Source organism: Dipodomys spectabilis, unplaced genomic scaffold, assembly GCF_019054845.1.
Source record: "Dipodomys spectabilis isolate Male_0828 unplaced genomic scaffold, ASM1905484v1 ptg000032l, whole genome shotgun sequence".
Classification (NCBI taxonomy): domain Eukaryota; kingdom Metazoa; phylum Chordata; class Mammalia; order Rodentia; family Heteromyidae; genus Dipodomys; species Dipodomys spectabilis.
In genome coordinates, this window is record NW_024870709.1 from 32219588 (window position 1) to 32291676 (window position 72089).

Consider the following 72089-nt stretch of genomic DNA (forward strand, 5'->3'; position numbering starts at 1 on the left):
GAAATAGATCAATAGATTAACACACACGGATAGATCAGGCTTGCTCAGTTAAGCCAAGGGCATGGGTGCTGGAGAAACAATTTAGTTAGCCAAGAATGCTCTAGGTTCAGCAACAGTTTATTACCCCAAACCCAAACCCAGGAGAGAAGAACAGATGTTGTTGACAGACACGACAGGCGAATTCTATGTGGACTTTAGTCCCTAAAGGAATTTTGTTGTTGCTGTACATTGGCTCTCTCCTTTTCCATGAATGCACATGAACATAATTTTAGATATGCTTGTTTTGTGGGGTTTTTTTAAACTGTATGGCTGTCCTGCTCCTGATGGCTTAAATCGACGTCTCTGAGGAGTGAGCACTCTGATGACTCACTTGGTCAATCCACATGGAGAACTGGTGAACTGGAACTAATGCAAATCCACTCATGGAGCAAAATCTTGGTTCATGTAGTGGCCAGTTCTGGGAGGACCTCCAATGATTCTTGCTTCCTGCTACTCAGACCCTGCACAGTCACCTCAAACAATGAGTGCAGATGACTTACAAATCAGGGCTGGGATTAGAGTGAGGTAGGTGAGGCACCTAGGGTGTAAAATTGAAGGAGATATTCATGCTCAATAGCACACCCTTGTAATGATCTTGAAAACAATGTCCTGGTTTAGCCCTGGTATAGCTAATAAGACTTTAGAAATGGCCACAGTGCGACTTCCAAAATCCTTTACAAAAGGCATGTGGTTCCCACACTGATCACTGGCTCTGAAGGAAGCCCATTCCAAACAAACAGCCTTTAGCGTTACTGAGATTCTGACAACAACAATTGTGGCTATGCCAACCAGTTAAAGAATGAGTCCAGCAGAGATGGCTGCAATCGTGAGCAAAAAGTTTCCACGGAGGAGAAAAAGACATGGCGGAAGTGCATTATTATTGAAGCCAGAAACACATAGTGAAATGGTGGGAGCGGGGCAGATCTTTTCCCAACAACTGCAAAGAGACTTTTCCTGGATTCTGTGATCATTAATGCGCCTCCAACTTGTATCCAGCCAGGCCCAAGCAGTGAGTGGGAGAATATGATCTTAGGTAAGGTTGGGGCCACGAAAGACTTTTGGAATTATTCTTAAACTCTATTTGGTCCAACTATTTGACCTTAATTGGGTGCAAGTTAGCACCCAATTGGGGAAAAAAAAAAACAGAATTAAATCTTTCTCCCTAGCCAGTCTCTTTAAACCCTTTCATCTCCATTCCATTCTTTCATAATTCTCAGATTCTTCGTATTTGCATATAAATTCTGTGAAATTGTGATTGAGGAGAAAGACACTGAGGTTAACAAAGAGAAAGCAAGACAAATCTAATGTCATAACCAAGAGAAGACGATATAGATGAGGCCATAACTTTTGTATATTTGGGGTTCAATTTTATTGGACCTTTCCCCATTTACTGAATGAAGAAGACATTACATAAAACTAACTATAGTTTTACATCATTCCACATTTACCACAAAAATAAAAGAAGAAGAAGAAGAAAGAAAAAAGAAAAAAACTCAACAAAACATTAGAAAGGCAGGGTAAAGAAGATGGGACAATGGTTATATAAATTCTTTAGGAGAATAGGCCTGATATCCTGCAAACAATATTCAAGAGTTAATCTCTCTATTCTGTACTTTCTCCCTTTGAAACATAAATATCTATTATGATGCATGTGAAGATGAGCTTGGATTTGAGAATTCTGTCTACAGTAGAACCACTTTTACATCACCAGCCTGATTTGGAATATAGACAACTCTACCCATAACTAATACATTTTTTCAAAGAGAAGTTTTGTAATGACTAGTAAATCTGAATTTACCATAATTATAAATTAGAAACTGATTTTAATTTTGTAGCTACCTAAAAAATGACAGATAGTATTGCTGGATACTTCTATAGGGTGACAGGTTTAAAGTTTATACAGTCTATAATTAAGAACTTAATACAAAAGTAGACCTACTCCCTGAATTCAGTGAGTATAGAAACCTATGTTCCTCTTTAGAAATTTATCCTAAAGCTCTTCTCATAACATCAAATTATTAGCAAAGCCCTAATAATGGATAATTAATTTGACTCAAAACTAGACTGTTTTTCTAACACTGTTATCCCTAGTAGGACAAAATGCACAAATCTGTTCCTTTGGGAGAGTTTCCTTTCTCATTTCTCTGAGCATTACTTATTCTGAAAAATTCAGAAGAAAATAAATGAGATTTATTTTCAAGTTCACTGTCTTTGTTCCATCTCTGGTTCTTGTTCTGCCCTAGGTACTGGCTGGGCCCACCAAAACTTCAATCAATTTTTCTTTCTTCAGGAAATGAATAGGATGCTTTGATTTTCCCAGAACTCCAGGGCAAACTTATCCTCTCACCATTAAACCATTCATCTCAAAGGAGCCTAAGCTCTTTCTGCCCAGACCTCACCCAAGAAACCTTAGTTCTTCTCCCAAACCCCTTGAGCACTGTTTTCTGATGCACCTTAGCGGGAACTATAGAAACAGCTGGCAGTTGGAACCGATCCCATACACCCAGTATAGTGGGTGAAAGCTGCAGGTTAGCATCCCTTATGCTTGGACCTACCAAAATTATGGTACACAGCCTGACCACTAAATGCTTACTTTATTTATACTCTATATTCCTCTGAGAAGAAATTTAACTTACTTCTATTGCTTTGGTGTACTGTTTAAATTAAAACTCACAGTTGAGGAAATGCCAGCAATAAACTTCCGCATGGCACTTACCTGTTCTACACAGTCCAAAGTTGCCTTGTACCCCAAATATGAAGATAAAGCCTGAACAAGTTAGTGCTCCATTAAATATTGTATGAATGAAAGATGGATCACAAATCAACAGGAGAAAATAAATGTAGAGAGAGTCTAAGAACAGAGAAAACGTCAAGAATGCGCAACAATCTCTTATTCAAGTATGAGAGGCTAAGTCCATGTCGTAGACAAATGCATTCATTTTAAATCTCTGGTCTTCTCAATGCTCTTCTCCTCACAGGTCAATCTTCTGGGAAAGGTCAGCTCCTCAATCTGAGTGATCTTGCAGATGTCTTAGACTAATCAGTTTTTATTTAACTGTGATTAGTAAAACCAGACAGGCACCTGCAGATTTGCAGAAGAAAAAAGATCCAAAGAGTTGGAAAGAAAACTAAAGTAAGTAAACACAGACCACCAGTCTATCTAGGTGATAGACTGTGGCCTGAAATCTTAACAGCAGAAACATTTCTTCTGGTGACAGAAGAGCTATGAAAGTCATAAACCTGGGACACAGGGCATTTCTCTTTTACTTCCCTTGAAAAGTCATCTGACTTTGCTATTGTGTATTCAGTGCCAGAACACTAAGTTGAGCCCTGCAAGTGAAACATTATCAAGTCAAAAGTAGAGGGCTAAGCACAGATGCTGGTAGCTCACACCTGTAATCCTAGCTTCTTAGGAGGGTTAAGGTTCAAAGCCAGCCTGGGCAGTCCCACCAAAAATCAGAAATGGAGCTGTGGTTCAAGTGATAGAACACTAGTCTTGTAGCTTTGAGGGGAAAAAAAATCCAAGGACAGCACCCAGGCCTTGAGTTGAAGCTCCAGGACAAGAACAACAACAAAAAAGTAGATGGCTGGGCCCCAGTGGCTCACACCTAGCTTCTCAGGAAGCTGAGATCTGAGGATGGAGGTTCATAGCCAGCCAGCCAGGAAAGTCTCTGAGACTCTTATCTCCAATAAACCACCAGAAAAATCGGAAGGGCGCTGTGGCTCAAATGGTTCAGCACTAGCCTTGAGCTGAAGAGAAGAGGGACAGCGCCCAGGCCCAAAATTCGAGCCCCACAACTGACAAAAAAAAAGATGTTTTCAGTGCTTTATTCTCTTACAGGAGACAGAAGAGAAATGTAACCCATGACCCTGATTCTCCATCTTCTGTTGCCACACATTGCTTAAGGTTTGCAAGAAAGTACACTAGTTCAAGATTTGTCCTCAAATCTGCCTTTAATCCTCCATCTTGCTAAACTGGACTGGTCCATGAGTAAACCAAGAAAACTTTTTTGTGCCTAATTTACTTCTTGGTACCTTCCTCCCAAACTTGAAACTTTGATATAAAGGGACATAAACAATCAAGAATATGGAGAGCATGCTAGGAAGACTTAAAGTCACAGAATACAAGTGGTACATTTAGATCATCTATTTTACTCAAATGACACGTATGTAATACAATTTAAATTGATTTGTGTAAATAGGGAATGTAAATGGAAGGAAATGCCATGATTAGTGGTTGGGTATGGAGCTCCAGGCAGTTGACACTTATCTTTCCTAAGGTCAGGGCATCATCTGTGGTAGAATGATTGAGAAGCTCTGCCCAAGGGCTGCATACTGCCAATCTCCCCACTGTGAAGGTATAAGAAGCACCAACAGTAATTTCTTATCCACGCCATTCATATGTCTCAGAGAGTTTCCCTCCATGTTTTCATAGGCTGGCTCCCTGAGGTCAGAGCATATCATATCATCTACACAAGGCTTAGATGTGTGACCAATATAAAGACTTTACTAGAAAATGACTCCTAACACCTTAGCTGGACCCTGTTCTGGTATTAGTATGATTTGAGAGGCTCAGGTCCATATGTATGTACAGGAAGCACTAGTAGTCCTAGTTCCAGCAAAAGAAGCAATGATTGGAGTGAGAAAAGAGAAACTAAATAAAAGCCTTATCTGTGCAAAGAGTCAAGGTATTCACAGCTAACAAATAATAAAACAAAACAAAAACAAGAATAGGACCAGAATTACTGATGTGCCATCTAGCTCATCTAGTTCAATCTCTCAACAAATGCTTCAACCCACTCTACCACGTTACTGGTCTCATTCTTACCAGTTTTGCCTTAAGTATTTCTAGTCATAGAGATTCAGTTCCCTCTCTATTTTGTTATAGAGCCTACCCTCTGGCTTCTTTTTATTATAAAATATGTGTGGGGTAAGCTTTATTTTCACTTTTAATTCTTCTGTTCAAAGGAACCTGTGGTCTCAGTTAGATGGTTAAAATAAATTATCACTTCCTCTTAGACAGATTACAAGGACCACAGGGTTTCCATGTGTTCTAAGATATAAGTTAAATACTGTCAGAACACTGTTACATGCTTTTCAGTGACTGTTAGGCTAATAATAAGCTTTATTATCAGCATCCCTTATATTTTTCAGATGCAATAGGGAGCAAGTTTGCAAGAGTCAATTTAGTTCATAAATTGGCAACTGTTAGAACCTCCTCTTATTTCCTGGCTGCCTTGAGCTTAGGTTGATTAGCCAAGCAGTCAGCCAGGCAGCACCAGCATCTTCAAACACTCCATGTATGTCTTTTGGAAGCTACAAAGCAAACATAGCTGTTTGCTGCCAAAACATTACTCTAGTATCTGAAGGCACTGTCCCAGCTATGAGTGTTTCAAACAACTAGACTTTGTGCCATCATAACTATTAGTGAATTCCAGATGATTCTTTAGTCATTTATGTGCAGGCCGGAGGAGGAGCACTTTCCCTGATGATGCGACAGAAGGTATGTGAGGGGTGCACACAATATCCTTCATTTGTGTGGGTGAGTGCAGTGATTGGTTGGATTGCTGTGATTGGTACAAGCAGAGTCCCTCCTTTGGGTTGCCATGATTGGTGCAAACATAGTCCTTTATTTGCATAAAGGACTGCCAAGATTGGTGCAGACAAACTTGCCATGCCTCTTCTTTGGCTGTGTAAGCAGTCTGTTCAGTTCACTTTGTGAGTCCATTGGGAGATGCTCTCTTGTGCTAGCCTCTAGTGTAGCAACATTAGGCCCTCTAAATGGCTTCTGTAAATTGGTCTTTCCTTGCCTACTTTTGATCTTTATCCTCAAGAGAGGATAAAAGAAGTAGCAAAAGAACAGGAGCAGTAGCCAAGGCAGCAGCAGTAAGGAAAAGGCAATAGTTACAAGAGCATATCTCAAGAGTTCCAGAGAAAGCCGTCAGGCCAGAAACAACAGAGAGTCACGGTGATGAGGACAGTGAGGAGTATGAAGAGCTGAAAATGAAAATGTGTGGACACTGGTCACTGGAAGAGAGCTTCAAAGCCTTAATGGCCAAAAGTCTCAGACACCCTAGGTCTGAAAGCTGTGATACCTCTGTGGGAGTGAGGGTCCCAGGCCTGACACAAGGTGTGTGTCAGTGGAACTGCCAACTGTTGCTTATTGCTATCTTCTGCTATCTACTGTTCCTGGACACTATGGATTCCAATAACTCCCAAGTGCCAGGACTGTTGATGGTGAAGGTGCAGAGTGATAAACCTCCCATTTACTCTAAACCCACAGCACTATGCCTCTGCCTTCTGAAACCTGAAGCAACAGACCCCTAGCTCTCCAAGTGTGGTGTAGTAAGCCCCTGGATCTGCCTGTCCAGCACTTCTATCTTGGACACTCAAGGGCCCAGGATTGCCTGCACTAGAAGAGTGTCTCTTCATCTACCCATGATTACTACCTAGGTAGAGCAACAAAACCCCTGTTAACTGTTGGGTAATGCCTCCATGACCAGCTTCAGTCGTAAAAGTAAACCAAGACATTTGGCTGAGTTCAGGGATTAGTTAGCTGCAGAGAATTAAGCAGATTCAGATTCTTCCAAATCAAAAGCATCAAAAGACCAAGAACCAGGTGGAAGGCTTAGACTACAACTTAAGTATTCAGAGAAAGGAACTATTCAGAGAAAATAGGACAGGAAAGAACACTAAAGACGCTTTATTCTTTCTGCTTGCTTGTCTTGCTTTGTTTTCTTGAGACAGCTCTCACTATGTAGCCCAAGCTAGTCTTATCTTGAGATCCTCCTGCCTCACCTTCTTGAACGTTGGGATTAAAGACCTGTACCACCAATAATCAGTCAAGATTTATTTTTAGGTTTATTAAAATGTATTGACTTTCCCAGGAGCCGGTGGCTCACGCCTGTAATCCTAGCTACTCAGGAGGCTGAGATCTGAGGAGGTTCAAAGCCAGCCGGGGCATGAAAGTCCATGAGACTCTTATCTCCAATTAACCACCAGAAAAATGGAAGTGGTATGGTGGCTGAAGTGGTAGAGCACTTGCCTTGAGCTGAAAAGCTAAGGAACAGCCCCCAGGACCAGAGTTCAAGCCCCACGACCACAAAAAAAAAAAATTAATTGATTGATTGATTGATTAAATAAAATAAAACATATTGACTTCAAAACAGAGCTATTTTGTCGGTCAAAGTTGTTTATACAACTTCTAATATTTATCTTTAAATAGTTGAAAGAGAATAGTAATGTTTGCTCTCAATTCCCATGGTATTTACTCCACAGATGATGTAACCTCACAGTATTTCTAACTGATGGCAGAAACCACAAATGCAGAGTTAGGTGGCTTAGAACAATTCATTCCCTTTTATGACTGAATGTGTGAAGTGATAACCAATGTATAGAGATTTTTCTGTTTGTGACTAATGTTTGAGTACTTGCTAATGCACATATTAGACCAAGGTCTCCTAGTAATTGATGTAATTCTATAATTTCAGGAACGTTTGGACTAGGATATCCTACAGAAAATAAAATGGTAAGGCAGAGTGGTTCGTTTTTCTTGCCAGATTAAGATCAACTATTTCTACCAAAATTTTCTTTTCTAATCACATAGTTAGAAAAAAAAATTCCAAATGAGAAGTTGTTTGACACTTCAAACCATTGGACTCAAATATTTGGGACATAAAAATAAAAATCCTCTGGGACCTTATTTAAAAGACAAAAAACAATGTCACCATCAAAAGACCTGAGGAAGGTTGTCATTTGAGCCAGAAATCTGCATTTGACATAGGCTCCTTTTGTCCTGGCACCAGTGGTTTAGCCATGTTAGAGGAATTGAAACAGAAAAAATAAATAAATAAGAAGAAGTGTGTGTGTGTGTGTGTGTAATTGTGTGTGTGTATGTGTGTAATTGTGTGTGTGTGTGTGTGTGTGTGTGTGTATGAGAGAGTATGAAGTTTGCCTTTTAAACCAGCAGGTGGCACCCTAACATCTGAAATCAGAGGCTTTGCCCTTCAATTTATTAGGAGTAAGGGGCTAGGGAGGGAGGTGATAGAACATGCTGAGGTAGAAGGAATAAATTTTGCAACCATCAGTTATTAGTGGTGCTTCTCAAAAATATTATGTAAACACTGCATTGTGGATAAAGTTATGTATGTCGATAAAGTTGATGTATTTAAGAGATATGGGAAAGAGGAGCTATTAGGATGTCCTTGAATACACTGAGCTTCTAAATCGGGGGGAGGGGGAGGCAGGGTTTGGGGGGGGACAAAAACAATCCTATATCTGGCCATGGATGCTCTCATTCTTGTTTCATTACACAGTCTCAGTAGGGGGCCATAAACACAGGTAAACATGAGATAATACATGACTAGTTCCTGCCAAATCTTCCATTGCTGTCTTATCCAGTTCCTCAGAGTCACACCACCTGGGTGTAATCAGGAAATGTGTCACAAGAACAATGACAAAACAGAGGTCTCTAGCTTTAGGCCTAATAGCAAAATAACTGGACCCAATGTTCTGACTGTATGTCACACATTGAAGAGACATAAGGTCCTGGGTGCTGGCTGTCCTCATGTGTTCCTATGGGCCCTCCGGTGTTGCAATGATGTCACTCTTCCTCAGGTAATTGATGCTGCTGTCACATCCCCAGCACCACCCATATTGGTGACATTTATTCATTCTACTCTTATTCCTATCACACAGCATTTAGTTTGAACTAGGGGAAGGAAGTTGAGAATGACTAGGAATAAACTATGCTGAGATGAAGCCACAAAACAAAGCAAAGGTTTCTTCCTATTTTTCATAACCTGGATCTCCATTTCAGTCCCTTATCCTCTTCCCCATCCAACCCACCTCAAAGGCAGAAAAACACCGTACATACATATATTGTGAATGAGACATCACAATGGAACTCATAGCATCATACATCCTCATTTATCTCAAGGTGATGCCCCTGGGTGAAACATGCCTGGATTCTGATTCTGTTCCTTTCCCTCTGGCACAGAGCCTGGAAGGTCAGGCTACAGAAGGTCTTGGCTCTGGAGGTCAAAAGCGACCTCAGATCCAACACCATTAAGTCAATAGATTCCTTGAGGATCTCCAGGTATCTTTAGTCAAGTAAAATCCAGCCCAGTTCTTCCTGCCTGCCACATACTCCCTGAGTGGTAATCAGGAAGGCACTAGCCCTGGAACCCTCCTTATTCATTAATGGTATGAATTTCAAACTAATTAAATCAATTTCAAAATACAGAAACTTCCAACTATAATATAGCCTCTATTTGTATTAGGGCAAATGTTGCATTCAATTCTGTAATAACTCAGTAAGCTCCTCAGAAGTTAGAAAAGAATTCAGAAAAAAAATGGAATTTGTAGAGATATTCATAGAAAGGGGGTTTGTTGGGTGGAATAAAAATGAATGAAGAGTTTGATGATCTTTTCAAGTGATACAAATATCATTTCAAAGGTATACAGAAGGCCCACTCTGGTCCTAGAATTACAGGTTCTTGGAGTAATAAGTGAATCAGAGTTAAGGAAGGACCTACATTTAGCACCAGGCCTTCACATACTTTCTCAGTTTTCCTTCCTTAGATAATTGATTTGAATGACCAACCTGAAAGATTTGTTTCCTCAACCATTCTCCATTCCACGATAGTAATCTTCCTATAGTGTAATATGAATCACTTTGTTCCCTTTTCAAAAGCCTACAGTGGTCCCTTTTGTTCATAGAAAGGAAAAGAAAGCCAAGCTCTTTAATATGCTTTGGACATAACCAGCTTTAAACCTGCTTTATGGTAATGATAGGTAACATGCAATGGAAAGCCTTTGGCCCAATAATGGAGAGACTTGGAGTCACAGGTCTGCCACTAACTAGCTGTGAGGTCCTAGACAGAATTACATAGCTCTAACCAAGAAACGCGATAGCCATACCACTCTTGTCATAGCTTTGCTTATGTTTTCTCAGCTGCACATCCCTTTCTATACCACAACCACCCCTTCATTTTCCACAAGCAGAAGCTCTTCCCAGAGCACAGAATATAAGATCTAGCTTGAATGCCCCCTCCTCTAATAATTCATGCCTCCCTTGGCCTTTCTACACTGAAATTTATACTTGTTTATTGTATTTTCGCCTGCTTATGCTATACCTTCATTTTGTCTCATATTACAATTTGTAATTCACATATTTGTCTTTTTTTTTTTAACTGGGCCACACATTATCTGAGGGTCATTTAACTTTCTTTCCATCTCGAGCACCTACCAGAATGGTTTGTATTTCATAAGAATTCCATGTGGTTATAGTGATTTACTATCATAGATTTGCTTTAAAATTTCTTTTTCCAGTCTCCTCTCTCTTGGATAATCTAACAAGTCACTGTTATATAACTATTAACAATTGAAATTCTGAATGTTCGGTTTTATTTTAGAATTATTTTTCATAAGCATTTGCAGTTAAAGTAGAAATTTTGCACTGATAATTTACTATTACATAGTAGGGCAGAGAAATCATTCTCTTAGCCTAAGACCATTATTAACCTGGATTTGTAAAGAAAACTTTAAAAAAAATAGAGCTGATATAGAAATTTTATGAAATCTTAGAAAAGAGGGGGGAACTTCATACATACTCCTGCCTATTAACATGTCTATTGTCAAAGCATAATGTAATCCATCAGAATAAGAATCATCTGGAATCTTGTTAGAAATATAGAATATTTGACCCATCACAGACCAGTTCATGAGTATCAACTTTTACCTTACAAATGGAAAAAAAGAATTGCTTAGAAGCAAGCCACTTGAGCCCAAAAGAGCTTGCTTTACCAAGTATCTCTCTCTTTCCAACAAATATTGATTGAAGACTTCTTACATGCCACGTGTGTCAGGATTTATAGCTGAGGAGAGAGCTAAATTACAATCAGTAATATAAAAAGGACCAGACGCAGACATTAAAAGCAGAAGCTGAAAACAAATAACTCCTCTTCCCACCAAGTCTGTTTTTAGATACTAAGTTCCAAGAATAGGAGACATAAATGGATAATTTACATCTTCTCTCTCCTTACAGTTATTTAAAACCTATAAACTTCACAACAGGTAAAGACCTGAGAATTGAAGGTCTGACTCACAACAGGAAGTTCTGAAACTAACCTGTCATCCTTACGTTTTTTGTTTTTTTTGGGGGGGGGGCTGGATTCCATCTCTCACCAGAGCTATCATTTAAGGTTTGGGGTATAATCTCTCAGTTCAAGAAGTATAAAGCCTACAGGTAATAATAATAATAATAATGTCTTTCACCTCCATTTTCAGTGCAAGAAATGTTTCTTCTTTCTTTTTCTCGTCCTATTTTAACCTGTTATTCTAAAGTAAAACTTTGCTAAAACTTTCCCCTTGTGAGATTCTCCTTGTTGTGAGACCCCTTGAAATATTTTCCATGTGTGGATCTCAAGGACCTGCAGTTTTGTGTGGGAAATGGGAAGCATCTACATCCATTGTTTAGTGCCACTCAGTGTTATTATAATAGATGCTATTCTCATCTGCAACAGTCCTGGAGGGAATGACTCAGGAATACACCGTGTATTGCCCTCTTTTTAACTGTTTTTGGGTAAATCAAGTGATTTAGCTACCAGTTTGAACTAGATGCAAAACAACTTGCTCTGAAGTGGTCCTACTTCTTTTGCCCTTTAGCGCTCACTTAGTAATGCCTCTGGTCTTCAAAATTTGACGTTTTCTTCAGATGCTCCTTCATTAACAGGAAAAGACATGATGGCACTGGGATTTGAACTCGGCTTCCCACTTGCTAGGTAGGTGCTCTTTTGCTGAGCTATGCTTCCAGACCTATTTAATGGTTTTGCTTAAGGAATGTCGTTTGTTTGCCTTAATGCCTTTAAATTTTTGTACTTAGAATATATGTGTTTGTATGCTTGAAATATACATACATATGTATGTTTAGAATATGTATCCAAAGGAAACCCAGAAAGGTGGCACTTTGAACACGAACATCTTAAGATGTTTTGTTCACAGAATGATTTTTTCCAGAATGAAGAGATTTTGTTGACTCAAAACAGCTACATGATATTTCTAATATTCTGCAGTACTTGTAAAAAGACCAATATAGTGCCCTTTAAACATCAACATACATGATAAATATCATAGACTTTTTTTAATGGGCTGCCAAACAGTATTTTTCCATAGAAGACAAAAAAAGACCTGTGGCAATAAAAATTATTCCACCTCTTAAATGAATGTTAAGAATAACCTGCATTAATAATAAAATACCTAGTGTCCATTAATGAAGATAGCATAAGGAAATTCACAGAAAGCTATTGAACAAGAGAAGGATGGGAGGACTGCAAAGAGGGTGATAAAGAGGTTTTGACTAATTAATTATAATATATGTAATTGTGATTTACCATGGCAAAACTCCTTCGTGCAATTATTTGAAACAGAAAAAATGACAAAAGACCAAAACAGGCTTGGGGGCGGGGGAAATGCCAGAAAGAGAAAGTCAATGAGGGCAAATATGGTCTGAGTACATTATATGCATGTAAGTCCATGAAATAGAACAGTGAGACCCATTGAAGTTGTTTTAAGAAGAGGAAGGGAGGTGAGAAAGAGAGATGGAAGGAGGGAGTTTTATCAAGGTTCATTATATGCATGTATACTAATGATACTTAAACACCAGTGTACAACTAATAAATGCCAATACGCCACTTTTCTGGGTTTCCTTTGGATATACAGTCTAAGTATCTATCTATCTATCTATCCATCTATCTATCTATCCATATGTATATATCCATATATCTATAGATAGATAGATACATATTCCAAGTACACACATACAAAATTTTGTTTTAAGGAGTAATCCTGAAGCTGAAATTTTAACAGGATATCAAAAAAGAGGCAATATGTAGTAGGAATTATGCACTTAGAAAAATGGCTTTGGGACATTGGAAATAGAGTGCAGCCACTTGGTGCTGAAACACCGGCTAACCTTTAGATCCATTTATGAGCCTCTGGAGTCCAGGCCTACTTTTGTTGTCTTTCCCCTGAGGCCCTCCTGAGGCCCCGAGGTTCCGCATGGCCTAGAAGTCATTCAGTGCTCTACCATGGAGGCCATGGTGTTTTTTCTTCATTAGCACCTTTGCCAAGATATTCAGTGATCTTTTTTATGGTTTTCTTTTATGTTTGTTCAGTGATTTTTAATTCCCAAAGTTCCCTTACCTTAGAAAGCCTGTAGTTCACCACCATGGCTGAGCACCACCATTTGAATGAGTAGAGCACATTGCAGAAAGGAGGAAAATGTGTTTGTGTACCTACAGAAGGCAGGGCACCTTTAAGTCCAAACTAATTACTTACACGATCCAGAAATATTGACATGGGCCAATTAAAACTTTCATTCCAAAATGAGATTTGCAAATAGTGCCTGCTGCCTAACCCAGGTCCTGAAGTTCCCAGACTGTGTTTCATTAAAAAGGACACGTAGCAGTGACTCTCCCTGCATTGAGGATACTGAAAGGAACAAATGGGACCAAGAATTCAAAAGAAGGTTCCAAGCAGGGCAGTACCAATGTGGCTGTATCACGATTGACTCTCCTGGAAAATGGCAATCATGGCACAGAATTGCTACCAAATAGTATGTAGAGTGAATGAACCGTAATTATGTAATTCTGGAAACCTAAACCATCCTTGATGGTTTATATGGTTTATGTATCTCATATAACCATCCTTGATGGTTTATATGAGATACATCATATTTTTCGGTTTCTCTGCCTCTCCTAGCTCTTTTTTGCTTTTGTGGTTTATGGAAAATGTAGTGCTTTTGGGGGGTGGGGAGTGTTCATTGCTGGGGAGGGGAGGCGTGGAAAGAAAACATTTGTGGTCGTACTGTGAGTAACGACTATAGGAAAGTCGGGGGTGGGGGAGGTGGCGGGAGCTGTCTGACTGGCCAAAGCCTTCGAGCTCCCTCGTCTGCAGAAGCTGGCTGCAGGGGCATCTGCCTGTCTGCACCCAGGGAGAGCCGGGGAGTTGGCATCCAGGGAGAGCCCGGGAGTTGGCATCCAGGGAAAAGAGGAGCTAGCAGAGGGCGCGGGATGCAGGATCGGCCCCGGAGCGCGCCAGCCAGCCAATCGGAGCGCGCTGCGCCAGCGGCCAATCACAGGCCTCCTCTCCGAGCAAATCTGCCCGGCAGTGCGGGGCGGGGCTGCCGGGAGTCCGAGCGCGGCCGCGGGTTACTCTGCTGCCGAGCGCCTTTCGGGAGACGACCCCAGGGCTGGGGCGGGGCGGGAGCGGGCGTGGGTGCCGACCCGCCCGGGAACGAAGGGGTTAGGCCAGGCCCAGCGGGTGTGAGCAGCCCGGCGACCCGTACGGAAGCCTCGATCGAGCTGGCGATGCCGCGGCCGGGCGCGCACACGTGGGTAGGAGCCCCGAGGCGGGTCTACCGGCGGCCGGGGGCACCTGTCGTGTGAGTAGCTCCGGGCGTGGCTCGCTCCCGGGACCCCCGGCTTTCCCGCGTCCGGTCTCAGTCCCGGCCTCCCTCTCCGCGTCAACGGAGTGGAACGTGAGAAGTTTCAAAGCAGCTGGGACTGAGCAGATTAAGGAAGTGGAGCTGGGGCTGGGCCGAGAGGGTGGGGACTCGGGGCGCCGGGGTAGGGGTGAGGAGCCGCCCCTCCACCCTCCGTCTCCTTAGGCGTTTGGGAAAGCCTGGCGTTGATGGACGTGGCCCTGGAGATGTCCAGGGCTGGTGATGGTCACCGAGTGAACAGCGTCTAGGCTCAGCCTTGGACGATTTGTGTGGACCAGAGGGATGCTAGCTATTAGGAGAGCGAGGAGGAAATTCAGGATGGGGACCATCTGCTCCCCCAACCCCAGCGGGACAAAGACAGCGTCGGAGGTCTGCAATGCCGACTGGATGGCCTCGCTCCCCCCTCACCTCTACGACGTCCCCCTCTCCAATCTGGCGATCCCAGGTATTCCTCGGTGCTGACTTGTTCAACCCAGTGTTTGGTTCTGCCATTTTAGTGTGGTTAATGGGTTGGGTGGGTGGTTGGTTTTTTTGTTTTTTTTTTTTCTATTGTGTTGAGAAAATAATTGTCAGTTGTGCCCCTTGGGCTTCCCAAACCAAAATTTAACAGGGAAGAAGCCTCCTTGAAAGACATGAGTACCCTGCATCTTTAGCAGAAAGGACTCTTGGAAATGGGATCACTGCACTGTTGTCTTGTTGGGTTCATGTCTACTTAATAGTCTCATCCTAAGAATGTTAACCTTCCCAGTGTTGGGCCAGGGTGTCTGAAGAGGGTATTTACTTGACTCACTGAAAGAAAAAAAAAATAAAGGTAGAGGTTTTATTTGTAGGTTGTGAATAAAAGTCATTAATAATTTTAGATCAGGATCAACACTGAAACTGAAAAAAAAAATTTCCTTTCTCTAAGCTGACCTTGTGTATATTGGAGAAAGAAACAACAACAAAACCAGATAAGCATTAGGAACTAGGTTGAGATTCAGAACCCGGGTATGAACATACATTTTTTTGTTGTTGTTGGAAAAGCCAGAAATAGAGACTGCAAGCTCTCATCACAGGTAGTCATTAGGTGTGATGAGGTGAGGGTGTTTGAAGCCTGGGCTATGTATACACAACACAGGTGTCTGTCTGGCTGAGCTAGAACTGCTGCCTTGAAAAGCACTTCTGCTCCAGCCACTTCCTGTCTGCTCAGGCATTTCCACCTGGACATCACATTCATTCGATTTGTTAAGGTGCGTTTTTCTTTCCACTCAAAAGGTTGTTAAGCCAGGGTTTCTAGGGAAGGATGCTTAGACTACAGCAAGCTTGGCCTAATATTCCCCACAAAGTCCTTTAATGCTGATGCTTGGAAAGCACTCAAGGAGTGAGGGATGGACGGCTGCCAATCCTTTCTCTCTCTTGGAAATTGAAGTTCATCTCCAGACCGACCACCAGACAAACTCCTAAGCACTCCCTGATCCTGTCTGCCTTTTTAGTAGCTGCAAAGATGACCTCATCCAACCCCCATCTTTGCTTTCTATGCATGAAGAAGGATAGCACTGGCTTCAGATGCAGACTTTTCCTTGCTCACCTCTTCTTTTGGAGGTTTTCCAGTTTCATTGTCCTCATGAGCCCTTATTGCTTTGGAGCAAGGAGTGAGCTGATAAATGTCTTTACAGTTACGATCACTTCTGTGTTTACTAGCCATTGACTACAACTCCTTGGGAAATGTCAGACGGTGCTTCTGAACATGCCTTTTCCATGTTTAATTGGTGCCTGTGGAGTCATCACCACAGTAATGCATGGGATACCTTCATCATTAGTCATTTGCCTTCAGGCTTTCAGTGGAGTTATTTTGCTGAGTGATATGGCAGGTTGTGGGGTGTGTGTGTGTGTGTGTGTGTGTGTTTGTGTGTGAGCGCGCAAACAGTATGGCATCTTAGGGCAGCTGTAATGGCCCTATCATTCATGGCATGTCTGGAATAGGTTGAGACTTCCTCCTTCCTTACACTTTGGCAGCTTCAGCAGCACAGCAGCTCTGCTCAGTGACCTGACTAAGATTCTAGAAACAAGCTGGGCATTTATTGTGCGACCTGTAGGGTTACTCGTAGTTACCAGAATTGCCATAGGAAGAAAATAGCCAGGGCCTGCTGTTGTGCCTGGAAATTCTATGATTAGTTGCTGGGGTGGGAAGTTGTTTAAGAATTTGTTTACTCTGCTTTCTGGAGTCAAATCCTGCTAAGAAAAAAATGGCTTTGACTCCTCAAAAGATGCTAAATTCACTACTGTGAAATGTCCTTCTTGTGAAATGTCCTTCTTGCAGGAGTAGAAGGGACATAAGTCCATGTATATGTCAGCTCATACAGGAGAATCTCATACTTATTAAGTACTAACCATTAGTGGACTCTACTAGTTTTCCTTTCTGTACCTGGAGTGTCATTCTCCCCATATAAAGGCTTGCAGTCAAAACCTGCTAAGCCTTGCTGAGAAATGCTGAAACATGTAAGCTATTCCAGAAGTGGGACAATCATCTTTCTCTTCCTTTCCATCATAATATCTATTCTTCACTGAACTCTATTCACCCACTGACCTGTATGATCTCAAGTCCTTCCATTTCGATGAAGAAGTAGGTATTGTCATCCTCCATTTAGAAATGAGGAACTAACTGGCCAGAAACTTTTAAGTGATTGCCTCCAGACCACACAAATGCAAAGTGGCAGAAATAGCATTTAAACTCTTCTGTAGCTAAAGTCACAGCCCTTGAGAGGGACCTGGGAAGTGGAGGAGGGGGACCCAGAACAATGGAGATATTCTCTTACTGAAAACCAACTTTCCTAAGCTATACTCTGCAGTCAGTGAAAGAAATGGTCAAAACCAGGTGGTTTTTATATAAGTGATGAAAAAGCATTTGTGAAGATTAGACAGAGAAAAAGAGCTAGATAAATGTATACATATTACATATCTAAAAGACTGATGATAGATGATAGGAAAGTAGATGATACATATATACATACATACGTAGACAGATACCTATATAGATATACAGACTGATACCCTTGTTTAGAATTGAAACCCAGTAAAATTGAATTCAAATTTACTGCTTTGATTTGTATGCTTGTGTATCTGTGTGTGTGTGTGAGAGAGAGAGAGACAGAGACAGAGAATGCACATGCTGATCTGTGGCATCTGTAAGTCTGGGAAGGTCTATCAGGGGGTTTGGGACAACAGTGGCATGGGATAGGTCAGGGAAAAGGCAGAAGATTTTGTCAATACTAGCAGAGCAGAGATGGAGTGAACTATGTTAGATTTCCATGCACCTGCCTAGGTTGTGATGGGCAAGAACATGTGTGAGTATGCCTCTCAACAGAGCCTTCATGTATTATTTTATTTCTGTACCTGTCAGGAACACCTGTTAATTACCAGTGCCATCCAAACATATTGAAATATTTTAGAGAATAACCTTAGAATAATTTTTCATTGCCAACTGTACAGAACCATTGATGTTTGAATAGTTTTTTAATTCAATTAAATCAAAGCTTTAAACTACACTTATCTTTTTTTTTTCCTTTATCCCTTGTCCTGGGGCTTGAATTCTGGGTCTGGGCTCTGTCCCTGAGCTTCTTTTGCTCAAGGTGAATGCTCCACCACTTGAGCCATAATGCCACTTCTGACTTTTTTGAGTAGTTTATTGGAGATAAGAGTACCACAGACTTTCCTGACCAGGCTTGCTTCAAACCATGATCCTCAGATCTCAACCTCTGAGTAGCTAGGATTAGAGGCGTGAGCCACTGGTACCCAGCACCAGTTATGTTAGAAAGCAAGATATTTCCTATGGACCAAGAGAGAAAATATTTTTGATAATATATGCTGAATCTCAAAGAATTGCTTTTTATCTGTATATCTTGTTCTATGTTATATAATTTTTCTTTAAACTATGCTTATTCTTTTTTTTATTAAAGGAAACTGTTTTGTCAGACCCTTGAACTTAAAGGTCTCACATCTGTTTTTTCATTTGAGTTATGATATTGAAGGAGCACCTAAAGTTCTTTCTTTTCTGATTTTGATATTGAGTTAACTGAAATATAGCATCCAAATTAAAAATTATTTTATTGATTTGAGGGTTTTGTTTTGCTGTTGTTGTTATTGTTGTTGCTCTTGTTGCTTTGTCTGTTCTTTGTCCAAATGTAGGAGAAAAGGAAAAGAATAGTTGGTTGCGTTCAGGTTTAAAGGTTATTTAAAAATGACTTGTTGGTGTATGCCAGAGAGAACTCACAATTGCCCAAAGAATGATTTCTCCTAAAGTGGGATTGACTCTAGCATCCTAAAAGTTGATCTAAAGGAATTTTCACTTCTTATCATGAGTGCATTTTAAGAATCTTCCATACCCAGGATACCAAAAGATGAGTCAACCCTACTGCCAAAGAAGTTTACAATCTGGTGATAGATAGCTTTCTCTATATATCTACCATATTTAGTACACCATATTTAGTACTGGGAAAGAACAGTTTGAAGATGAGAAAATACTTCAGTAAGAAAATGGCATTTGACCTAGATTTGAAAAGTTCTAGATTTGCCGGGCGCTGGTGGCTCACGCCTGTAATCCTAGCTACTCAGGAGGCTGAGATCTGAGGATCGCGGTTCAAAGCCAGCCCGGGCAGGAGAGACCGTGAGACTCCTATCTCCAATAAACCACCAGAAAACCGGAGTGGCGCTGTAGCTCAAGTGGTAGAGCGCTCGCCTTGAGCTGAAGAGCTGAGGGACAGCGCCCAGGCCCAGAGTTCAAGCCCCACAACCGGCAAAAAAAAAAAAAAGAAAAGTTCTAGATTTGAAAGAGCTATGGCTTGGAATTTGGGGTTGGGGTTGGGAATTCAGGTTTAGTTAATTGCAATTAAGCTAAATAATGAGAATATATGTCAGAACTGGTGGGAGAAGGACATACTCTCTGCTATGTCTCCATTTCCCTACTTAGTACCTGTATCATGCACTTATCATGTTGTTATGTTATGGGCCCATGAACAATTTGCAGATAGTAAATATGACTTCTTAAAAAATAATCCTAGGTCCTAATAGTTGTTAATATCTCAGTCATTGGTGACTGTTGCATGTTTGGGAATGTGTGAGAATGCTGGAGAACTCTCATAGTCACCATCATTTCCCATTGCCATCAAGACTAAACTAAATGAATTGGCCATGTTCACCATTCACGCATAGCCCACATGAAGCCATGTGAAGATTTTCCCCACCCATTCCTTGTTCTTTGCCACATTCCTGAAGCTCCATCAAAGGTTCATCAGAAGACCCCTTAGAGATGACAATTGTAAGGCAGAGGAAAGGTTAGGAGAGTTAGAAGCAGAACCCTGGCTTACCTTCTCTTCTGAAAGTAATTCTTTGACCTAGCCTCCCTTCTGTCTTTCTTTTTTTTCCTTTCATCTCATCTTTCCTGCCTGGCTACTGCCTCTTCGTTCTCCCATTTCTTGTCCCCTTGTCCCCTTCTTCCCACTGGTCTAGCCTTGTTTCTCTTTCCTTTTCAGGGCCGGTGTTCCTCAGGTGCTCCTCACTGCCCTCCAGTTCCCCAGTGGCTCTGTCATATCAGGTTGCTAGTGTCCATCCTCTTATTTTCTTTCTTCCCTTCTGGGATCCTGTCTTTTCCTTATGCGGCTGTTCCCATGACCACTCAATCATTTCCATATATCTTTCTCAGTGGGCCCAGGTTATCTTTCCCACATGGGTGACATAGAAATAAAATCACTAGGCAGCTAAGATGAAGGGGTTATTACACAAATCCTGCTTTTGGAAGTTGGACTGGATCTGGCGTATCTTAAACAGATGTGAAGATCCTACCATAAATGTGCAAAAGCAATTGTGTAACAAGAAGTCAGCATGAGCTGTGAGTTGGCCTAAGAACAAATCTTTTTACAGGACTTAAGGCTGTGGAAAACCAAGGACAAAGCTGAATTTGCCAGGTCTGACTCAACCAAGAAAAAAAAAAAATCATATGAGACCAAACTGGTTTCTTAAACAGGAATGGTTTATTTTTGTTTTGTGTCTCTTCATCTCTCTCTCTTTTTTTCTTTCTCTATATGGTCATGGTAAAGACTAAAATGAAGTTGTAATTCTGATGCTCCCATGAACAGCTTTCTCTCCTGAGAGAGCACTTCACTTTCTGAGTACAGTTTCCACAACACACAAAAGCCCCACCGTTTTAGGAATCGTGTACATCTATTTGAAAGAGGATCATGGGCCTGGCATGGTGGCACTCATTCCAGCAATCGAGTGTTTAGAGGCTCAAAATCTCAAGACCAGTTTGGGTTACATAGTGAGTCTGGGCCGGCTTAAACGATTATGAGAGCTTGTCTCAAAAATCCATGGCTGGAGACTCTTGTCTCCAACAAACTACTCATAAAAAAGGTAGAAGTGGCGTTGTGGCTAGTTGTGGCTAAAGTGGTAGAGCACTAACTTTGAGGACAAATAGTGTCAAGGACAGTGCCCAGGCCCTGAGTTCAAGCCCTGGGATCCACCAGAAAAAAACAGAAAAAGAAAAGAAAATCTGTGGCTGGAGATGTAGCTCAGTGGAGCAGTGTTTGTCTAAAATGTTCAAGGCTTTGAATTCTATCTTCAGCAAAAATGAAGTCAGAGTCACAGATTGGTTAAGATTATAAATGTCCTGAGGCCAGACTGCCGGGGTTTGCCCCTGACAAAAAGCAGCATAACCTTGGACTTGTTACTTAAACTCTCTGTGCCTCCGTATCTTCCGTATAACAGAGATGGTCATTGTACCTCCTTACTAGTGTGCTAATTAATATTATAAGCTTATTAGTATAAGACAAAGCATTATATAATAATTATTATATGTCGTTTTAAAATCAAATGCTGTGCCTGGACAGAGAAAATAGCAACAGCAAAAAGAATATTAGACATATTCCATCCTCTCGGGTAATCACAATCTAGTTAAGGATCTGACTATCCAATTAAGCCTTACAATTCTACGTGACCAGATTAGGGCAGTTTGACAGCCTCCCACCCCCACCCCGAGGTGGAGGATGTGTATTAAGGTTAGGCAAAGGGTACAGGGAGGGTTGCCCAGGGTGTGAGAACCAAGGGTCTTAAGTATGAAGGCAACTGATCAGAAAGCCAGACACAGCTTTAGTTATTCTACCTATCCTGTCCACTCTTTCCACGATCAGTTGTCACCTTTGTCATCTGCAGACATTCACATCCTATGGGGGAAAATTCAGCCCTCTATGATATGATAGGCCATATTGTTAATTGTGCTTTTATTCTCCTTTCTCCACCATTTGCTCTCCTAATGTAGGCATTTTGTATCCAACTCTATAGTGAGAGTATTACAGAATGCTTTCTTAGCAATGAGACTACATATTTGATTGCTCCTCCCCCATTTGAGCACCTTCCCCACTCTTACAAATATACGCATCACACAAACACAAACATTACACACACAAACACACACAACACACTTGGCTATGACCTTAGCCACACTCTCAGAGTACCAAATTCTAGTGCTTCATATTGTTACTCTTCAGAATCATGACTACTGACATTTCAGATCATATCAGCATGCTGCCTTTACCTTCATGTTTCTCTGTCAGACATTCCTTTGAAGGCAAGGACTTGGCCTCTAATACGTGGTCTGCCATGACCTGCACTAGATATGACAGGTTGCCACTGGAAGCTTCTGAGCACAGGCACAACGAAGGTAATGTCAGTAAAATATTTCTGCACCTTGTAACTTTGCCTTGGGGAAAATCCACAAGCCATTTTGCAAAACCCTTATTAGAGTTTCAAGGCAGGATTGCAGAGGAAGGATTATTTATAGACATTGTTATAGGTAGGTGTGTTTGGTGCATGTGAAAATATTTTGAACACACATCAGGAAACAAAATTAGACGAGAAGGGTCTGGGATGAAATCTGTTTGAGTATTTGTACATAGAGTTAAGCAGAAGCCCTGTCCCTTCCCACTTACATCATTAAGTATTGCTAGGACTTGGGGTTATATTGAGGGACATAGGTGAGGATAAAACAGTACATGAGCCAGGACAGGGTGGCTCACACTTGTAATCTTAGCTATTCAGGTGGATAAGATCTGAAAATCTTGGTTTGAAACCATCCCAGACAAAAAAAAGTCCATGAGAATCTTATTTTCAGTTAAACACCAAAAAGCCAGAAGTGGAGATTTGGCTCAAGTGGTAGAGAGGGCCAGCCTTGAAAAAACAAAGTGAAGGGAAGCACCCAGGCCCTGAGTTCAAGCTCAGTATTTTCTCCTCCCCCAAAATAAAAGCAAACAAATAAAGCACATTAGCTCAGTACATGGAAGGAGCATATTTGCTGATCTCATGGTAGCTCTATTGCTCTAAAGGAGACATCCAGAATGTAGAATCAGTGAGACAAGTTAGTCTGTCCTGGGTACATTGCCTACCAAGCAACTGTAATTTTCTAAGAGAATAACAGGTTGGTTTTCTTCTTTAATTTCCAATTACTCGAACTGTCAGCTATAAAGGATGATTTCTTCTCAGAGAACATTCTATCAGTATGCGTTTTTTTTTCTGCACAGATCCATCAATAGCAAAATAAAGGAGAAAATAGAACTCATTTGTGTCCTGCAATGCAAAAGTCTTAGTGTGCGCTTACAGGCTGCAGTAATGGTGGAATTGAAAAAGTAGATTCTGTCAGGCTGAAATGAATATTTTATGAATATGTGTGATTTACAGGCTTATATATTGGAAGAAATATGCTTTAGTACAATTGAAGCCAGATTGTTAAAATCCAAAAAGCCAAACACATAAAGGTGAGAGTAAGTGTTCCCATCCATCATTCCTGGGTTTGAGTTCAGATTCTGGCACAAGTACTCCTTTGATCCCTTCTGAGAATTATGTGAATATACAATACTGATTTGGCTTAAAAGAAGATGGTCCTTCTTTACTCTTTGTTTGGCTTTTCTCTGGGTCTCTTTGCCTATATAGAAAACAAAAGGAAAGTATTAGTTCAATGGATATTTTATTATCTTTTTGTGCTGTATTGTGTTAGATAAGGTAATTACAAAGATGAGTGAGATTTATTTTCATGTTCATTATGAAATTGTTATCTTAGAAAAAAATGCTAAAGTTCAAAAAGATAAGACACTGCAGATGTTACTAAAACCCTCATACCTAGTTCCATTACTAGAAGGTGGAGGAAAGTCTGGTTGGGGTAGATTGGGCTTTCAAGAGAATGTGACCTTCTGGTTGACCTTCTGGTTGAGTCATAAAGAAGTAGAAGATAGTCATTACAGGAGAAAGAAGAGCACTGAGGGACTGAGAAGTGCAAGATAGGTGACCTGAAGAAACCCAGGCAGTCTGATTGAGACAGACAATAGAGTTCCCGAAGGGGAAGAGAAAGGAATGGAGATGAGGCTAGAAAAGTCGACAGAAACTAGATCCTAATGAACCTCATTTGTCATGCCAGAATTGAATGTTATCCTGAAGGCAAATAGCACCCAGTGAAAGTCATGTCAGGAAGGGGTAAAAGCCCACAAAATAAACTCCGTAAGAGTTCAGTGAAACAAAATGAAGCATTTGTTATTAGAGAAAGTGAGGGCAAGAAGAGGCATGCAATGTTTCTTTCACCCTATTCAACCTGTGTGTTAATTGCCTTTTATATGCCAGGCTGTCTCCCTGGCACTGGTAATTTAATACAGAAGTGGTTCCTACCTTCCAGGAGCTATTTGGAGAAACAGACATTTAATCCACCTGTTACAACATAATATGCTGTATAAGATATGTATAGGTTGCAGCTGGAAAAGCATATGACAGCCAGGTGCTGGTGGCTCATGCCTATAATCCTAGCTACTCCAGGAGGCTGAGATCTGAGAATTGTGATTCAAAGCCAGCCTGGGCAGAAAGGTTCCCATGAGATTCTAATTTCCAATTAACCACTTGAAAACCAGAAGTGGAACTGTGGCTCACAGTGGTAGAGCACCAGCCTTGAACCCAAAAAGGCTCAGGGATAGGGCCTAAGCCCTAAGTTCAAGCCACACAACCAAAAGAAAAAAGAAAAAAAGCATATGACAGGGGCCTCTTAACAGGATTTGGGAGTCTGAGGCCTCCTGGAGGAAGTGTTAATAATCTAAACTCTGAAAACAGTACATAGGAATTAGCCCTCAGGATAGTCTGTATTCTTTCTCTTCCTAGTATACCTTGAAGAAAGACATTAATGGCCCATCAATAAACCAAAGTAGTTCATTATAGTTATATCATTATTTACAAAGAGGAAACTAGAAGAGGGGAGAAGTGGTATTTAGGGCAATAAACCTTTTTAAAGGAATTTAACTAGGCTTTGACAGGAGTGTGAAGGATTTTAAGTAGGATCAATGACAAGGTCAACTTTGTGTTGGGGCTACAGCACAAAATATATGGAAATCAGGATAAGTCAGGTAGCTAGAGGTCATCTAAGTGGAAGGTGATCTCTCTGGACAAAAGTAAAGGGATAGACTTCAGAAACATTTAGGAGAAAATGTCAACAGAACTTGTTGACTAATTGGAGAATGACTGAGAGCCACAACTGGCTTGGGTAATGGGAATGAAGGACATGGCATTCCCACAAATTCAGGTGCAGGAGAAACAGCAGGTTATAGATGGTAGAAGGAAGCAGATATGCATTGTCTGAGCCTTGCTGAATTTAAGGTACCCTATGGAACATTCAGTATTGGGGGAAGGGCAAAATAGTACCCAGAAGAAATTATTTCGGAGCTCAGTCATACATTTCACCATTTAGCCCATCCACAGATATTATCTAATGCCAGATAGTTTTATTTAAAGCTGGCATCCACATTTTTTAAATAAATCTGTTAAGATTTCAACTAGATTTTACCTATTTTAGGAAAAATACTCCAAATATATGCCATGTCCCACTCTCCCTGGTTCTGGTTCAGTCCTTTCTTGTTCTGCCATTTCTCATTTAATTATTTGCTTGCCTTGCTGGCAGCTAGGGGCAAGAAGTTGGGTAAACTACACCACAATCCAGCTGTGAAATGAAAACTTTTGGCTGGTTGCTTTACCACAATCATCAAACCTCAGTTCTTTCATACATTCACATCAGGAGTACACCAAGAAGCTCCATGAAAGCAAGAGAGTTTTGTAGCCAAAAATTTAATATAACTTTCTCTTACAATCTCAGGATTTTCCTGATTTCCTCTAACTTCAGTAACATTCTTTCTTGTGTGTTAAAAAAAATGCTAAAGAAAATAAGATCACTTCAGAGCTGAAAAGCCTCCTCACAAAGGAAGATGAAATACCCCTGTGCTTTACAAATGTTGATGCTATCTGTCTGGAGACAAAGCAGGGAGCAGAACATAGGAAGAAATTCTTATTTGTGAATTATCTATACAGTATTGTATGGGGCGGGGATTAGAACGATCTTTTGAAAGAGAATAGCCACCAACCATAGGTAGAGAGCTTTAATATGCCTCCTATGTATGGGACTCAAGGCGCTGTGGCCTCATGAATCATAAGATGCAGAAGTTGATAATAGACTCAATAAGATGATACTCATGTGCCCTGCAGAGCCCTGAAGAAGGTGGTGCCCACCTTGTGCCTCTCCAGATAGCTCAGTGTAGGACTAGAGGCTTCGCAGGATGGACCCTTAATGGGAAACGCTATATTTGTGTCTATTTTACACAAAAATATTTCATTTGAAAATCTTTTAGGTTTGGGATGTACCCTGAAATCCTCCAATTTACTCTACCCTGGCCCCATCCATGCTGCTGAGAATAGACAAGAAACCCAGGCAGCTATCTGAACTCAGAGGCTTGGACATCTCTTAATTTCTCACATAAAAAAAAAAAAGAAAAAGTTGATCCACATCCTCCATTTCCAGATGTCTGCCTACATATCGCTTTGTTGGATTGTGAACAATTAAGAATTCAATAGGCAACTGATTAAAAATTAAATTGGCCACATGGCTCTCTCCGATTGTGCTTGGCAGTTTGATGGTTGTTATTAATACTCTCACATGCCTCATGAAAAGTAATCAAGCCTGGTAGGTGAAGTTTATCCCTTTGGTATAATGATGCTATTCTTTGGCTAAGGTGACTACTAAATGGTCCCCTGAATCGTGGATTCAGGTTGGATAAGTTGGAAGGTCGTCCTAATGAAGCCTTTTTGTACTTAGGAATGTGGAGTCAAATTCCTTACAAATGCTGCATTTTTCAAAGGACCTAATTCAGTGGTGGGAAGTGGGAGATCCCAAAGAGATGTTATTAGAAACTTACTGTCAGGATAGTAGGAGAAAAACAAAGGAGGGGGTAAATGCTTGACAAGAAATGTACTCATTAGCTTTCTCGTGTAACTGTAACCCCTCAGTACAGCATCTTTACAATAAAATAATCTTAAAGAAACTTACTGCTAGGCACTGGTGGCTCCCACTTAGCTACTCAGGGGGCTGAGATCTGAAGATCGCAGTTCAAAACCAGCCTGGAAGGGAAGTCTGTGATACTCTTATCTCCAATTAACCAGCAAAAAATCTGGAAATAGATGTGTAGCTCAAGTGATACAGCACCAGTCTTGAACCAAGCAAGAGCATGAGGCCCTAAATTCGAGCCTCAGTACTGGCACACATACGCATAAAACATTTACATAGATATAAATTTCAGGGAATCTATTCTCTCAGACTTTAAAAAAATCATAATAAATGGTTTTGTATTTTGTTATAGCTACTCTTTCAGTCATCTTTTCTGGTATATTTTTGTCCCTTATGTTTTCCTTGCACATTCTTTTTCATTGACCCACATAAATCAAGCTAGAAAGACAAATAGAAATAAATGGTGCTGGGAGTAAACAGGTGCTAAGACTGAAGAAGTGGAGAGTGAATGCTGCCTGTACACAGAAGATGGATGGATCAAAGAGGAGTATGGGAAAAGACCAGGAGATCTTGGCTTACCAGCCTTAGACAATGCCCTAAATGTTTGTTTATTCAAGTATTCTTGCTAGTATTTAGTCTGTCTTTTATACAGCAGACTTCTAAATGTGGAGTTGTATGAATTAGACATGAGCCTGCCTTCAAAGAGCTACAGTCAGAAACAAATATGGAGGTAATTACTACCCAGGGTCCTGAGTTCATTCGATTCATGCTAAATGCATGGAAGTACAGAGGAAAGAGAGGATGAATTTGTGTGATAGAGTCAGGTGACTCATAAACTAATGACTTTCAATGGCGTGACATGAAAGTAATTAAAATGGAAACATCACGGACAGGATAGTAGATTTTTTTTCTTTCTTTTAAATATTGTTTTGCAGTATTCGATAACCATAACACCATTTTATTCATAAAACTGTAAATTACTATGTTCTTAGCTCAGGCTACAGAAATATTTTAATATACAAAATTATATTTTCCTATCAAATTTATAACAATACTTGTAGAGAGTAAATACTTATGATACAAAATGTTTATATATATTGCGCTATTCCAGCACTTGGGAGGCTAAAGCCAGACAATCGCATGTCTGAAGGCAGCCTGGACTACATAGTGAAAAATTATCTGAAAAAGAACTCTCCCAAAGCCCCCCCCACACACACACACACAAACCTTCCCTAGATATGATCTTAATTTTTTTATTAATATACATTAATAGTATTGGGAGATTCCACTGTGATAAATCCAAAGATGCCTAACAGTATGTTTCAAACAAGTTTGCCTCCACTCTTATATTCTTATAACCATCTCTTTTCCAAATAGTATTTAGTGTGACTTATTATGCTATCTTCATTAACAACAACAACACCATTTGAGATCTGGATTCTACATAGGAAAAAAAATGTAGATATTTGGCTTTTTTCATTTGGCTTAGCTTGAACATGAGGATTTCCAGTTCTATCCATTGCCTTTCAAATGATATAATCTCATTCTTCTTTAGATCTGAATAATACTCCATAGTCTGTACATATCACATCTTTATTCATCAGTTGTTGGATACCTAGTTTGATTCCACCACTTGGCTATTGTGAATAGTGTTTATATAAACATGAGTGTGCAGATATCTCTCTTATATGTTGAGTTATAAATGTTGAGATATATATATATAGAGAGAGAGAGAGTTAGATGTTGAGTTAGATATATGCCCAAGAGTGGTCTGGCAGGGTAATAAGATAAATATACTTTTCATTTTTTAAGAAGCCTCCATACTGATTTCTATAATGGTAACACTCATTTATATTCCTGTCAACAGTGTATGAGGATTTCTTTTAGCACTTTTTTTTTTATCACCACGACTGCCAATCTGTGGGGAGATGAAATCTCAATGTAGTTCTGATTTGCATTTCCTTTATGGCTAAGGATTTTGAACATTTCTTCAGTTTTTTTTTTTATTAATTTGTACTCTGAGAACTATAGTTTGGTTCATTTGCAGATTTCTTAATTGGATTATTTGTTCTTTTGCTGTTTAATTTTTAAAGCTATTTGTATATTTTGGTATTAATCCTTGATCTGTTGGGTAGCTTGCAAACATTTTCTCTCATTCTGTGTGCCCTCATAAAAGTGACAGGAGAAAGAAACTAAGAAAATATAGTAAAAATAAACATAACCGAGATCAAAGAGGTGTTCAATATTGTTCTGGGCATCGTGTGCTTTGTTTTTTGTTCCTAATAGGGAACAAAGACAATTTACAGTCTGAAGAAAACTCTGGAAAGAAATCACTGTCCTTTTAATTACCCCAGTCTTTCAACTTCAGTTTACTCTCTTATAACACCCTGCACTCAATCCATACCCCACTTCAATTGACTTTCAAAAAATAGCTAAAAATGACTTCTGTTCATACTTCCATTACAGATGAGACACAGTGTTCCCTGATCGGACGGTGTCCTGTCTCTCTGCTCAGTGAATACTTGGTATCTGGTTTGGAATAAGCACGGAGAAACATAGAATCTTGAAATACGTACAAAGCATTTAAATATAAAGAGGCAATATTTCTAGTTAAACTAAGGATAAATTAGGGCATGCAGAAGCAAATAATGATTTTTAGGGTAAAACTAAATCTTGTAAATGCATAGCAAAGTCTTCTTAAAATATCCCAAAGCTTTTAAAATAAGAAATAATAATAATAATAAAGCAGAAAAATAACCTGTTCAATAGCACTTACATTGCATTAACAGGTGCTCAAGGTAGCTTTACTTGATTTGTACAAACCTAGTTCATCTACAAAATTACAACTCAGGGATGTAGATACTATTATGGTTCCCATTTTACAGATGACAAAATTGAGTCACAAAGGTTAAACAGCTTGAGAAAAGTTCCTGATAACAACACTATGATTGTGAAAACTTGGTCTTACCAAATTCATTTCATTGAATTTAAATGAAAGACATTTATGGAGATAGAGATCTAGTATAGGGCTAAAACTTCCATTCCTTTGGTTGGTTGCAATAAAGGGTGTTTTCTTTTATCTTTGACTGTCTGTTTCTGTGCCAGGACTCTAATTCGTGAGCACCCATGAGGATGCTTATGCCTTCAGGCTTGCTGACCTATTCAGACTGAACAAGTCACATTTTTATTTTCAAGATCAGAGACTCTGGGAAGCTTTTTATCGACTCAGAACAAAAGCAACCCAATGGTTTAAGTGGTCTGTGTAGTAATCACCCAGCAAGGCTCCAGCTAAGAAAAAAAAATCTTTCTGTTGCTGTACAGAAAGACCAGTACACGAGGCATTAGCAGGTCTGCATGCTCTCAGAATATTGGTCTTGGAAGGTAGGGTGTGTTCTTATTCAATTTCCCTGCTGAGTTTAATGTACAAATCTCCTTTACACCCGTCATTTCATGGAATTTAGACCGCTACTTATCGGATTTTCCCTACTCCATTTTCTCTTCCCTCTGTCAGAGTGCCTGGCTTAGTCTTTCATTTACAGAAAGAAAGAAACAAACAAACAAAAGACCTCACTTGTCTTAGAAGGGAGCTAACTGAGAAGCTTCCTTGTATCTTACTCATTCTTAACTTTACCCTGAGAAAAATTCAGCTATCTTTAGGTGACTTTTTGTTTAGAATTTCTTCCTCAAAGTCCCATAATAGCTTTCTTAAAAAAAAAAAAAGTACCCCTCAAATGGATGGGGTTAGGAGTGGGAAGGGGGAGTATGATGGAAAAGAGGTGACATTATTCAAGGTGTATGTAATCAACAACTGAGATGAGAAGGGGAAACAAAGGAGGAGGCAACAATGCTTGATAAGAAATGTACTCATTACCTTGCTCATGTAATTGTAACCCCTCTGTACAGTATTTTCACAATAAAAAAAAAGAATACTTTCAAAAAGAACAACAACAGCAACAAAACTGACACATTGAATTGAAACCACTTTGTGCAACTACTTTAAAGTAATCTTAGACCGGGCGCTGGTGGCTAAGGCCTGTAATCCTAGCTACTCAGGAGGTTGAGATCTGAGGATCACGGTTTAAAGCCAGCCTGGGCAGGAATGACACTCGCCTGCTGAAGAGCTGAGGGGCAGTGCCCAGGCCCAGAGTTCAAGGCCCATGACCGACAAACACACACACACACACACATATACACACAACAACAACAAAACAAGTAATCTTAAAAAATAAAGACATAAAAAAATAAACTAAATAATATAAAATACCCATTAAAGAAATAATTCCCCAGACTCTGGAGTAAAGGAAACGGTCATATAAATCCTAAACAGGAAGTGAACTTCCAACCAATGACCAGTGCTTTGGATCAATATGGTATATATAAGGTCCACTCCTGGATGGCAAGCAGACCCCACCCAGTACCTGTGTTACCTAGGCAACTGGCACACCTGGAAGAGGTCACATCCACATCAGCTGAGGTCACATCTGGATTTGATGAGGCCACACCTGTCCCCCACCTGGTCCCACCTCCTCGTACCTGGTCTCCCCTCCCTTTACCTGGCCACACTTTTCCCTGCCCCTACCCTAGATAAAGCCTAGCCCAGGGCCAGATGTGGAGTGCCAACCTGGCCTGGTCCCAGTAGGTCTACTGAATAAACCTACCCCTTACCTGAATACCACGTGCACGTTGTGGTTCTTACTCGGCCACCTCTTTTTAAAAACCTAACAGTATAGACCCAGTATCAGCCAACTTGGGAGATTTCCTTTCTTACCCCACTCCCATGAATCCGTGAGAAGGGAAGAAAGAATTTCTCCAGCAATTTGATGAAATCCTTTAGAAACCAGAAAGAGAAATAAATGCAATGCAAGTTTAGGGGTTGCTTTCCCCTTTTTAAGCAAATATCTAATAACATAAATCTACAAACATCATTTTTGTTAAATATAGCAAGTATGAAAGATTGTCTCTAATTATTAATACTTGCTAAATACGGACATCCATTCCTTTAACGAATAGGTAATAACTAGCTAAGATAAAAGCGGCCCTGAGAGTCATTTCCCTTATCTTTTTGGATTTAGAAATAGAGATACTGGGTCTCAAGTACAAGTTTATAAAGTCAGGTACTCAGAACCAGCACCGGGAGTTGGGAGGGTGGGGAGGTCCAGGCTCAGTGGAACTCAAAGGAAATCCTTGTTTTCTCAACTGTAAGGATGTTAGAGTGCCCTCCTGTGTTCTCACATGGAAATTCTTTGGGTCTTGGCAATATTTAAAATAAGCTTTCATGTTGCCTTCAGTTTTTCACCCATGAGGATGGAAGCAAGATTATTCACTCTAAAGATAAGCCAAGGAATGTTAATGGGAGTTAATGAGCATTGTATTTGACTTGTTTAAGCAGGAAGGATAGAGAAGCAATGATCTTGTATCTGTGTATAGACTGCAATCTACACAAAGATACAATCCTACAATCTTGCAATCTTTTTATCTCAATCTAGTCCCCAACACCTGCCTGAGCTTCGGTTTCCTCATCTATAAAACGCAGGCACATAATCCAAAGCCTGCAGGATTGTGGCAGAGATAAAATGAGCTGTTGTAAGTGCCCAGCCCGATATTTGATAATGGTCGATAGATAGACTGGCATTGTTTTAGTTCTTTTCAGACAAAAGCCTCTGCTAGGGATTGCCAGCAAATTAATGATAAAACTGAATGAGCGACCACACTGTTAGGGGAGATAAAAATAATGTGTTTTAGCCTTTGGATGAAAATGCCTCCTGGATCGCTAGGATAAGGGAAAAGAGAGGTAAGTTTTTAAAGAAATATGTGCTGAATATGTGAGTCCTTGAAAACAGGTTTCTCTTTTGAATAGAGAAATGTTAATGGTGCTAAGCCTTCTGGCCTTCCTTCAGATGGAAGTTTCCAGAAAGAATTTTTGATCTCCAATGCTAAGAGTCCAAACAGAATGAGGGATAATTTTTTTAAAAAGCACCTGTATTTTGAAAAACAATTAGAAAACTGGATCCTACTTCTGTCTAAAACAACCCCCTAAAATCCTTACTGGTTGAGAGGCTAACTGCTTTCCACATATACTTTATTAGCATCAATTAGTTGTACATGGAGGTTTCCTTTTAACATGTCCAAGTATGCAAACAGTATACCTTGATCAGACTCACAAGAGACCAAGCCTATTAAAATCAGTTTAAAAAATAAAAGTTTTTTTGTTTGTTTTTTAAAGAAAACTGTTTTTTAAAGAAACTAGATAGAGTTAGCCTTTGATTTGGCTCTTCTTCGACTCTGTGACATAAAAAGTATCTCAACTAAAATGTTCAGCACAATTGCAGTAAATCAAGTCTTTTTGCCCTCAATTGAACTTTGAAAGGTCCCCTCCTCCCCCTAGTCATTCTTACAGCTCTCCTCTTTGTAGGTGCGGGAGAGAAATATCATTATTTGTAATATGAGGAAACATAACCTTTAAATGTCAGTGAAGTGTAGTCTGGCCATTCCATAGCCACCTGCCTATTGGAGAATTTCAGGAAATAGTCCCATAGTGTATAAACAGGGAAGAGAGAGATTGGAAAGAAATACATCCGTGCCTCCATCTTATTCTTACATAACCAAAGAAAAGGGAGAATTGGGCTATCTGAATGCTTCCTCTAGTATAATTACAGGGAGTCTTATGGAATCTATTACCCTGCAAGAAAAGATGAAATGCTGCTTAGTTTGCAAGCCTTGCCCTTCAGCCCCAGTGGCTCACTCACACTTTCTGGTAATCTGTTACCTTTAAACAAGGCAAATGCAGCCCTGGAGGCCCAGGCATTTATTATTTATAGGAAGTTCTTCATCAGCCTCTGTGGCTGTGGAGAAACAGAGCAGAAGCAGGATCCTGGGAGCTCCTAGCCGTGCAGACCTGCTGTGATCTCTGCACCCTGTGGGGCAGGGGCTGGGGGGTGGTTCCTGTGTGCTCTTCCTGGTTATAAATCTATAGCCAACTAGTGAAAAGATATTTCCTCTCTCTATGCTTGAAAGTCTCCTGTCTTTTCAGAGGAATTGAACAGTACACCTTCTTGTTGTGGTAGTTATTTAAAAACAATACTTGTGAAATGCTCTTCCTGGTGTTTGTCTCATTTGTTATATTGTACCTTGGTACCTTTATAGGTACATCGTATTTCTCCTTAGAATACCCTCCTCACACTGTGTATCTTGCTTATGATGCTTATGTTGCTAGCCCTTATGATAGTTTTAAGTTCAAAGACATGGTTCACAAAAGGGCCTTTTGAACACATCTATCTGGACCTACTTCTCCCTGTCATGTCCTGTGGCATTATGTTCTCTTCCCCTCCTGTTCAGGTACAAGTAAGCCAGAAGGGAAGATCCCACAAAGCAGAGCTTTGAATGGAAAGTGTCCTCGAAGTAAAGTTGGGCCGGGATAGGCGTGCGCCTTGGGTAGCTTAATAGTGGTCACTTCAAGTGGTCACTTGCAAAATATTTATTCATCATCAAAGGAGAGATGTTAGAAATGAAGTTGTACTGCATCCTTGAGACATCTCCATTCAGTTTGTTCCTCTTCCCAGTTACTCTCCCCAGCTGCAATCTTTCCCTTTCACCTCTTCTCTTTTTCCCCCTTCATGACTCAGCTTATACTCCCAACTCCCACCTGCTCTCCCTTTGGTCAGTAGAGTGGCTGAGGTCTTTCTGAGCTTCTGCCTCCACACGTGCATACCCCACCCTGCGATGAATGCTATTGCAAATGTATCAAAAGCCCTTCATGCCACAGACGAATATTTCCGTTGTACATAGCAGACAGAAGATACTAAAGTGACTAGGGATCCTGCTGCTTGGGGAAAAGAGTAGGAATTGCACATGACTGTGCATTCTCATCATGTGTTGATCTTCAAGATAAGGAGTTTGCTATGTGTGTGCAAGAGAGCTCTCTTTGTTTTTGCCATCTAGTTTGTAAGGAGTTCGAAGTAAAACCTACATCACCTGGCCCTGCATTTAAACAAGGCTTTAACATCCCTGGATAGACTTTTCCTCTCTCACTGCTCCGCTAGGATGCTCCTGAACATGGCCACAGCCGGAAGCTATTAGAGCTGACAGAGCTTATTGTCCTTGATAGCCTAGAAGATACTGGATAGGGAGGGAGCTGGTAAGGATTTCCATGGGGAGTCAGGATGACACTAAGATGTCTGAGTCCAGCTTGGCCAATGTCCTCTGAAGGTTCAGAAAAGTGCCCCATGTTGGAGAGTGGAGAGTCATGATAAGGGAGTGAGCAGTTTCTAAGTGGCTCTTCTTTCAGAAACTGGGCCTTGTTGACTAGTTTTCTGTGAATACTGAGCCACGTGTCAGTCATCTGTGAAATCAATCAGTGCCCTTTCCCAACCTTAGAAAACTAGCCAACGTTTTGATTAAATCATCTTGAGTGGGAATGTTTCAACTGATTTCACCTTAGTGTATTTGAAAAGCTTTTTTATTTCCTTTTTAAAAAAATCAGGTCAAGCCAGGTGCTAGTGGCTCATGGCTGTATTCCTACCTACGCAGGAAACTGAGATCTGAGGATCTATGAGATTCTTATTTCCAGTAAAAATTACAAAAAAGCCAGAAGAGGAGCTGTAGCTCAAGTGGTAGGGCACTAGCCTTGAGCATAAAAGCTCAATACTGCTCCCAGGCCAAGAGTTCAAATCCCAGAACCATACACACCCCCCTTAAAAAGAAAAATTATCTCATTTTAACTGACACCACTTTTAGTGAGATACTGTGTTTGAGAACCTAAACCTCATTATTTAGCTCATGTTCTAAAAAATTGTTGAGAGATTTCTTTATAGAAATTATAGGAAATCCAAGTCTTCTGATGGCTATTTAAATCAGAGCATGAAATCCTTTATTTTCTCAGGAAAAAAAAAAATCCTACTATTTGAAAACTGCTCAACAGGTAACCAGTCCATCTTCTCTGAAATTCAAAGTTGGACAGTCAGGATGAAGAGAAGCTATTATTTTTAACTGAGTGTCTCAGCATCTGATTCAAATTCCATTTGAGGTCTGTTCTCCATTCTTTTCCTCCTTAAAAGATTCGGAGCAAATCGCTCTCTTTCTATAGCTTAGTCAGAGCCAATTTGCTTTCTACAGCAGGACACTGCATTATGTCCTGCTGTTTGCACTGTAGTCTCTGACCCAGTAGAGCCCTTACTACCGCTCAGTCACCTCTGGTAAGTGGAATCACGTGAATGACCCAGCTTTACTAAGATAAGTGTGAGCAACATGTCAGGTGCTTAATATTTTATTATTGTCAGTTTGGATGAGAATGCTTAAAATTGTGTAACTTTTCCAAGAATATAACTTACGATGTATTTTATATTAAGAGAAAACAAATTTGACAATTTTATACTTCAGCTGTGGTAGATAACCAGAAAGTACTCTGAACCTGGTTCAGAAGTGGGTTGTTTGTTTTGGTTGTATTGAAAGATGCCTGCTTTACTTTGGTCTATAAGAAAGATAAGATATAGGTTAATCGCTAGAAAAAAATAGCATACATATTTTATTATGCAAAATTCAGACTGGAGGCTAGCCCTAAGTCCACACACTTGACTGTTCCTAATAGAAAATACATGCACATTCAGAATGTGTTTTCAGCCCCAGCTTCCCGCGGACAAGCTTACCAGGTCTTAGTTTTCAATACAAATCATTTTATGAAGTCCTGATAAAAATGTGGAGTTAATTGTGGAATTTGCATAACTTTTTCAAAAGTGAGCTTAAAGTAATAATGATAAAATAATACTTACCTTTTAAAAGAATAGTTGGAGAACAATTATAGACATCTGTAAGGAGATCTACATTGATACTGGTTAAAAACATTTTACTAAAATTGACCTTTTTTTCAAAATAAATAAAAATAAGAGGTTGTTATCTTAAATGTTTCTTGATTTCATTTCAGTCTTAATAACATACACGATAAATTGACTGAACAGACTGATTGCCCAGTGTTGATGTTTCATTTTATTGCCAATCCAAACTTAATTTCTGTAATACCATGATTTAAAGTTACTCCTTTTGATATTAATTTTAGAGGTAACCTAAGAGAAATCACTTAAACTTCAAGCTTCATTCTCAGTTTTAAATTGTAACTGTCACAGAAGATCCTTAAATATAAATATTTTATGAGATGTCAGTTGTTTTTCAGTTAATGTCATTCATCCAAGTAGGAGATGACAGTTCCCTTCATAATGAGCAATAATATATATGGGCCCCGTTGGCTGTCCAGGAATTCTTCCAAGTGCTTAGTACCTAAGTTAATTAATTTAGTCTTTACAACAAACCAGTGAAGTTGGTATTGCTCTTATCCCCATTTTGCAGGTAAGGAAACTGAGCCACAACATTTCAGTCACATCACTAGCAAGCAGTGAGAGGCCAGAATTATGAACTCAAACAGCCAAGTACTGGATCTGATACTCTGGGCCACTGTGGGAACTTTCAGAGCTATGGCAGATCCCTAAATTAGTCTCAGAACTCAGGACACATCATTTGCAAATCTCTTCTTCCTACACTGACATCTTGTAAACTATTAGTTTAGGTCCTTTGGGTCTGAGTAAACAGAGACATTACTTGTTTCTAGAGATGACAAGTGGAAATATTTAAATGACAACTGAAACCCAGGGAACTGAATGCTTCCTAACCTATCAGTGCTCTGGGGGAGGGGGAGGAACACAACTTCCTGGTACTGAGTCTTCTTGTGGATGAGTGTTCAGTGGGGAACAGTTGCTGAAGAGTTTGAGAGATGTACCAACAAAGGATAAAAAGATGCACGGGACCTAAGTCTAGAGCAGTGTAACTCAGCACTTTGTGAACAATCAACCTTCCTCAGTGTAGTCTATTTAAACATTTTATCTTAATCACATCCTCCCTGTGGAATTTTAATAGAACAGTTATACTGCACATGTGTTAGGGACTGTATGGATAGCTGTGCTTTAGACATAAAAGAAAAAAATTTTTCCACCCTCAAACAACCAGTCTTTATGGTGTTAAAGGGTGAAGGCACAGATAGAGGGAATGGTGTGAAGAAACTCAGCTAGGGAGGGTTAAGGTCAGCAATCTAACTCTGAAGGGGCTAAGGGAGCTTCAAAGGCAGAGAGTTCACCAAAGGCAGAGTAGTACTTAACTAAGGTCAACGGAGACAGAACATTTCTTGAACCTGTGAAGTCGAGAGTACTTCAACGTAGAGTCCTCAAGTCTACCTCCCTAGATGCCAACCAAAGGTGTCATGAAGACATTTCCCTCTTTCTAGTGGCTTAAATAGCATCCTTCTCTCTTTCTTGCTCTGTGGCAATGGGGATGGTCATGGTATCTGGAAACACCCTGGAATATCTTCTGAAATGCCACTGTGCTGTAATGCAATGTATTATTCAGAGTAAGGGAACTAGATTTTTTTCTTTGTATTTAGAAATCAGATTCTCAGGAAGCTCACTTAAATTCTTTTTAACTGAGTTCAGAAAATGGCTATGCCTCCAATTTGCAAAAAGTAGGCAATGAAAGTTTTTTAACTAAAAACCGCCTCGTGCTCACTTGAGATCTCTAATTCCCAGATACCAAACCACAGGAAGAATCAAGCAGCAATTTATGCTCCAGATAAAGACAAACTGTTGCTCCTGCAAGTCAGAAGGCCAGCTCACTCTTTCCATTCCTGGCCTCTTGGATGATCTTGTATCTCAGGGCCATCCAAGAGGAAATAACAATAACACTGAACATGGATCCTGCTAACTTTCCCCATTCCAATCTCTCTTCCTTCGTGATTTCACGGTCCCAGTGACTTTATTCTGACCTCTGTGACCCAGCACACATCCCAAAGGCCCTAATTAAACTTGAGCAACCCCATCTAATAACTTCTTAGAAGATACAATAAGGAAAATAAGACCTTCCAATATCTCTTTTATCCACTATCAAGCTGTGACTACACAGTTGTTTACAGTGAGCATTCCCAGAACAGTAGATTGGATAGAAAAACATTTCCCTAGACATGGGGATGGCCTTCCCACCAGATTAGTATTTGAACTTGTCAAGAAAGGGAAAGGTTGTCTTGATAGCAGTGTCAAGCCTGGAGTTCAGTAAAATCATCTGGGGATTATCTGGCTCAGAAGGTCTTGGTGATTGGTGTGTGTGTGTGTGTGTGTGTGTGTGTGTGTGTGTGTGTGTGTGTGTGTGTGTGTGTGGTGTGTGTGTGTGTGTCCAATCTCATTTGGCTTTTTCATTCCCAAGGCTGGCACTCTACCAATTGAGCTGCACCTCAATTTCCAATTTGTTTCTGGTTAATATGAAATAAGAATCTAACAGGCTTTCTTCCTGGTTTGCCTTTGAACTACAATTCTCCGATCTCTGCCTCTTTGGGTAGCTATGATGACAGATGTGAGCCATGAGCACCTGGCTGGGTCTGGTGCAATCCAGGGGCTCTAAGTCTGAATGACAGGGTTAACAATGGAAATTCAGAAGAGGTACTATATGAGGCTAAAACTGCATGAGTAGCTAGTTTTGGATAAATGCAAACTGTTATGTGGGCAGTCTTGTCAGGTGGAGGACCAGTTGTAGGAAGGTTAGGACTTAGAAGAATCTGGGCCAGAAAAGAAGTTTCTAGTGTTACCTACATAATGCTGCTATGGTAAAAGGGGAATGGATTGGACTCTCCCAAGCCAGGAAAAGGGGGGAAAAAAGCAAAAAGAAAGAGATCCTAGGAAGACATTAAATATGGGGCCCAAAAGGAGGAAGATAACTGTAACCCCTCTGTACATCACCTTGACAACAAAAAAAAAAAAAGGAAGAAGAGGAGCAAGCAAGGGAGATGGAAAGAAAAAAGTGGAGAGAAGATAGAAACACCCAGAAATATGCAGATGCATCACCAAGCACAAGAGAATGGAAGGATCCAGAAAAGAGCTGACTTGGCAAACCTTCAGAGAGTAACATCATTTTGGATATGTTGACGAGAAGCTTGTGGGGATGGAGAGTAACAGTAGGAGGGTGGGAAGTGGATTTGGTGAGGCACGGGGAAGCACAGACTAATGCTGCAGCCCCGCCTGGAAGTTGAAGACTTTGACTGCAGGGAGGACGGAGAAGCCAGCAGTATCAAAGGGAAGACACATGAGGCAGTGTGCTTTGTTTTATGTTAAGATAGTACCTCATTAAAGTGGTACTCTTTGAGGCAGAGAGAGAGGAAACATGAAGTAGAGTGAAGGTACACAGGCAATGCTGTGTCGTTGGAGCAAAAATACTTGCAGGAAATCACAGCACATGAGCTCCTGTTCTGTGTTCTGCCCTTATCATGAAACAAGCCAGAATGAATGACGCTCCTATACCTAGATATCCTTCTGCACCAGTTCTCTGACAATAAAATAAAATAAGGCAAGGACCAATAAACCAGTATTTTCTCCTCTTCTAGGGAGGGGGGCAGGATTTAATTCATTATCCCAGGGCAGAGAGGGAATTGTTCTTATTATAGATGGTGGTTAAGGAGAAAAATAACTTCCATAGACAGTGGAGAAAGGGAGAACTTACTGATAATGAATGTGGATTATAAAGTAATAGGATTTGTAGAGGCACTGTTTAAGAATGCATTGCACATAAATGTTGAATGGGCAGGAGAGAGGTTATTTTTAGCTTGTTTTGATCTTTTTTTAAAAAAATTAAATGCATTTAAGTGAATGACATTCTTTACTTATTATTATCAGGTGAAAGCTTCCCCCCAAACCAAGTAAGTAGAAAGGCAAAAATTATTGATAGTGGCTACCAGGGAAGGGTTGCTTTTGTCGGCTGTGGGCCTAAGTAGGCCAGTTTCACTAAGTGTCATTCAGCAAGCAGTCTGCTCCACAGTCTTGCCTTGTGGAAGTGGGGGGTAGGTAGACAGCACAGGGTATCAGAAGGCATACGACTACTGGCCAGAGAGATGAAAAAGTAGCAAAGAGTTAAAAAGACATAGAGACATAGAATGTGTACCCTCTCCCTCTGTGGGGAGGACTGGGCACCGTGTGGGAATCACCCCCAGGGGACTGTTGCTGCCACATTTCAGCACAGTTCTGAGACAGAGAGAAAAGTGTTGGAGGTTGTTAGCACTTCTCCCTGTGGAGTTGAAACTGGGCTCAGCACCAACAAGCACACACTAGGGGACTTGTCTCTCCTCTATGTTTGGATAATGGCTGTTCCCTGTGCCCAGGGAAGAATTAAGTCCAATATGTGCCTCACTCTGTCACACACTGAAGCCTGAGCAGCTGGGCTGTTAATACAATTTAAAAGGGAAAGAGAACTGGCTGTTCCCCATGTATATACAAGGTATTCATTATCAGTCTCTCAATGAGAAGGTATAAAAGATTTCTTGCTGATGTGCATTAAAAGGAAATAGATCATAAGGCAAGCACCCAGTGAGCCCATGAGCAACACTAACCAATGTAAAAGCCAGGCACTGGTGGTTCACATTTGTAATCCTAGCTACACAAGCAACTGAGATCTGAGGATCACAGTTCAAAGCCAGCGCAGGCAGGAAAGTACGTGAGACTCTTCTATCCAATTAATCACCAGAAAACTAGAAGTGGCGCTGTGGCTCAAAGTGGTAGAGCACTGGTCTTGAGTAAAAAAGTCAAGGATAGTGCCCAGGTTCTGAGCTCAAGCCCCAGGGCCGGGATAAAAAAAAACAACAGCAACAACAATATGAACATCCACATGGACATGTCATTAGTAATGACAGTCTTTAACCTGAAGTATGCTGGCAATTTACTCACTTGTGAACTTCAATTTGCCAAAGGATTAATTTTCTTACTATTTACTGAATCTCTTCCACCTTACAGAAGAAGAAAGCATTATTTGTTACCTGTTTTCTTCACACTTCATTTTCAAGATAATAAAATAATAAAAGGCTGAAGAGGGTGCTGTGTTTTCAGAAAGAATGGAAAAATATAGCATAATGTGGTAGTTTTATAAAGTTCAGGGTTGTGTCTGAGATACATACTCTAAAATTCAGTGAGAGAGAGAGCTGGTAACGGGTACTACGTGTAGACACATGTCTGAGGAGCAGTGGAGGACAAGGTGTCAATGTTAGAACAAGGATGCTTCTCTCCTGCCTTGGCACACAAAGTGCATCCAGGCTGTCTGTGCGGTCCCACCTCAGAGCCAGTCACTGGGCTAAAGAAAGCAGCCTGCTATCGTGATAACGGCTGACACTGGAAAGAAAGCAATGATGAAATTGAAAGTATTTGTTAACAATTATGTTCACCTACACATATTTATTATTGGTTATCCTAGCTACTCAAGAGGCACAGGCAGAGGATTGCAAGTTCGGAGCCCTCCTTTGCTAACATTAGCATACAACCCTGTCTCTAAAACATTATCATTTTTAAAAAGAGCTGGGGATGGAGATAGATGAATAAAGCAAGGGTGAGGAGAGAATGCAGTCATAGTAATCAATGCGTATCCTACAAAGTTAAGAAAATTGGGACAAGTTGGTGGGTTTGTAAGGATGGGTGAGAACAATGAAAGGGTGACATCGATCAAGATGCATTGCATTCATAAACTGATGTGTTACATGGTAACTCCTTTGTATAACCACTAAATGATCATGCACATATGAGTTAAAAAGTAAAAAGATCCAGGTGCTGATGGCTCATGCCTGTAATCCTAGCTACTCAGAAAGCTGAGATCTGAGGATCATGGTTCAAAGCTAGCCCAGACAGGCTGGAGACTTATCTCCAATGAACCCCCAGAAAACAGAAAGTAGAGCTGTGGCTCAAAGTGATAGAGCTCAAGGACAGCGCCCAGGCCCTGAGTTCAAGCTCCATGTCCAACAACAACAACAAAAAAAGTAAAAAGAACAGGGGCATGGTTCAAGCAGTACAGTGTTTAACTAGCAAGAATGAATACTGACTCCTGGGGTCAGTCTTAAGAACTGCAAAATAAACAAGCAAATATATAAATAAATAAGTGCAACCCTCACTAGAGACCTATTAGGTTTTTCTGCAGCATCCGTCTTTGTTTTTCCAAACATTTGAGTTTATTCCTTCAGAACAGCTTTCCTGAAATGAAATCACTTGATCAAAACGGCATAAATATTTTAAAGCTCAATTTCTAAGCATATTTCTTAAATGGTTTTCTGCAAGGATACTTCTTAATTTATCTTACACCAACAATATATGAGAATTATAGAATTGCTCTGGTCTTAACAAGCTGCTAATAGGATTGTGTTACTTTTATTTGAGTTTATTTCCCTCCTCACAGGCTTGGGAATTTTCGCAAGTATTCATTTGTGATAGTTTTTGTGTAGTTGATTCTTAATCATCACAGTTATTTTCTTACTCTTGGCTTGGTTCTCCAGCTCCATCTGTGTTCCTCATTTTTTTTTATTGCTTTGTACAGGTTCCCATGATTCTTTCAGCTATTGGGTAGATGAAAAGTCCCCAGTGGGGCCTGATCAAACCCCAGCTATCAAACGCCTGGCCAGGATCTCCTTGGTAAAGAAGCTGATGAAGAAATGGTCTGTGACTCAGAACCTGACCTTCCGCGAACAGCTGGAGGCTGGGATCCGCTACTTTGACCTGCGCGTTTCTTCTAAGCCAGGAGATGCTGATCAGGAAATTTACTTCATCCACGGGCTTTTTGGCATCAAGGTCTGGGATGGATTGATGGAGATCGATGCGTTCCTCACTCAACACCCTCAAGAGATTGTCTTTTTGGATTTCAACCACTTCTATGCCATGGATGAAGCTCATCACAAATACCTGGTTCTCCGAATCCAGGAAGCCTTTGGAAGCAAGCTGTGCCCAGCCTGCAGTGTGGAAAGCATGACACTGCGAAGCCTGTGGGAACAGAAGCATCAGGTAGGTGAGAAGAAGAGTTGAGCTCCTAAGGGCAACAACCTAACCCTCTGCTTTTCCTGGGTTATCATTTGTAACATAGCTGCACCCAGAGCTCAGAGGTAGAAGGGTGGATTGTTGGAAGTATTGAACATATGGAGACAGGACTCGGAGCTCCAGGATAACTTTCAAGGGCTTCTGTGGGTCCTGTTGAACTGGATTTAACACCTGCCATCTAATTTAGTTTGTCTGCAATCTGTTTGGCATCTAAATTGACCTCAGATGCACTGACCAGATATACCCCAAGGCAAAGTTGTGAAATGGGCTAGTGGGTCATTGCTATTCTTCTTTTCTTAAGGTCTGTTGAACTTCACAGGCCAGCTGCACTCAGATGATTCTTGCCAAGATACTGAGGGATAAGGGAAAGCATTAACTGACAAAGGCATATGAAGGCATTCATCACAGGAGTATTAATATTTTTCAGGCCCTCTTCATAGAATTTAGGTCACTATTGGAGACAGAGGTAAAGGAGAACCTACTGAAAGGTGGGGGGGGGGGGTCTAGATTATGATAGCATTCCTCAAGGTAACAGAAGTAGAGAAGAACCTCCAAACTAAGGCCCGTGGAGGACCTGCTCAGGAAAAGGAACGGAACAAAAGGTAAATCCCATTCTTACCCCCAAGGAATGGTAGTGACATAGAAGAACTTCTAAAGAAAAAGGGCAGCCTCCAACCTAGACTCTTGTTTTTTGCCAGTCCTAGGGCTTGAACTCAGGGCCTGGTGTTGTCCCTGAGCTTCTTTTGCCCAAGGCTAGCACTCTACTATTGAGCGAGCCACAGCAGCACTTCCAGATTTTTCTGTTTATTTGGTACTGAGGAATTGAACCCAGGGCTTCATGCATGCTAGGCAAGCACTCTACCACTAAGCTGCATTCCCTGCCCCCCAACCTAGACTCTTCACAATAAAAAGAAAAGAAAAGGCAAGGTCTCTCACTTGCCTAGTAGACACATTAAGCAATCCATCTTCTTTTAACTTAAGGAGTTAAAAGAATGGATATTCTATGGATTCGGAAAAATCAGTAAATAAAGCACTTACTAATGAGAATTTTGCATTCAACAGGAGGGAGAGAAGGTAAAAGGAAAAAACGATAACATATACAAATACATTATGTATGTTTCTAGAGCTATATACAAAGGAAAGATCTAGTGGGGTATGAAAGAACCAGGGGTCTTTGGGTGGGAAAGCTGATTGCAATTTTACATAGCTCTCATTGAAAACATAGCATTTGCCCGAGGAAATTGTGTTGGTAATTGGGGACAGAGTAAACTGTGTTGGTAATTCCCTAAGACAGGAATTTCCCTGATAACACTGAAGAAAAGTAGGAATGGTATGGATAGAGAGCAGATGGGTAGAGCAGGGAAAAAGAGGTTAGAGAGACCGAGGGTGGCCTGTGATGACAGTTCGAGCATAGCTCATGGCCTGATTCAGGTTTTAATGGTACCCTCTGGCTGCTGTACCAGGAAACAGCAGGATCTCAGGAAGAACTGGGAAAAACAATGAGATTCAGGGACAAGTGGACATATTGTGAATAGATCAGAAGGTAGAGCCAGCAGGCTGATAGGTTAGAGTCTGAGTACCAAAGAAGGCCAAGATTCCAGTGTAGTCCAAGGTTTGGGCCTGAGGAACTAGAAATACCAGTTTGTCAATCACACCAGCAAAAGTAAGCGATGTCTTTCATGCTAAATACACTTCATGAACTCATCCTGGTATCTAGTTCAGAGCCATCCCAGGCAGACAAATCTGAGAATCTCTTGTCTCCAATTAACCAGCAAAAAGCCAGAAATGAAAGTGCGTGACTCAAGTGGCACTCTTGCCAGCCTTGAGTGAAAAGCTAAGCAAGAACATGAGGCTCTGCATTCAAGTCTCTACACTAGCAAAAATAAAAATAAAAAAGGCAGCTTTCTAAAGAATATTCTGCCAAATACCTATTATATTTCTACCCTTAAACCTATGTTTGTATCTATCCAGACTCACATGTTTAACCCAGGGAGATTTACTCCCAGTAGAGTTTTTCTCTAACATTATAAAATAAAAGCAACCACTAGCAGCTATCACTTACTAAACTGTAACAATGTGGTAGGCGCATGGATTAACTCACCTGATCCTGGCATATGAAGAAACTGAGGAAGCCACTTACTTTTATTCATAAGAGGTCAGAGGCAGGATTCAATCACAGCCTCTCTCCAGCTCCCTTGGCTGCAGATGCTGAGGGCTTCTGATTCTAGCACATTTGATGATTTGCACAACTGCTGTTCCGTGCACTGCCATTAAAAGCACTTTCTCTTTGTAAATTAGAGGGATGGCTGTTGAATGTAGGGATTCGGGTAAGGTTTAAGTGGAGTCCCGAGAAAATTGTATAATTGTGTACAAACCTAGTATTCTCAATGGTTGACCGATTGCATATTAAATAGACTATCAATCCTCGAGACAAAGGTGTACCTTCAGGAATAAGAAATAGGGTAGATATTGAATTTCTCAAAGCAGAATGATGATCTATCATCATGGTTAATATGGGCTGATTTAACTGTGTCACACATCAAACTACAAATACTCCTAAATCATGATGGAAAGAACCTGTGGAAGGTTGAGTGCCACCAACTTAAATCCCAAGACACCTTCCCTGCTCCTTCCTTTCCTTGTTTTTTCAGATATGACTCTTGAAAGCTGAAACCAGAGATCTAAATGATACTTACCAGTCACTTAGCTAGGGCCTTGTTGCACTGGTGGTCAAACTTTATTATCGGACAAGCTACCTTTCATATACCTCCTGAGTATATTGTTACTGTAATTTAATATCAGGAAGTGTGTTTCTACCTATTGGATCAGCATGCATATATATCACAGTTCACAGGTACACACTGGCACACTAGAAAATAGGAGTTCCAAAGGTACAATGGATTAGAAGATTTAACCCACATCTCGGAAGTATTAGGATTGAAGGAGAAATGCAATGCCAAAAACTAGTGGACTATAATCAATAGATCATTGTAAAATAGCACTGCCTCAAATATTTTATGCCTTATGAAGAAAGTGAGTTTTGCAATACATGAGTTGAAAAGTAGAACACAGCGTAAATCTGTATCCTGGCCAGGCGATGGTGGCTCCTGCCTGTAATCTGATCTACTCAAGAGGCTGATATCTGAGGATCATGGTTCAAAGCAAGCCCAGGCAAGAAAGTCTATGAGACCCTTACCTCCAATTAACCACCAGAAAACTGGAAGTGGTGCTGTGGCTCAAAGTGGTAGAGCTGCTATCCTTGAGCAGAGAAAGCTCAGGGACAGCAACTAGGCTCTGAGTTCAAGCCCCACAACTGACAAAAAAAAAAAAAGACAGAATGAAAGAAAGAAAGAAAAAGGAAGAAAGGAAGGAAGAAAGAAAGAAAAAAGAACGAAAGAAAGAGAGAGAGAGAGAGAGAAATCTTTATTCTGGCTCCAACAAAGGAAAGATCAGAATAAAGTCACTCAAGGAATTATCCTTAAAGAAAATGAGATTTTTATTTTAAACTGAGTCTCAAACCAAACATGAGCTACTGAGCTGGCGGGGAGACTATTTCAGAGAAATATTAATACTCTGGCGGGAGGAGGGGGGAGGCAGTCCCCAGAAATTGACGGTCACTGTACCTGGATTCTTGTACCCTGAGAATTGGTTTGCCAGCCCAGCCTCCCACAGTCAACCAAGATTATGCTGCAAACTCTCACAAATTGCTCCAAGAGGCCCTAGAGATCTACTTTCTGTACCTTTTCTAGGGCAGAACCTGCACCAGCCTCTCTTGTTCTGACATTTGGCCCTAGGGCACCTTCATGGGATAAGGTGCAGCCAGACTGTCACTGGGCTGCACAAACTCCTGCCTCTCCCTGGCCTACTGCCCAGGGCACTCACCTCACAGGACTCAGCCTTCCCAACTAGCCAATTACACAGCCAAGAGGAAATCCTCCCATCTCCCAGGCAATCTGCTTAAGATGAGCCTGTGATTAACCTCATTAACACGCATGTTTACCACCGACATCATTATAGTCAGACAGCATTACTCAGAACCATTACAAACAAGAGCATCCATCCCCCTGAGTGGTACACTCCAATCTGGTGCTCCCTGGCTCTGAGCCTTCTGGGAGTAGTTAGTCAGTCTCTTTCCTCCCTGGTTGAATGCACCAGAAATGAGACTGGCCCACAGAGCTCTGTTTCTGGGAGCCTGGACGATAATCCTGTCCGCTGACTGAGAACTACAGTCAGGCAGTGTAAATAGACACACACACACACACACCATTCCTCTGGGAAGTGATCGCTGGTGCCCATAGGGGGAAAATAATATGTATTACTTCTAGAAACCTGCTCAGTAGAGCTCTGAATTGGGACGATCAAAATAGCAATTCCCTGTCCCATGGCTGCCTCCCAGAAACTAATTAATGCTGTGGATATGGCTTGCTAATTATTTTCAAAATTACCACCATCGTGAGCCATCCCACTGGAGACCCACTGACTGTGTGAACTCTTCCTTGACTTCGTGCTCACCCTCTTTCTCTCCTGGGGAGAAGGATTCCATTCGGAGTCAGTGAGCACAGTTGAAAATCTATTTATTCCCCAATTCGTTCTCTGTGTTTACATAAACTAAATTCTAAGAGCTGAGTGCCAGTGCACCCGAAACATAACTTGTAAAAAACCTTATGACCAACTCAACCCAGAAACTTCTGATGTATTCAGCCTGAGGTCCAAAAGCTTCCCTGGGTGGGTGTATGGAGAGATTTTAACAAGACTGAATTTGGATGGCATATTCATTTTTCATATTCATTTTTACTAACCTTTTAACTAAAAATTCCTACACTGAGCGTTGGATCCACCTGTTACTTTTTCTCATAGGTGTGAATCTGTCACTGCACAATTATTGAGAGAGCTTAAACTAGCACTGACTTACATTATAGAACTCAGAATCTCCACAAATAATTTGATTATATATCACAAAGTGCATACATTAATCTCTCACATTTATGTAATATGAATAGGCATACTTTCATATCCCTGATTTCCTTTGTAATCTGGTCAGGTTTATGGTTTTATTTAGAACACTGTTCTGAGAAGCTGGTCTGTAATGTTACTGTATTTCCCTAACTGTTCATGGTAAAACACAAAGTTAAAAAAAACCGTGTGTGTGTGTGTGTGTGTGTGTGTGTGTGTGTGTGTGTGTGTGTGTGTGTGTGTGTGTGTGTGTGTGTGTGTGTGTGTGTGTGTGTGTGTGTACCGAAGCTTAAACTTGGATCTGGGTACTAACCCTTAATTTTAATGACCCAAATCTAGTGCTAGATGTTTAGTTAGTTGAAGATAAGAGCAGTCTTACCGACTTTTCTGCTTAGACCAACTTCAGACCATGGTCCTCAGATCTTAGCCTCCTGAGTAGCTAGGATGACAGACATGAGCCACTGACACCTACCTACATTTGAGAATCTTTGAGTCATAGCAAGTGCTCACTACATCTTTGCTGATTTGTCTTTAAATATATGTAGCATTCCTTGAATTCCTACATCTGTTTGTTTGATTTCCCCTCCAGCAATCAGAGTAAAAAAATAAGTAAATTAAGAAAACAAACTAACATTCAACCTTTTCCTTTCCCTGCTCTGAACATTTCAGGTTCTTATTTTCTATCACTGTCCCTTCTACAAGCAATACCCTTTCCTATGGCCAGGAAAGAAGATCCCAGCACCCTGGGCGAATACCACAAGTGTGCGCAAACTAATCCTCTTCCTGGAGACCACACTAAGTGAGCGAGCGCCACGCGGCTCCTTCCATGTGTCCCAGGCGATCCTCACCCCCAGAGTGAAGACCATCGCCAGAGGCCTGGTTGGAGGCCTCAAAAACACTCTGGTTCACAGGTAACGTTGGCTTCCACCCTAAAAGTAAGGTTTCTGTTGGTGGTGGTTTTGTTCTTCATGTTGCTGATATTTTCTGAGACAGTCTCCATATGCAGCCCAGATTGGCTTCAAACTTACAACCTTCTTGCCTCCCTACTTCCCAAATGCTGAGATTACAGGCATGCACCCCCATGCCTGGCCCCACATCCCTGCTAAGACTTTTTGAACTCTGGGCCTGAGTGTCCCCTGGCTCTTCAGCTCAAGGCTAATGCTCTACCACTTGAACCACAGCACCACTTCTGTTTTTTTCTGGTGATTTATTGGAGATAAGAGGCTCCTGGACTTCCCTGTCTAGGCTGACTTTGAACCATGATCCTCAGATCTCAGCCTCCTGAGTAGCTAGGATTACAGGCATGAGCCATCGGCACCTATCCCCTGGTAAGTTTTTGTTGTTTATGATAGTGGTTGTAGGGCTTGAACTAAGGGCCTGGGTGCTGTCACTGAGCTCTTTTGCTCAAAGCTAGCACTCTACCACTTTGAGCCACAGCTTTACTTCCAGTTTTCTCATGGCTAATTGGGGAAAAGAGCCTTACAGTCTTTCTTACCTGTACTGGCTTTCAACCATGATCCTTTGATCCCAGCTTCCTGAGTAGATGGGAATGCAGGCGTGAGCCACCAGTGCCTGGCTCTGGTAGGGTTTGGAGTTTTTTTTTTTTTAATTGTTTTTTTAAAAATGTATTGTTATTGTAAAGGTGATAGAGGAATTATAGTTACTTAAGTCAGGTAATGAGTACATTTCTTTTTGAATAATGTCACCTCCTGGTAAGGTTTTTCAAGGTCATTAATCTTCATTCTCTTCTGACAATGAAGTTTGCAGATTGAAAAAATGTAGATTTGAGGAAGATTGTATTAAAAGTACCTGAAGGATTCTTAAGCACTCTGTTAAAATGTTCCCACTATTCCATAAATACTTCCTAAATTGTAATTCTAAGGCAAAGCACTTTGCGCCCCTTGTAGTGTTTATTCTCTTCTCACACATGACCGCCCACACCCCTGCAGCTGGCCAGGTAGGCACTCCCTCACCGGAGAATAATTAAACACTCTGCTGGCTGTGCTGATGAGTGATGGGGACTTAGAGGTGAGCCCTGTAGGAATGAATTCATTCCTCTCCCTTCCATAGTGACTGAGTCCTGAGAATCATGCCATAGCTACAGATACTTCCTCAGGGAAGAATTAAGCATGACTGTACCATCTCACAGAGACATTCAGTCATTCTGTCTGAGACGATTAACATTCATCATCCTGGAGACCAACAACTGATAGATATTATCTAGAAAAAGATAATTACGTGTGTGTATGTCTATGTGTTTGTGTGTATATATTTATATGTATATGTGTATAGATGTTTATATGTATGTACTTATGAAGGAATATGGGTATATATGCACACATCTGTATGTAAGTATATATGCACATATATGTGTATATATGTGCATTGTGTATATGTATGTAAGTAGATATGTGTATGTGGGCATCGATTTATATGTTACAAATATATTTGGAGAGCAGGGCATCTCTTGCAATCCAAGTTCAGAAAGCAAATATGTTTTAGAAAACAAAAGGTATCTGTAAGAATCCATTTAGTTCCTGACTTTCAGTACAGGTAGTAAGAAAATCATTCATACATACTTGTGTTCTGAGGTTAGATAGCTTGAGTTCAAATAACAATAATTCGCCTAAACAAGAGATAGCTACAGTTTTCCTTTTGGTGAGGCCTCCTGATTATATTGACAATGAACACAACAAGTAACCTCTCTCTATGTGGCTTTTGTAAGACTTGATTGAATTGTTTGCACCCAAGTGTAAAAAGAATTTGATAAGCTAGTATGACATCTAAGGATCTAGAATTACAAACTCATTTTATAGCATTTGTTCATGCATCCATAAATGTATAAATTAATGTATGAATTATAAATGTATAAATTAATATTACTGGATTATTCATTCACTAAAGTGAGTATCGAAGAGAGGGCAGGTACAAAGATAACAGATAGAAAATGTAGTCTCTGACTTCTGAAACTCACCAGCTCATAGGAAAAATGAACAGAAAGATTCCTGTAAAGTAAGGCGAAAATCACGCTAATAAAAGTCTTTGCTGAGAGATAATGAGAATAAGGAAGTTATAGCTGTGTTCTGTATTCTGAACAGAAAGTACTATTTTGAGAATGATTTCATTTGCTTCTTAAATCCAAGCCAGTCTCTAGAAGGGCACATTGTCCAAAGCACATTATTTTCCCCACTTAAGATAAGACACAGTCAAGAAAAACAACCCATGAAGTAAATTGTGTATAAACTTCAAAATTCTTACATTATTCTGGCTGTAGATGAATGCTAGGCTCCTTGTTTAGTGATAATGATGGTACCATGTGCCCAAAGTCCAGGTCTCCCAGTATGGCAGAATTCTTGCCCAACTGGTAGGCAGATGTTCCTTAGACTGGAAGATACTTTGTCATCTTCACCTCTGCTGGTCACAAGCACATTCCTGTACACATCTGCCAAAGAGGAAATGCAGACGTGGCCAAGAATAATGTGTTTCCCAGTGCCAGGGCAGCACGTGGCTGCCATTTCCTCTGAACTACTGAGTAAGCATAGGTCCTTTCCTTGAGTACCAGCACCCAGTGGGTCTGTCCTCACTGATCAGCCACATGGGAATGCTCTCCAGCTGTTCCTGAACACTGATCATCAATTCAAACCCAGGGGAAGGTTGGTTGTCCTTCAACTAAAGAGATCCTTTTCTCAATCAGGGAGTTAGCTCCCAAACTCATAGGTGAACTATGCACCTGAAATCTTGTTTCATCACCTTGGTTCATCACCCTGGAAGGAAACCACAGAAAATTATAGATATTCAGACTGAACTCTGATAGTCGTTTGCCCTCAGATTTGCAAAATCCTGAAATTCAGATTCTTAGCATTCTCACTGAGATCAGACCAAAGTGAGTTTTTGCCTAAGCCGGGGCACAAGGCACCTAGGAGATGTGAACTGAAATCAGAAGGCCTGGGACCAGCCTGTGATAGGTGGTACAGTATGCCTCTTCTCCCAAAATCCATATGTTAAAGTCCTAACCCCACTACCTCAGCGGGGGACTATTTTTGGAGAAAGGCTTTTGTAAAAGACATAATTAAGGGCATGGAGTGTGGCTCAAGGAGTAAGAGCCCCTTGCAAGGCTCTGAGTTCAAACACAATACTGTCCAAAAGAGAGAGAAATGGTAATTAAATTGGGAAAAGACAATTGGTATGGACTTTGACACAATTTTCACCTGGTGTCCTTAGAAGAGGACATTTCTACCCACTAAGAGACGGCAGGGCCGTGTACATAGAAGCTGCCCCAGGAAGCAGACAATAGGAAGGTAACATCTGCAAGACAAGGAAAGAGGAAAGAAATCAGACCTCTGGCCATTTTTGTCTTCAGACTTCTAGCCTCTGAAACAAGAGGAAATTCACTACACTCCTTGAAACCAACCAGTGAGTATTTGTCACGGCTGCCCTAGCCAGCAAACTAATAGGGTCTCTTAGCAACCAGGCAGCCTTGGATAAATTTTCTGTGCTGGGACTTCGTTCACAAGTTAAGTGGGGTTAATAATACCTCACAAAACTGTAGACTTAAGCTGGAAATCCTACCACAGTGCCTGGCACAAAGTAGTATGTATGTCGGTGAAGAAACACTTTAGAAAGGCACCGGACCCAGCATTATTCTCCAGTGGGCCTCAAGGTCAAAGGGAAGTTTGTACGCTCTGTAGCCTGTTGGTGTCAGAAATGTCTGGCTCTGCTTTTTGCTGGATCTCTCTTTCTGGTAAAAGTCAGGAGTTAAGCAAAGAATGAGTGGCTGCCCTTTCACCACAGCTTCAATGTTTCCCTTTCTTTGTACGTAATCCTGATTATTTGATCTTAGCGTTGGGGAAGGCTGGCAGGTATAATGCAAAACAGACACAAGGCTTTTTGTCCCTGGAGACCACTGGTACATACCTTTCCCACATTTCTCTGCTCAGGCTCGGGTTGGGCTCCAAGCTGCAGATTTCTGGAGCTGGGCCACTAGGCCTTCAAATCTTATCTCCCCATGATGACCAGCAGATGGCGCCTGCATTCCATACTTAAAACATTGACTAGGGACTGTGGGAAAGCTTCAATGCACCAGGCTCAGGAGCCACTGTGTAATTCCCAGCATAGTCTCTACCTCCATCATTCTTAGGCTACGACGTTTTGTTGCCTAGGTGGCAAGGTCTTAGTATTTTAAGGAAATATCTTACCCTTAGTTCCACAATATGATTCCTTTTCTTCTGCCAAATGCCCTCACAGTACTTACTATATTCCCATTACTTCATCCCTCTAAAAATCTATCTACTATATCATTATGATCCTTATTTTACAGGGAGAGAGGATGAGGGACAGTGGGAGAGTAAAATCATATTGAGTTTAGTAATTCTTCAGAAGTCTAGCTAAGAAAAAGGAAGTACTCTGAGGAATGTGTAGTCTACTAAGTCACAAGTCAGCTATAACTATAACACTGTAAATTGTTTTAGCTCATGACCAACTGTAGGTTCCACTGAAGGAACAGACCCAGGATGGATTATAGTTGTCATCATGAATGAGAAAAATGCTATCAAGTATTTAATAACTTGCTTTTTCAGAAGACTGATAAGTCAGAACTCATTCTTTAAAAAAAAAAAAAAAAAAAAAAAAGGAGGGAGCTATGAAGGAGAAAGAAAAGGGAAAAATAACAACCAAAGTGGGTATGACCAAAAGAAGGGTGAAGGGACAATTAAGAGAATAATCAGACATACCAGGTTGTGTCTTCCTGAAGCTGTTTTCAACCTATTGGGTATTTAGTAGACTGTGAAACTGTAAGCATGCTTTTATGCTTCGTGCCTCTTTCTGCTGATGGTGTTCACATTTACATCTAACCTCAACACCATCACATCCACTTACTGGTTTGTGAAACTAAACTCAGAGCTTCTTTGGATGAAAGTGTTTATCATGTAGAAAGCCTTCAAATGATTTATAATCTGTAAATCATATCCATAACTTAACATTTAAGAAAAGGAAAATGAAAAAACAATGCAGTATTGAACAGAAACCTCCAGGAATATCCACAAATAGCCAAAAAATCTTCACTAAGACTGTCAAACAAGACATAGCATGAATAATCAAAAAGATTATTCATCAGGAGAAATGCAAATTAATACATACAGATTTCACTACATGTCCGCTAATATGACTAGAATTTAAAAGAGTGGTAGCATCAGAAGCAAACAGAGCTATCTGGTTTGTTGGCCGGAATATACCTTGTGAAAAGGTCTGGTAATTTCTTATAAGACTACATGTAAGCCAACTTTGTTAGACAGATATTTTATGCCTTGGTTTTTAGCCAAGAGAAATGTAAAGAAATGCCATTAAAAAAAAAGAGAGAATTGTAGAAGAATGCCCACAATAGTTTTATTCATAATAAAAATTGAAAACCAAAAATTGGAAACAGACAATAAACAATCTATGTCATGTTCACACAATGAAAAACTATGCAATAGTTAAAAGAAATACAGATATGTACAACAAGGATACATTTCAAAACTATTTTGTGCCACATAAAAGAAAACTCAAGAATACATTTGTAGACACATGCATGGTGAACATGAAGCTCTAAAACAGGCAAATCTAATTTATCATGGAAGATGAATCTGTATGGTTGTTGCCTCTGGGAAAATGGAGCAGGAACTGACTTAGAAGAGACTTCGGGAAGTGCTGATAGTGTGTTATCATTGGGATGACTTTGGTTTATTTGTGTATACTTGACAAAACTAAGTGTGAACTTAAGATTTGTGCTTTTTATTAAACATGCCTTCAATTTCCCAAGGAAACAAGAGTTGACCCCCTAGTATACCTATTGACACATTTAGGGGATGTATATAGCCACTTGCAAGTGGAATAGGCCAAAAGTACAAGATGGGCTGATAGAAAGATGGTAATGGAGTCATGGATAGATACATGACAAGCAAGCATAGTAAAATGTGAGCCGTTGACATAATAACGTATTTTCAGTTTTGATATATTTTTCCATGATTAAAATGATCTAAAAATCCACCAGTAATGAAGCTCTTGAGCGTCATGTTTCAAGGTTCCATTGACATGTTTATCCTTTTTGGAGCTTGGGTCATTTAAATAATTTCCTCTCCCACACGAGAAACCCTGGGAAATGTAGTTCTCAGATGGCATAGCAACTTCTTCATTCTTAAGAGAGTCATAAAGTTGAACTAGAAATGTTTCCATTTCTGGAGGAGCCTTTCTTTCTAGACTTCTTATTGGTCTGTTCTCTCTTCCCCCAACCCCTTCCTCTGTGTAGGAATCTTCCTGCCATCCTAGACTGGGTGAAGACTCAGAAGCCTGGAGCGATGGGTGTCAACATCATCACATCTGACTTTGTAGACCTGGTAGATTTTGCCACAACTGTTATTGAGCTCAACGATCTTCTACAGGAGGACAGAGCTGTGACTAAATGCTGACTTTATTTTGTTGTTGTTGTTGTTTGGTTAACTTAATGTTGAAGTTCTTGATCCAGGGTGGTGTTCTGAAGGGTTTCCTGTTAGAATGGCCCCTGGGCAGTGATAGTGCATAAGAGGAAGATGGCTTCTTTTTTTCCTTCCTCACATGGCCATTTGGATAAAATTACAGGGTTTTTTTAATTGCATTTTTCCCAAATGAGACTTTAAAAAAAAAATTTAAGTCTAAGGGAAGAACGCATGTTTCATGTGATCAAAGTCAGGATTTCCCTGCTAACTTCTGAATGGTAAATGGAATGTGGAAATGTAGTCTCCAAGTTCCATTGGGTTATGGAGTATTACTTAATTGGTCCAGTTCCCTATTGTCTCCCAGGGTTTTGTGTTTGAGCCAGTGAGGAGGTTGAACAGGTCCTAAGAATGATTTTCCTTGCAGGTATGCACATTGTATAGGCTCTAATATCAACCAGGAACTCTGTTGCAGAAAGGAGCCAAAATCGAACTTTCTATAGGATTGCTGAATGTCGTAACTTGTTCCCTTAGAGAGTAAGTTGTATTTATCACCAAGGTGATTCCCCCACGAGCTATTCATGCATAGCCTGGTGAATTGAGAGTAAACAGTACGTATTGCTCCTGGTATCAGAGATGCGCTTCCGAATTTTAAAGCATTGATTCCTTTCCACTTTCTTTTTGGCTCCTTCTTAAAAGTGAAAGGCACAATGAGGGGATATCTTCCCAGTGTGGATTCAATAAGAGACAGACATGCATGTTTGTTGCATACCAGACTTCTTTGATTTTATTCTGTAGCATCCCCCCAAAAGTAAGCACCTGCATCATTTGACAGAGTCCTCTTTGGAGTGGGGCGTGCAAACCAGATGTTGGAATTGCATTTCACTGTGGCCAGCCCAGGCCTCCAACTGTACTGTGGTTGACAGTGCGGAGTGGGGGGCACCTTGCCTGTGATTCCACGGAGGCGGACACGGGATGTGTGGGAATGTGCAATGGCATTAAAGGGGGAAGAAGCTCCAAGTGGGTCTGGAGCCCTTTGCAACTCCTTGAAAACAAGACTACCTCGGGGATATTTCAGATGACTTGTGTGTCATCAGGTGACAGATGTGCAGCGTTGGAATGTTTCCAGTTCTTATCTCCATGCTTTTCCTTCCTACAGGTTCTTCTGAGCCTACTAATAATCACCATTGCATGAGGGCCTTGACACTCTAAGAGGGGATTTTTTTTTTATTTTTATTGAGAAGAGGTGCTTATCTCCAATGAGCCCTCTTGTATTTCAGTTGCTTTCGTTATTTATTTATTTGTTTATTTATTTATTTATAACATTAAGGATCTGCATTGCTTCTTACCTCAGGAGCCCTCACACGGTTGACTACTAGACTTTTTTTCACCCTAGGCAGATGTTGCCAGGATCTTGTTTTCTCCACAAGACTGTTTGTCTCAGGGCTGCGAGTGACTTCGGATCTACTGCGGATCTTCTGGCTTCCCCGGTCCTGCTGATGACAGTGTCCATTTGTGGATGTGGTCCAGACTGGAGACACCACTCCCTGGGGACAGAAGATGAAACCTGACATGAAGACATCTCAGTTCTTAATGTAGCCCTTCCAGTAGAGTGTTGGAAATTAATGGGGCATAGAAATACTGCTGGACAGGAGGATATGTCCACTTCAGCACACCTTGACCCTATCTAAGAATCTCCAAGGAAGGGTCAGCTTCCAGATTCTTGAGGCGAAGTATATTCGTGGAATCTTGGGTGGGTGTATGAATGATAAAGATTGCTGGACTCTGGTCCCAGTCCTTTCTCACTTCTGTCCTGTGATTTCCTAGCTGGATTTTGCATGCTGCCTGCAGTGGAGAATATCGTCAGGAACCACTGAAGGCCTATGCATGCCCCACCCCCAGGTCCCTACACACACCCCCGCAATGCTTGGTCTTCTAGTCATTACTTTCTGTGAAGTGATTTAAACCCTGACTTTTTGCTTCCACAGCTTGAGGAGGTCACAATACAAATGCCTCTGGGAAAACCTGCATTCTCACCTTGGAAATCCCTTCCCAAAGAATTTCTGGGATAGTAAGGTCCAATTTAGTAGAGTTTTCTCTGGATTGAAGCATGACAATGAGTCTCCTCATTTTCTTAATGTTCCTTCAATTCTGTATCAAACCCAAATGACAAACTCTGAAATCCCTGGCTTACTTTCAGGGTCTAGGTTTGTTCTTATTGTTCAATTTTTGTTGTCATTGTTGTTTAAATCTTGGCCAATTGCTATGAACGAGATCATTTCCTTCTTTTTTAACCCCTTGTGACTTGGCAAAGAGATAAGGAGGCAAGAGGAGAATTCTTCTGCTCTGTTTTATTTGAGCCTCAGCTTTGTCCAGGTGTTTGGTGCTATAAGGCCAGGAGCGTCGACAGGCATCTACATGGGATGCCCGCAAGGCTCGATGGCTAGTGACTGTTCAATGAACTGTTTACTTGATTTTATTCCTTAGTTTTTAAATGTAGAATTGTGCTTTGCTTGAACTGTAACATTTAGGTGCACCTCAGTGTCAGCATGCTAAGCGAAAAGTTACCAAGCATGATGCAGAAACAAAACCTTCCCGAGGTCTCTGTGCCCGGAGCCCTGTGCTGCGTGGTGAGTGCAGGCGCTCACTCCTGCTGCTTTGGGTTACTGGCCTTGGTTTTATTCGGGAAATCTGCACACGAGTCCTGGAGGTGGAAATTGGATTCTTTACAATTTTCCCCTAACAAACACTCTAATCTCTGCTCCATTGAAAAGGTTTTCCATATTGTAAAGAATGGGTGCGTTCTGCTCTTTGGCCATGAGGCAGGAAAGAGAACGCAAGACAATTGGGACAAAGAGAAAACAGACTTAAGGTCAGTGAATCTTTCTGCCACAGCCAATAGTAAGAATTGTGACCCAGCCACACCACTCGTTCTCACAAGTTCTGGGAACCTTTCAGGTCAAAACAAGGCTCTCAACAATTGTTCAGAGTTTACTTCAAGAAGAGTAACAGTGCTTCGGTGATAGAGCATTCACCTGACATGTATACCCCCAGCACTGCAAAAAATAAAATTAAATAATGATGATAATAACTTCAAGAGCAGCTAAAAAAGCTACTTGATTGAGGCTATGAGGACATAGTTTCACAGAATTTAGTGTCATATTCATTCTAAAATAAAACTGAGTTTTTCATGCACTCCCTGGACTGTTCTAATGGCCACATTTCCATGACTTTTGTGGCAAAAGGGCCATCACAGATTTCAGTTAAAAGCTATAAAGGTTTGAACTAGGAGTTTCTTAGAGGTGTGATGTGGAATCATGGATAAAGAGGATGTTCTTGGGGGGGGGAGAAAGAGAGAGAGAGAGAGAATAGACAATGGAAAGGAACAATAAGTTATTGAGATTTAATTTCGTATTATGGCAGATAAAAGAGCGTCATGCAAGGTTGTATATTTGCTGCAGTAGATTAAATTGTTTAGACATTTTCCTTAGTGCTGAATCTACCCCTGAACTTTTTTTTTTTTTACAGTAGTGGAGCTACAGTTCAAACCCAGGATTTTAGATAAATTTGAAGAAAAGCACAAGATCTAAGCAGAACTATTGATAGACCTTAGGAATTTTAGTTCATGATCTCATAGTCAAATCAAAACACTTATGTTCCCCAGCATCGGTGGCTCATGACTATGAATCTCCGAAGGCTGAGGTCCAATAGATACAGATTTGAAGGCAGCCAAGGCAGGAAAATCCTTAAGATTCTCATCTCCAAAGATTCCCACCTCCAAAGCAGGACTGGAGCATAGTTTAAGTGGCCAAGCACCAGCCAAACTAGCAAGCAAGACAAGAGTGTAAGGTCTTGAATTCAAGCCCAGTATCATGGCTGTTTGCTTCTATACCAAAAAAGACTGTAGTGGAATCTTCCCAAATTAAATGTTTTCTAATATGTTATGATATATCTTACCATGAGAAAATGCTCCCAAAGAGACATGATAAAACCCAGCATTAAAAAAAAAAAAAGGCTTAGCACAAAACTAACGACATAGGAGAAATTCAGACAGAAGTGAAGCTACTTCTTCTTTGCCAAGAAAGAAGGTAGCAGGACTAGAAAATCAGGCCATAAGATTGATTGCATACCACAGTCAAAGTTTTGTAATATTCTTTATTGATTGTTAAGTTCTAGGAAACAGAATCAGCATAGGAATGGGGTACAACCAGGAGACTCCCCTCCCTGAGCTGGGCAAGTCATCTTGTTCCTTTTCATCTGTGTGGAGATGCTGTCTGTCATATCAGTGCTGAGTGTTTTGTAAGCCTTGCTTGACTAGCACCTGAAAATATAAGGTTCCTAAAGTTCAGACTAAATTTTTACACTCAGGGGTAATTCTGGTAATTCTTCCTTCCATGCATGTGTGTAGAGAACACTACTTGGACTTTTTAACAAAAGTGAAGTGTCAGTTGATGAACTTAACCAAAACGGCACCTTCTGTGGTCTGCATAATAAAAGGCGTAGGGCTCAAGAGAATCTGTCCGTGCATATGTGGGATCCTGAAAGTGGGCTTTTCAACACATGGGACCTTGCCTTTGCTGTGTCAAGAGAAACCAATAAAATGGATAGAATCAAGAGTGACTGGAAGTTTGGTATGGCATAGAAGAGCATGACTGTTTCTCTAAATTCCATTGACTTGCCAATACATCTTGGCCCTCTGCTGCAGCAAGGCTTCAGGCATTTGCCACCATACCTTGTCACTCGCTGGTGTTTCATTGGGATACCCGGGAGTGAACCAATTGGATGACAAGTGGTTTTGCTTAGAAACTTAGTCTTTAATTCCAGATGATTCTGACTAGCTCTGAACTGCCCCCTGTGAACCCACTATCTCCTTAGGCGTCACTACCTTCCTGCTAGAATCAGTGATACTAATAGCACTGCATTTCTGAGGTACACTTAACTCAGAAGCATAGACCACAAAAAGGTTACCGATTTTCTTTAAAGAGCACACGTCTGGGTGCTGTAAAAATATTCTATGATAATGCTATCCTGCTTTAGATCCAGTGTTTTGCCATCTTCAAACTTGTCTTTAGGACTTTGCAAGCTCATTTTTAAGTTAATAACTCAGATAAAACTATTTCCATCCTTTTATTTTCTGGGAGTTTATTGAGGCGGTGCCATCAGTGATCTAGAGTCATTTTCTATGTCCATCTTTCCCCACCTCATTTGGAGAAAACTATTTTCTCCTCTTATCTCTTGGCTGTCCTCCATCATCTACTGATCACCATTAATCCCAGAAGGCTGGCAAAAAACATAGTTAAATGGTGTGTTGATTGCTTAACACACTCTTACCATCGTGATCATTGCTTCTTAACTTTTCTCAAATGCATTATTCTGCCCCTCACCATCACTCAATCACTGGAAGTATACTTGATTGGAGCCCAGAACTTGGGACCAATACTTCATTCAAATAGCACAGGCTTGCTCACAAGCTTTAAGCCCAATAAGAAGCACAGCACTTTGAAAAGTCAAATATAGGCCTTTGGTAGTTCTGTATATTTGCAATTTTATTAGTTTATAGCACTAGTGATAGTGCAGTTATGAATCTATATGTATCAATATGATAAATCTTAGGATATATTCTCATAATGATGTTACCTTGCTGCTATAATACTTACTCATTGATACCCAAATACTAATAAGTGTTAAATTCATATTGTATAAGCATTATTGCTATTGTATATATGCCAAACATAATACTTAGCCTTGCTGATCAGCAGTTTAAAAATATAGAAATTTAAATGGTTAAAATAAGTCTTGATCAATTCAAATAAATGATACATGTATCTAATAAATATTCTAATAGGCATTGTTTTGTTCTCTGTTGTTTTACAAAGCTGCTTGTTATTACTAAGTTAAATAATAATGGTAAATTGTACCAATTTTAAAGTTAGGGTTAAAATTTTGCATATATACTAACTGATACTCTAAAATGTGTTCTGTGGTGTAATTATCTCATTCATACACATTTTGCTTGGCTTTTTTCTCCTCTAGGAAATAATTGTTCAAGTGTATCTCTTTCTTTCTTGTGGCATTGATTGAACTGCTTCATTCAACCTCAAACATTGTAAAAGCAGAATACCTCATTTTAACTGTGAAAGACATGTTAATAGACATATGACATGATGTGTTTCCTTGTATTTTTGTTTGACCTATTTAACTAGGCTTAAGCCTAATAATAAATAGAAAACTTGGACAGGCACCTTTCCTTTGTGTGAATGAATGTTTTATTATTGACCCACTTCTATTTTTATTCTCATCCTAAATCAAATGCATTACATAAAATTGGATGAAAAGCTTCTTAGCCCCATTCGGCATATTAGGATCAGTTAAACATTTCCACAGTGTGTAACATGTACACAACTACCTCACTCGGGCTTTTCCACGCTTCATCCTTAGCACTTCAGTTCCCCACTAAGCTCAGACCACATTTCACTAAATGACATGCATATTCCCATTTATTGCTATCTCTAGCCCACATCAATTTAAGACCAGGAAAGACCAACGGGTCCGAGGAAAGTTAAGTGCAGTGCTCTCCTGGTCCTCAGCCTCCCTCAGCCCGGGAGACAATCAGACACAGCGAGAGCCAAGTCAAGCAGGAAGAAAACTCGTTTATTAACAGAGAGCAGCCCTTTTTAAAGACAAAAAGGGCGGGTGGCAAAGCAGGGGAGGAAGAGGAACCAATCACTGTCAAGGTCACACCCTATCATGCACCTAAGCTTCCACTGCCCATTCAACTCCATCTCAGCGCCATCTTTGCTGCCCATGTGCTCTACAACTAGGTGCCTAGAAATAGAGCAAAGGAGAAATGATGTATACATGCTTACCATCTACAATTAAGAATGGTCTTGTAGTTGCTGTTGCAAAGGAAATTCCAATAAGTTCCTCATTTCTAATTCCTTTGGGAGTGGGGGTCATTGAACTCAGGGACATGTGCTTGCTAGGCAAGCAGTCCCATGTTCTTTTTGCCTTTGATATTCTTCAAATAGTTCTCCTTTGTATTCCCTGCACTACTATCCACCTATTTACATTTCCCACTTCATCTAGCTATTGATTGAAATGAGGTCTCCTATTTATACTTCAGCTGGGTTTGAAGTGTTTTCCTCCTAATTTCTGCCTCATGAGCAGCTAGGATTGCAGGCATGAGCCAATGGCACTAAACATTACTCCTAATATTTTTAATAGACTACCAAATATCAATTTCAGTGAATTCTTTTTAGTTTTCTTTATTCTTTTTTTTTGCCTAAAATAATAGGATGGTAAGAAAGTCTTTTGTATGAATTTATCAGAGGTCAAACAAAGTCTAAGCAGTAACTTATTTCACATGGCCAAGTGTTGGGACAGGCAGTTAAGAATAATCATACATCTACTTAAGTTATTACAAGATCTTAAAACCATAGTCATGGCCAGAATTTATGCTTGTATTTAGAATTACTGTCTACGACATTGACATCTGATTGGCTTTAATGCGCACCATATTCAGTCATTTCCATTTGATTTTAAATAACAAATCACACAATATTGATAGGCCCAGGTCCAGATGCAGAGGTATTATTTACGTAATTCAATGTCTGTTGTAAGTTTTTGCAAAGACATTGCCTCTATGACAACAAAGCCCTTATATCATGTATGGACTCTTTAATTTTGAATCTCTGATTAATTTGCTATAGTATTACTAGTTACATACACAGTAAATGCACAGGACTGGTTTCTATCCCAAGTCCATCTCTATCACATCCTAACCTTAAGCAAATTCTATATTTCTGTGTGTATACAGAAAATCAGGTAAATAATACTTTCTATAAAAGATAGAAACCAGACAGGCCAAAGTTTTCTTAATAAAGACCCAGAAACACAACAAATCAAAGAAAGGTTGGACAAATGGAATTCCATGAAACTGCAGATCTTCTCCATGGCAAAGGACATAGCAAGCAAGATTAATAGCCCACAGATTGGGAATAGATCTTCACTAGCCATACAACCGACAAGGGTCTCATATCTAAAATACACGTGGAACTCAAAAAATTAAATCCCCCAACAACAAATCCTCAAAGAAACAACTGCCCCATTAATAAGTGGGCTAAAGACTTAAAGAGAGACTTCTCTGAAGAAGAAATAAGAATGACCAATAGACATATGAAGAAATGCTCAACTTCTCTGGCCATAAAAGAAATGCAAATCAAAACAGCATTGAGATTCCACATCACTCCAGTTAGAATGGCTATAATCAAGAACTCTAATAACAACAGATGCTGGAGGAGATGTGGTCAAAAGGGAACCCTACTGCATTGTTGGTGGGAGTGTAAACTTGTTCAACCACTTTGGAAAGCAGTATGAAGGTTCCCCAAAAGACTCCACATAGAGCTCCCCTACGACCCAGCAATCTCACTTTTAGGCATTTACCCAAATGATCACAAACAAGACCATACTAAAGCTACCAGCACAACTATGTTGATCTCAGCATTATTCACCATAACTAAGATGGAACCAACTCAGATGCCCTTCAGTAGATGAATGGATCAAGAAATAAAGGTATGTGTGCATAATGAAATTCTATGCCTCTATCAGAAAGGACAACATCGCCCCATTTGTTAGGAAATGGAAAATCTTGGAAAAAATTATATTAAGTGAAGTAAACCATACTCAAAGAAACATAGGTCCCATGGTTTCCCTTATTTGCAATAACTAGTATATGTCTAGGAGAAGCAGAAGAGATCAGAAGCTATGTACATCTGACCATATAACCTGATGCTAAGCGAAATGAACCGAAAGATAGGGACACAAGAGGTTTTTATCTTTGTTGCTATTCTTTTTAATGTACTTATAATGTATTATGTGATTTTTTTTTTTGTTTCTTTGTATGTTCTCCCCCATGGTACAGCCCCTGTTGTCACTGTATTTGATTTAGGAGTCCTGCATCTTGTACATACATTTTTCTAATTTGGGGAGGGGAAGGGAACTAACAAAATGCTGAAATAAGGATACAGGATGACCCATTGTAATATTGAGATGTATAAGACAGTACGTTGAAAACGAACTTTACAACTTGGGGTGGGGGAGGGAGGAAGGAGTTGGGGAGGTGGGGAGAAAAGGATAGTAGGGGAAAAACAAAGGAGGGGGTAACAATGCTCCATAGGAAATGGACTCATTACTTTGCTCGTGTAACTGTAACTCCTCGTACAGTATCTTCACAATAAAAAATATATATTAAAAAATAAAATAAATGACTTTTAAAAAGATAGAAGCCAGGCATCAGTGGCTTACGCCTGAAACCCTAGCTACTCAGGAGACTAAGATCTGATGATTGTGGTTCAAAGCCAGCCTGGCAGGAAAATCTCCATGAGACTCTTACCTTCAATTAACCCCTCAAAAAATGCAAGTGGAGCTGTGGCTCAGAGTGGTTAAACACTAGCCTTGAACAAAAGAGCTCAGAGACAGAGTCCAGGCCCCGAGTTCAGGCTCCATGACTGACAAAAAATAAAATAAAAATAAGAAGATAGAAAACCAGGTAAGACTGGTAGCAAAAGAAATTTTAAATGTATGCAAAACATTTTAGCGCATGATGCATAGTAAACAATAGTAACTATTCATATAGCTTAGTACTAGAAGCTGAACTTCACACCTACTCTCTTCAAGCAGTTCCCAGGACTGCCTTTCACATGATTGACAGCTAGCCTTCAGGATGGTTGAATGATTTACAGAAATTAATTAATCAAAAAGGAAATAGATAAGTGAAAGATTTAGCCGAAATTGAGAGATTGCGTAGATGAATAAAGGGAATATAAGATCTGTGTTAGACTCAAGCTGTTCTACAGTACATAGTCAAAGCATATGGGCAATGCTGGTTACTTAGACCGGGTCATGTTCTCTGTCTATCTCTCTGTCTCTGTCCCTCTGACCTTCTCCCCCCCACCCCGCCCTCTCTCACACATATCAGTAGAAGCTTCCAAATCTGGAAGTGCTAACAATATATATTTCTAGACCTAACCTCTAGAAATTCTCTTTTTTAAAAAAGTAGATCTCAGAAGGGGGCAATATAAATACGGATTTTGGGACATAGCCAGTTGGGAAACTACTGGACCAAATGTGTATTGATAAGAAAGCAGGGTTCACACCACTGGTGGAGTGAATGATGTCACTGGATAGAGAATGCCACAACCTTAAATAGCATGAACATCATTAATCCTTCAGATCTGGCTGTTCAACAGTGGAATCTCAGGTGAACGATGAAACTTATCTCTTGTCATCTAAAAGATAAAACAACTGTCCTCTACTTGATGTTTAATATTATTTTGTTTAAATTGTAGTTTTTTTGTGGCTACCTTCTTTCCTTCCGTCATTTTTTGTTCTTTGCTTGGCAGAACTGAGGTTTGAACTGGCAGGACTTCTACCACTTGAGCCACACGTACACTCCAAGTCCAGATCTCATGTATATTTTAGGAGTAAGATGTAGTTAACGATACAATATAACTTTTTATCTTGAACTGGGTTTGGTTCTGCTCTTTCTAAAGATTCTTTATTCACCTAATATGTAAATACTATTTGAGATAGAAAGCATTCCTTTTTTACTCAGAGGGAAGTTTGTTAGTATTTTCTGTACAATTTCATGCTTAGATAATCTCCATATTGTCCTTTGGAGCAATTTAAACTTGAGAAATAAAGGTCTTGGAGTTACCCCCACAGCTTCTCATACTGGGTAAACATGGCATTTCTTCAGCTTGGGAAATGATTCCTTTTCTGTGAGTCCCTGAGGTTTAAATCTCTAAATGTCCTGGATTTTTGGTGGTGATATATTTTTTTTCCAAAGGAATTCTTCCCAATCAGCAGTATGCTTTTGTTTACTCCTCTGTAAATCTGTTCACTGTGAGTAAAGACATGTTATTATTTTGAAAAATTGAAACCTTTCATTCTCAGAGAGGATGGGAGTATACAAGGCAGCGACAGTGGCCAAAGACCATGTGACTCAAACCTCACCCTGGATGGCCTGGACAAGTGCCAGTAAAACAAAAGCGCTAGTCAGCCCAGGGTGTTTTCACAGCTGGGAAGTGTTTTTGCATAGCATGGGGAGGGGGTACAAAGGTGTCAGCCTCTGTTCAGAGCATCATGTGATAGAACCCTTATTAGGCCCTCAGGTGGCTTTATTGTAAGGGGCTGAGCACCTAATGAATAGGATTGATCCTGTAGACTAAGGTCCTATGAAGAAACAGAAATGGCAAAACAAAGCTATTGAAAGCTATTCCTTGTTTCAACCGAGATCTTGGCTGCTTTTTGATCTGAAAACTTCTGTCTTGATCCTTGCTTGTTGTGCGCTCAATCCAAGTCCAGAAGATACCATTTCTGGGCCTTTGTAGAGTTTTAAAAGACAGTAACTTGAGTTCTGCAAAAGTAAAAACTTTGTCAATGTAGCATTAAGTTGACATACTTCAGAGAAACCAGTAGACTATTTCAGGAGAAATGTTAAAAATGATACACTCTGTGTGTGTGTGTGTTTGTGTGTGTGTGTGTGTGTGTGTGTGTGTGTGTGTGTTGGTAGAGGAATCATAGCTTTTTTATTAGTTTCTCAAAGGAATCTATGAGCCTACAAAATTATGAACCACTGCCTCCTAAATGCTTATAAGAAGGAATTATCATCAAAATTCTGCTAAGCAAGCAAGGATGACTAATTTAAGCTTGTACTATAAAGCCTTGATCTTTTTCTTTTCTTTTTAAGGAAAAAGAACAGGCTAAGGCAAGTCCACAAATCTTAAAGGATAATCAGGTGGAACCTAGCAAGAAAGGTCAGGGAACAGGAAGAATTGGAAGACAGGGAATGGCATTTCAGAGGGAAAGAAATACATTGAAGACTTCCCATTGAAAATAAAGATATTGGGTCCAATGGGTGCCATCGTAGCAATGTGGTAGATAAGGAAATTGGGTCTAACTGACGTCTTGTTTTCTTGGTGGATGAAGGTGAAGTCCCACCCCCAGGTGATGGGTGTGCCTGAATTCCTAGAGACAGGGACTTGGACAATATGTGACTAGACCTATTCCATGAATTCTCCAGACTCATTGAAATCTTGAGCTCCCTGTAACCCTGTCCCCTAACCATGGCCTGATTTAGGCCCCCACCAACTCAGCAGCCATTTTGCACCACACCTTTCTCCTGACTCCTCAGGTGCGTCTCTTCAACTATCCATTAGGGTTGATCAGGTGTGTTGAGATTGTTTTTCTGCTCTTTCTTTACTACCCTCATGGCTCTGTTTCCCATTGGCGTTAAATATATTTGAGCCTGCAAGTGTTTTGGGCACATGTGTCCACACGCACTTGCTGGTTTTCCAATACTTACACTTCGACCTCTCAAACTGTGGCTTCTCTGTATCTACTGATTGAATTCCCATATAAGACTATGAAAGAGCAACAAGAAGTAATGCCACATAAGAAATGAAGCAGTAGGCTTGGGACTCGGACAAATGGGAGAGAAGCGGCGAGGCTTCTTTAAAAGTTTTTAAAGAGTTGAGTGTGGTGGCACATGCCATTTCCAGCTCTGTGGGATGTTAAATAAGAGGGTCACAGCTCAAGGTTGCCTGGGCAGAAGGGCAAGCAACCCTATCTGATGAGTAACTAAAGCAGAAGGGGGTGGGGGTATGATTTAGGTGGCAGAGTGTCTGTGTAAAACTCTATATTTAAACTCAGTATCAGAAAAAAAATGTGTAAATTGCTTTAACAAGAGCATTCCTATGTGGCAGAGAATGCTGTGCGATCATGAGTTCATTCGCATGAAGAGTATTTCTGAGCATGTGTGTATAAGCTACCAATCTCTTGCTGCTAAAACAAACTACTACTACTTAGTAAGTCACAATAACATAAATTTACTGACTTTCAGATCTCGTCAGATGCCTACAATGAGTCACTAGGGAGAACTGTGTTTGTAAGACAATGCATTTCCTTGCCATTCCAGTTTCTAGAAGCTGCCTGCATTCCCTACATTCCTTGTCCTGCGGCCTTTCCTCCATCTTCCAAGCTAGCAGCCAAACATTTTCTGTTATCTCTCTGACTTTGACCCCTTGCAATTACCTACGACCAAACAATCCAATGCAATCTTCCGCCTTAAGATTCTCACCTTTGTGGCATCTGCAAAGTTCCATTTACGATATAAGGTAATATATTCAAAAATTATGGAGATTAGTCTTGCACACCTTTGGGAGCCATTATTCAGCCTGCCACAGAACATATCCTGATATATAAAACCAAGGCTACTGGCCTTGGTTTTATAGCTGATCTACATTCTAATACTAGCTTCAGCACCCAAAAGTCACATGATCATTACTTTCAGCTATTAAGCAGGAACAATATCCCAAGGTGATGGTGAGAGTTTGTTATATTACACATATTATTTTATATTATAAGCATAAAAAAGTTTGCATTATTTATTTATATTACACATATATTACACACATAAAACTATTATACATATAAAATGTGCATTATATGAAATGTGAAATAAACACATATAACTTCAAAAAACTTCCACCTGATTTTGGCCAAACAAGGAGTCATAGAAAATAATCTATAATTAACCAGAGATTTGATCAAGTCAGCTCCAGACTGTCTTCTAAGACTACTAAAATATATGAGAGGGGACCCTTTCCATTTCACAGACCCAATGACAGGGTAACCACTTTGCTGGATTGTCAGCTTTCAGCCTGCTTTCTGGCTCTTACTGTCCTGTTCTCTGGTTTTGTCCTCCAGTTCTCTGGCTAGACTGGGCAAAATGAAGAACCTAGTCTAGTGTACAATGATTGGCTAGGCCAGCAGTGGAGACCAGCGCAGACTCCCTCCTTCACATGTGTCAACATACCTGGTTGCAAGCAAGTTGTTGCCTGTGTCCACTGTCTGCAGAGGTTAGAGAGGGGAAGGGAATGGAAAAGCTCACTTTCTTGCTTGGGAAGAGAAGCAGCAAGTATTCCGGCTTCTTCTCAAGGTCCCGAATGTTCCCAGCAAGGGTTGGAACAGCCACGAACTCTGACTGCTAAGTCGGAAGAAAACTACAGAAGAATCTGCATTGAAAAACAGCAACGAAGGTAGGTAAGCTGTCTTTTTTGTTGGCCTTTTTCTCAAGATCACAAAACAAGCACCTGGAACTAGCCTGGTAAACAGAATGTCTCTTGATGATATGCCAAAGGACATGGTGGGGTAGATCTAAATGTGTGTCAGATCTAAATGTTTGTCAGCATTTCAAGAACATTCTGGGGAAAAAGGCTATAGTTCCTTCCATATTTTCTTCCTTTTGAAAGTGATGGTGCTCCTTACTTAGAAATTTTGGATGATTTATTTTTTTTAACCATTCCTTCTCATGAATCACATTTGAGGTAGAAATTTTTCCTTGGGTTTTGATCCTACAGACATGGCTTTGTTCCAGAATTTTGCAGCTATGAATTGTTTCCACTAACAAAATATACCCAGAGAGGTTTATAATTCCATGTGGATAATTCTGAGGGACACGTGGTCCATTCAGAGCAGCATCAATCTCCAAAGACAGGATCTCTCAGGAAGCTATGTGCATTTTTCTGACTTGGAATCCAGGGAGTTAAACATCCTGAAATTACTGGAGCAGAATCAAGACTATTTACCTAACCTTACCGCTTCAGGCAGCCAGGTCAATCATTTACTGATGGAAGGCAATCTGTTACCTAAAGCTCTGGCCTAACTGAATCCCTCTTTAGAGCAGCTGCATAGTTGATAGAAAATAGACTTCTCTGAAGGTATAGCCCATATTCGTTACCATCCAGAGGGAGTTTTTATCCTACCTAGGGTAAAAAGTACTGTAAAAACTCTCCCAGTTCAGTGATTAATAAACTTGAGCATGACTCTTAGCAAACCTGATACCTCAGGCATAAGAGCTGTGGCTTTGGAAAGAGCTTCTCCTCTCCCTGGAGGTTTAACATCAGGAAAATCCTGACTAACTATAAAACAAGTTATAGAGTGACTCTTAAGCAATCATCAAGAAAATACAGGATTTTTTTCTTCATACTTATATATTATAGAACTTTTAATGAGCAGAAATTGTTCTTCTTTAGGTCTTAATATGTCTCCTTTAATTGCACAAGCATTTGACATTTTGGTCAGTTACTTATGTAGGTGAAACAAATCTCCTTAGGTCAGATTTGTGCTAGAAGTTATAGTGGCTGGAGCAATTAATTCGATTCAAGAAGTGAAGCCATTATAGACACTAAGCTCTCTCGTGTGATTTGCTGTAAACCCGGGTGACTTCTCAAGAATGACATGGAGAATTATGGAAAACTGAATTTATGAAGGTGCTAAGCTCTGAGAGAAATGGTGAAATGTTTGTCTGGCTTTTATCTGGAATGAACTGTTGATAACACAAGTGGTGGAGGTGGTTTTGAAGAAGGTGAAGGGTCTCAGGACATTCAAATGCACAGCCCACGTTTCTCCACAGTGCTATAGTAACACACAAGACTGGTTTTCTGTTCAGCTTCAGCATGTCTGATATTCAAAAACATACTGGAAAACTCTGAAAGTATATTCAATTTTTCTTTCCATTTCATATATATATATATATATATATATATATATATTGCACATTAGAGGGACATTATTCTTGAAATGGACTAGATAAGATTGGAATTTTATAACTTTTGCATATTAGGAAGGTAAAAACATAGAAGTCAATTCGTCCAAGTCAATTTGTAGTTAGTCAACAGCTAAGTCAGGATTCTACTCAGCTCAACCTTGTTCTCTAGTCCTTTGATTTTTTTTTTTACATGAGGTCATGGTGTTGAGCACCTGGCAGAACACAAATGGAAATGTTGCTAAGGAAAACAAGATTGGCCAGCACAGGGCCTCCTCATTGGTGTTTGGATATGCCAGGCCTGAGACTAGTTAGGTGCCACTATAACCAAAATGCCAACATTGGACGACTGGATCAG

General features: G+C 40.4%; 1 protein-coding gene across 1 annotated transcript; it reads left to right on the forward strand.

Moving 5' to 3' along the window:
• Positions 1–14753: 14753 nt before the first annotated feature.
• Positions 14754–58708, forward strand: Plcxd2 (phosphatidylinositol specific phospholipase C X domain containing 2). The gene is made up of 4 exons (XM_042677033.1): positions 14754–14987; positions 43233–43693; positions 49349–49590; positions 55962–58708. The coding sequence occupies exons 1-4, from the start codon at positions 14825–14827 to the stop codon at positions 56119–56121; spliced, it is 1026 nt and encodes a 341-aa protein (XP_042532967.1). The 5' UTR covers positions 14754–14824; the 3' UTR covers positions 56122–58708.
• Positions 58709–72089: the final 13381 nt, after the last annotated feature.

Bases quoted from the DNA above. Each gene is read 5' to 3' on its own strand.
- Plcxd2 (XM_042677033.1), top strand. From the start codon at position 14,825: ATGCTAGCTATTAGGAGAGCGAGGAGGAAATTCAGGATGGGGACCATC. The intron at 14,988-43,232 runs GTATTCCTCGGT...TGCTTTGTACAG, and splicing joins CTCCAATCTGGCGATCCCAG to GTTCCCATGATTCTTTCAGC. The intron at 43,694-49,348 runs GTAGGTGAGAAG...TGAACATTTCAG, and splicing joins TGTGGGAACAGAAGCATCAG to GTTCTTATTTTCTATCACTG.